This window comes from Lepus europaeus, chromosome 5 (genome assembly GCF_033115175.1).
Source record: "Lepus europaeus isolate LE1 chromosome 5, mLepTim1.pri, whole genome shotgun sequence".
Taxonomy (NCBI): Eukaryota; Metazoa; Chordata; class Mammalia; order Lagomorpha; family Leporidae; genus Lepus; species Lepus europaeus.
In genome coordinates, this window is record NC_084831.1 from 38,281,976 (window position 1) to 38,350,039 (window position 68,064).

The 68,064-nt window shown below is 45.3% G+C and overlaps 1 protein-coding gene across 2 annotated transcripts; it reads right to left on the reverse strand.

Annotated features, from left to right (window-relative positions):
- Positions 1–5,615: 5,615 nt before the first annotated feature.
- Positions 5,616–53,513, reverse strand: EFCAB14 (EF-hand calcium binding domain 14). Of its 2 annotated transcripts, XM_062191254.1 has the most exons (11): positions 52,419–53,513; positions 50,959–51,107; positions 44,046–44,191; positions 28,362–28,460; positions 23,105–23,215; positions 19,814–19,918; positions 18,578–18,766; positions 16,979–17,065; positions 14,461–14,572; positions 12,755–12,880; positions 5,616–7,661 (listed from the first exon to the last, which is right to left on the reverse strand). In XM_062191254.1, exons 1-11 carry the CDS (start codon positions 52,601–52,603, stop codon positions 7,486–7,488), a joined length of 1,485 nt encoding a protein of 494 aa, XP_062047238.1. In that variant the 5' UTR covers positions 52,604–53,513; the 3' UTR covers positions 5,616–7,485. The 2 variants fall into 2 exon arrangements, with proteins under 2 accessions (XP_062047238.1, XP_062047239.1); XM_062191255.1 differs by lacking the exon at positions 18,578–18,766 and having other exon boundaries at positions 52,419–53,508.
- Between the last annotated feature and the right edge of the window lie 14,551 nt (positions 53,514–68,064).

The following is a 68,064-nucleotide window of genomic DNA, read 5'->3' on the forward strand; positions in this document are numbered from 1 at the left end:
GCCTAGTACATGGCCTACAAATGTGGCGAAACAAACCTTGCAAGGACTTGGTTTTGCTCATTTCCCAAAAATCAGTACAGCCTTGTTGTCATGGCAGGATAGCGAGGGTCATAGAGGACAGTTTTCTCCATTCATTTTACCTCTACCCATTTCCCTTTGGGGGAGAGACGTCCTGGCCGAAATGGATGTTACTTTGGTCACCACTTCCCCTGCAGTACGATCTATGCTACAAAATATGGGTTACGTCCCAGGCAAGGGACTCGGTGTCCAGCTCCAGGGCCACCCTTCCCCCATTGAGCCAAAACAAAGACCAAGTAAAGTTGGCCTGGGTTTTTCCTAGGGGTCACTGTTTCGCCTCCTAAACCAGTGGAGCCTTTACCCATCTCGTGGCTAACGGACGTACCCGTCTGGGTTCCACAGTGGCCCCTATCTCAGGAGAAACTGGAGGCAGTCAACACTCTGGTCTTGGAGCAGGTCAACGCTGGTCATTTAATCCCATCCACCTCTCCATGAAATACGCCTATTTTTGCCATCCGCAAAAAATTAGGTCAATGGAGACTCTTACATGATCTTAGGGCAGTCAACGCACAGATGCAGCCTATGGGCCCTGTGCAACGTGGTCTTCCTCTGCTTTCGGCACTTCCCAACCAATGGCCTGTTATTGTAATAGATCTTAAGGATTGTTTCTTTTCCATTCCATTGGACAAAAAGGATACCCCACGTTTTGCTTTTACTGTCCCCACCCAGAACCAGGAACAACCGGACAAGCGTTGGGAGTGGACAGTCTTGCCTCAGGGTATGACTAATAGCCCCACCATGTGTCAAGTCTATGTAGCCCAAGTACTAAAACCTCTTAGAGACCGATATTCCGACTACAGGTGCCTACATTATATGGACGACCTACTGTGTGCAGCCCCCACAACAGAGAGGCTCCTGGCCTTATACAGTACACTCCAACAAGTGCTGGAAGGGGCAGGGCTGCATATTGCACCTAATAAGGTGCAATTGTCGTCTGTAGTTTCTTATCTTGGGGCTATAGTCGCCCCTACTCAAATTAGACCTCAAAAAATTCAAATAAAAATCAATGCTATCTCCACTCTAAATGACTTACAAAAACTTTTAGGGAATATCAATTGGATTAGGCACTACCTTAACATTCCTAATGCTGCATTACAGCCCCTCTTTAATATACTTAAAGGAGACCCGGATCTTGCTTCCCCCCGAACCTTCACCTCTGAGGCCAAACAAGCACTGTCAATTGTCAACAATGCCCTTAGTAAAGCTGCCCTAAAACGTTGGGACCCTGCGGGAGACCTTACTCTTTGGGTCCTCGACACCCTTAAACAGCCCACCGCGGTCCTATGGCAGGATGGGCCTCTCCTCTGGATCCATCCCTCAATGTCATCTACTAGATCTATTAGTTACTATCCCGTGGCAGTGGCGAAGATAACTCTCCTAGCCATTCAGAGGGCTATCCAACATTTTGGACGCGAACCATCCACCATTGTTGTCCCCTATTCCATGAAACAGGTACGTGTGCTAATCGCTTGTACTGATGCTTGGGCGGTTTTAGTCTACTCCACTTCCGCAACTATTACAAACAGAACACCCTCTGATCCTTTGCTAACCTTTGTTCAGTCTCACCCAGTTATTTTTCCAAAGTCCACATCCCAAAAGCCCTTACAGGGAGCCCCAGTAGTGTATACCGACGGTTCTAAAACAGGAGTCGATACATATGTTGTTTCAGGATCTGTGCCAAAAACATTCCAATTCGCTACTAACTCCCCCCAGGTAACTGAACTTCTTATAGTTAACCAAGTCTTCTCTGATTTCCCCGGACCTGTCAATATTGTGTCTAATTCACGCTATGTGGTTAATTCTGTGTCTATCCTTGAGGCCGCAGGACTAGTCAATTCTTCATCCTCCGTAGCGACAGTTTTCCTCACCCTACAAAAATCTATTTAAAATCGGTCTGCTCCTTTCTTTATTACTCATATTAGAGCTCATTCTTCCTTACCTGGACCCATGACCACAGGCAATGCTATAGCTGATCAAGCCACACGCCCCATTTGGATACTCCAATTTTCTTCCCCAGAAGAGCAGGCTATCCAGTTTCATTCAGAGTTCCATGTAAACGCAAAAACCCTTGCCGCCAAATTCGGTCTTTCTCGTGCTGCCGCTCGCGATATTGTTCGCCATTGTGCCGCATGCCCTACTTTAACCCCTGTGCCTTCGGTGGGGGTTAATCCCCGAGGATTACTACCAGGACATATCTGGCAAATGGATGTCACCCACATATCCGAGTTTGGGACCTTAAAGTATGTTCATGTGTCAGTTAACACCTGTTCCCAAGTAATTTTTGCTTCTCTGGAGACGGGTGAGCGTACCACCCATGTCATTAATCACTGCCTTGCTGCATGGGCAGCCTGGGGCAAACCAAAAACTTTAAAAACAGATAATGGTCCTGCATACACAAGTAAATCATTCCAAGATTTCTGCACCCGTATGCAGGTACAACATAAAACTGAAATCCCTTATAACCCTCAGGGACAGGCCATAATTGAAAGGGCTCATCAAACCCTCAAGGCTTTTCTCTTAAAACAAAAGGAGGGAATTGCCACGGGCAAAACCCCTCGAATGCGCCTCTCCCTTGCACTGTTTACTATAAACTTTTTGAATTTGACAGATCATTCTATGTCCCCCGCTGAGAGACACATGTTAAAGGAGCCATCTTCACGAGGCTATGTCCGTTGGAAAGATGTCCTCACGGGAAAGTGGTACGGCCCGGATCCGGTATTATGCTGGAACCGAGGCGCGGTCTGTGTCTTCCCACAGGAATCTGGAAGAGAACCTCTCTGGATACCGGAAAGATTGGTCAGAAAAACAGCCCCGCCGCCACAAGATACACCTCTATCACCTACGGACGACATCTCCCCCGAGATAACCGAGATTACCACGCTCTCACAGGACGACAAATTGCAACAAAACAACGAGACGTGAGATGCACCCCTTCCGCTTCTTCATACTGGCAGCGGCTTTGCTCCCTGGCTCTTATGCGGGCTTTAACTCCAACCCCACTGCTTTACTGCAGAACGTAGACAACCCTTGCGACTGCAAGGGGGGGACCAGCAACACCGTACTGCAGCGTACTCACATCGCCACAGCTGATTGTGGGGACAAAACTGCATATCTGCCCCTCCAGGGGATCCCCGGCCTACCACGCGGCTACATATGTGTGCCCAAACCCCGCGTTTCTGATCCCCATAGCAAAAACCACTCCTGTCCTTGCTCGACCTTTCAAGAATCCATGCACAGCTCTTGCGATTCCTCATACTTCCAATGCACTTCTGGCGGTCAGTCGTACTATGCCACCCAGTTACAAAGTACTCGCAGGTCCTCTAGTCCTGACCATTTGCCACAGGTAGTCCATTCATCCCCCTACCTCTCAGCCCCCTGTGTTGGTACGCCTGGACAGTGGGCGTGCTGGCGCACTACGGCACCCGTGCATATCTCTGATGGCGGAGGCCCACAGGACCAGCTCCGCCACCAACAGCTAACAAAGCGATTAAAACCCTCGTCCCCCCATCCCTACTCACGCCTCACATATGGACAATGCCTCCATCAGGCACACACCTTCCTCGAGTTGTCTTGTTCCCCCTCTCATTCATTGGGCTGTATCACCCATCCCTGACGGGGAGCGAAAACTGGGTATGCGAGACCAAAGGTACTGCAGCAGGAGTCCACCCGGGGGTTCCGGGGGTCCTGGGAGAGCATATGCATATGCATACAGGTTCAATTCCCAGCCTGCCCCAGCAAAAGGGAATAAAAACTGATCCCTAACGGAGACATCAGGGGTTGTGGCCAGGCCCTTAAAGTTCCGTAACTAACGGATCACAAGCACGCTGGGTATGCACCTCTACTCTCTGCCTAGTAAATATTCTCCCGGCCCTCATGAGCCAGGGCCGTCGGGGATGTGATTTGTGCAAAAACAAAAGGAGGGAGATGTAGGGAACCAGACCGGAGGAACCGTGCCCCTAAGATGGCGCCGACTCCCTGCTTCCGGGTTCTTCCTCATCTCAGGGAGTTCCCGCTCTTGCTCGCTCCTTCCCGCCTTAGATTTCCCGCTCTAGCTCGCTCCTTCCCGCCTTGCCACGAGATTGTCCTATCCCCGCGCTTCTAGCCTATCACCTGATTTGTGACGTGTATTGTGCATATAAACCCTTGCTACGCGGGTGTAAGGGAAGTTCCTGCCCAGAAGAGATCGAAGCTGGATCTCCTGCTTGCCGAGCAATAAAGGAACCCCGTGCAAAGTGTTCGGTCTCTGTCTCTTGCTGGACGAGGACGGCGCCGAGCATAAATTAAAACGGGTGAATTATTGATATGCAATAAGCAAAGCTCAAATCAAGTCACAGAAACCTTGAATTCACTTCCCAAACAACCAAAATTACATATAATTACCAAAATAGCTCCAGTAAGACAAAGCAGATTTATATTTCTTAATATGAGAAAACAGCAAGGTAGGTTCAGTTCGTATAACAAACAATCCTCGCTCTACAAGTCTCAGGAATACCCAAATGTGTTCCAGTTTGTATACGAAAGAGACCGCTTCTAGATGGTGCTGGTAAGCGAGCCAATGAGGTGTGCAGCAAACAAAACCTGTCACTGAGAACAACAGGCCATTATGTGTGTGAGCCCATCGAAGTCAGAATCCTCCACTGTGACCAGAGGGACCGGGCAAGGGGGGCCAAACAGCCAGCAGCAGGTGAAGGGTGCGCCCGCAGAGCCCGCAGAGGCCACGCAGTCATCTCAAAACCAGGCTCTCGATTCTTTTGGTGCTTCTCTCTATGTGACCTTTTCCTCTGGGATTTACGGGGAGGCTCTCTGCACACACAGTATACCAGACAGTACAAGGCACGAAGAAAATAGGACCAAGAAGCAGGGCTATGGGGAACGTAGCAAAGCAGCAAGAGGAACCGCCAGTTGGCAAAAGTAAAAAGATTTAAAAGCAAAATCAAAACTGCAACCAAACTTGCCATTACCCAACCTTCCAGTCACAGCTGATGTGGCGCAGGTGAGGTCTGACTATCGGTCAAAGCAAATCACAGGCTGGGTAAGTGAAGACAACAAAGAGAACCCCCAAATCAACAGGAAGAAGGCTTAAAGGCTTATGGGGCTCTTTTTTTTTGAACAAGAGTTCGAAACCTGCCACCTCTGCCTGGAGCTGAGGCAGTGTCTCAGGCAGGACGCAGGTCTTGACAGGTCCGAGTGCAGTGAGAACGCCTCTCCAGGCTTGGGAGGGGTGAGCATGGCACTGCACACTGGCTCAGGGATGAGGCTGGCCACACAAGCTTGAGGTGGGAAGGAAGAAGAGAAGCTAAAAAAACAAAATGGACTTCTCCACTTACACAACTCTGTGATGCAAAAGAAATGCACAGACAACAAAGAGTTAAGGTGTCCAGAAAGTATCTGCCAGTGAATAAGAATTTGAAACTAAAAATGACAAGCTACATTACCCTCAAGTATATTTCATATAAATCAGTTCTCAAAAAAAAAAAAAAAAAAACTTTCCAGGTACAGACATACTATTTATGGTACAGTATATACAAATACAGCAGTATAATTCAATTTATTGCTAGAACTTTATTTGGTTGTTACAAAATCAGTAAGGGTGTATATATTAAAAAATGGGAGGGGGGATGAAAGGCAGCCAGAAGAGTAAGAATTATCTTCACGTTTCCTAAAGTGCCAGGTTAATTTTATATTATATTTGAACTTTTATGAGAGAGTGAAATAGCACAGGTGGGCAAGGGCAATGTTAAGGAAAAAAGAAATAAAAAAAGGAGATGCCTAAGCCATAATGAGACAAGACACATCCACGGGAAAAGACTTCCCCTTGCTGAAGCTAAACTTTAATACTTCTAGAAAAAAATGTAAGGTTGGCCAACACCAAGCTGAACATTGTGTAAAGAAACAAAACAAAGCAAAAACCAAAACCAGCCCTGAAAGGCTGACGGGGACTACACAGCCCGACAGCTGATCCGGCAACGTGGACAAAGTTAGAACGGAATCGATCGCCACTCAAGAATCTGGTGCCATGAGAGCTTCCTTGCTCCCCTCACTTGGCCTACAGCAACGTTGAGTTTCGTGGTTTCTTCCTTACTGTTGCCCCAGAACTGCTTCTAGGACCACACAGCAAGTCCAGACTCGACACGCAGGGGACGTGGAAGTCTTCCTCCCTCCAGCCCAGGGACCTCTGAGGCAGGTCCGCGGAAGTGTTTAAAGGGTGAAGGATCACACTCGCTGGAATTCGCTTTGAAAACAACTTGCTGTCATCACGTGAACGCCCCTGCTGTGGGCATCCTCTGAGCTGGCAGGTGTAAGGAAACGGAATACGACTTCCCGTGTTTCACTTCACCACTGTTTTGGCCTTACTCATCCTATAGAGAAATGCGTCAGGTTCCCGTTAGCCCCCAGGAGAGATCTCGAGGGGTGTGGTTTCTGGGTCAAAACGAAAGGCATGGCTGTCTCTAAGGCTCCGGTGGCCAGGCGGTCAGTGGCCGGGAGACTTCAGCGCTGCCGTTTAGAACAGAGCTGGTCCCAGAGCAGGGAGCTTTCAACAGCTTTAAACAGACTGGAGTGGGCAGTGGGGGAGCACAATCCAGTCCACCCGGCCGGGGAGACCCGGCAGGGGAGTCGCTCCCACTGGTTCATAAACCTAAAACAGGATTAAAAATAAGAACCCCACCACCACCCCAAAAGTTCTCTGGTTTCCGGGGCGGGATTAGCAGAGGGAACAGAGAATCAGAATCCTCCTTTCCTGAGCCTGGAGCCAGCGCGCCCCCCACAGTGTTTACTCCCTGATTCTACTCCCCAGCTCCCAGGCCACACCCGGGCAGCACCTGGGGGACGCTTTCAGGAGACATGGACATAGTTTCAGCTGCGACCCAGAGCAGATAAGCAATTCTTACAACAAATCATTTGTTCAAAACCACTCTTCCTATTTTCCACACAATACGCACAGTCCTTCCTTTTGTTGTAAATATTTACAAACAGAAAAGGCCTGTCTTTGAAAGGAGACATTTTCTGAGTCTCTTATAAAGTGCAGCTAATTTAAGGCAAATTTATGTGAAATATAAAAGGTGGCTTAGTCTCTCTATATACACATTTCCCAGTTTTAAAAGGTAAAGTTTCTTCTTCTCAAAAAAAAAGAGAAAAAATGATGGTTTTATTTCTTTTTTCTTGGAAATTTAAAAATGTAAGATCTGGCTTTAGGAAATCATAGATTTCTGAACATCATTATATAAGTAAAATGGTCTTTTTTTTAAAAAAATAACTTTTCTATAGCTTCTTCAAACAAGTTACAAGGAGGCAATGTGTCTGCTGCAGTGGTCGGGAGGACTGATGGGTAGGTGGGGGTTACTTTGTGAGGTGAGTAGACTTTAGGTAGTCAGGTGCATCTCCATTTCTGAAACAAGCCTGATGACGCTAGACACCTACAGCGACTCTCAGCTCCGGGAGCGAGTATCTCCCATCTCCATCAGAATCAAATGTTCTCAAGCGCTCTGGTTCTGGCAGGGCAGAACCTAGGGCCTGTGAGATTTCCTGGTAGGTCAGCTTCCCATCCACATCCTGGCCAGTCTTGTGGAATAAATCCTGAAGATCTGTCAAAAAGGAATTATAAAAATACAGGTAACTTTAGTTAAAAGTAGCCTCCATTGAATTTAAAGCACTCAAAGAAAAGGTAAACAGAAAGGCTAATTTCTGATCCTTTAGGAACAGGAGGATCATAGGGCCCTCCTCACCCTCCCCCTGCCCAAACAAAAGCCGTGTTGGGGAACTACAGGAGAAAGGGTGGAGAGCTGGCTCTCCAGCTGGGCCTTCTCTCCAGGTTTTCCAGAGTTTAGTCTTAAGTTGGAGGAGTAAAAGGGAATGCAGAGACCTAAGGAACTGCCTGATAGGAGCTAGCTGAGCCTTTTGTGAGATTTCTTCCTGGATGGTTGAGTGGGGACTGGAAGAACACTTCGAAGTCTTTAGGAAGTAGAAATCCCAAATACTCAACGTCTTCTCAGTTTTGATGGGAAAACCAAAGCTCAAAAAGGAAAGTAACTTGCTTAAGGCCACTTAACTCTTTTTTTTTTTTTTTTTTTGCTGGTGGTAGGACTTTTTTTTTTTTTTTTTTTTTTTTAAAGATTTATTTATTTGGGCCGGCGCCCTGGCTCAACAAGCTTATCCTCCGCCTAGTGGCGCCGGCACACCGGGTTCTAGTCCCGATCGGGGCACCGGATTCTGTCCCGGTTGCCCCCTCTTCCAGGCCAGCTCTCTGCTATGGCCCGGGAGTGCAGTGGAGGATGGCCCAAGTGCTTGGGCCCTGCACCCCATGGTAGACCAGGAGAAGCACCTGGCTCCTGCCTTCGGATCAGCGCGGTGCGCCGGTAGCAGCGCACCAGCTGTGGCGGCCATTGGAGGGTGAACCAACGGCAAAGACCTTTCTCTCTCTCTCTCACTGTCCACTGTGCCTGTCCAAAAAAAAAAAAAAAAAAAGATTTATTTATTTGAAAGAGTTACAGAGAGAGGTAGAGACAGAGAGAGAGGTCTTCTATCCGTTGGTTCACTCCCTAGATGGCCGCAACGGCCAGAGTTTTGCCGAACCGAAGCCAGGAGCCAAGAGCTTCTTCTGGGTCTCCCACATGGGTACAGGGGCCCAAGCACCACGGCCATCTTCTACTGCTTTCCCTGGCCACAGTAGAGAGCTGAATTGGAAGAGGAGCAGCCGGGACTAGAACTAGTGCCCATATGGGATGTCGGCACTGCAGGCAGTGGCTTTACCCGCTAGGCCACAGCTTCAGCCCCAAGGCCACTTAACTCTTAAATGGCTACATAAGGACCAAATTATCTTATTATCTAACTTGTTGCTCTTTCCACTACATGACATTGTCTCTCTGGATCCAGAAATTAGCAAGCTTGACAATCAGGGACTCAAAACCACAAGGAGATGCCACTTCATAGTCACTGGACTCCAAAAGGGTCAGTGAGGATGTGCAGACAGTGGATTGAGTCCACATACATTGCTGATGGGAAAGTAAAGTTGGTGCAGTCACTTTGGAAAACAAATTGGCAGTTCCTCAAAAACAGTTAAGGGGGCCGGAGCCATGGCACAGTGGGTTGATCCTCCGCCTGCAGCGCCGGCATCCCATATGGGCGCCAGTTCTGGTCCCGACTGCTCCCCTTCCCATCCAGCTCTCTGCTGTGGTCTGGGAAAACATTGGAAGATGGCCCAAATCCTTGGGCCCCTGCACCGACATGGGAGACCCGGAAGAGGCTCCTGGCTCCTGGCTTCGGATTGGCGCAGCTCCAGCCGTTGCGGCCATTTGGTGAGTAAACCAATGGATGGAAGACCTCTCTGTCTGTCTCTCCCTCTCACTGTAACTCTACCTCTCAAAGAAATAAATAAAATCTTAAAAAAAAAAAAAGACAACCTTAAAAAAAAAAAACAAACCAGTTATCATGAAACAGCAATTCTGTTCCTAGGTATACACAGAAGAGAAATGAAAATGTATGTCTACATAAAAATCTGCATACAAACATTCATAGCAGCACTATTCCCAATAGCCCAAACTGGAAACATCCCACGTTTCCATCAACTGATAATCAGTCAATAAAACGTGTTATGTTCATATAGTGGAATATTATTTAGTCATAAAAAGGAATGAAGGATTGATAAATGTTACAACACGAATAGACCATGAAAACACTATGCTAAATGGAAGACACACATTGAAAGAAGGCAGCATAAACAAGGCCACGTGCTGTTATGATCCCACTTACATAAAAGACCCCCAGTAGGCAAGCTCTCAGACAGTGGATGGAGAGCAGTGGCTGCAAGAGGCTGGGCAGTGTTTAAACATTATATATATCATGTTTTCTCTTGGGGTGAGGAATATTTCCTGGAATTAGTGGTGATGGCTGCATAACATTGCAAATATACTAAAAACCAGTGAATTATAGATTTTAAAAGGGTCCAATGTTATGATATGTGAATTACATCTCATTAAAATAAAACCAACCAAACAAAAAGGACTAGATATCTCTTCAAAGCACTTTTTGTATTCAGGCCGGCATTGTAGCATAGTGGGTAAAGCTGTTGCCTGCAGTACAGGCATCCCATAAGGGTGCTGATTCAAGTCCTGGCTGCTCAACTTCCAATTCATTTCCCTACTAATGTGCCTGAGGAAGCAGTGGAAGACGGCCCAAGTGCCGTCCAAGACGGCCATGTGGAAAACACAGAAGAAGCTCCTGGCTCCTGGCTTTGGACTGGTGCAACTCAGGATGTTGTGGCCATTTGGGGAGTGAACCAGTAGATGGAAGCTCTCTCTCTCGCTCTCCCTCTCATTCTCCCTCTGTAACATTGCCTTTCAAATAAATAAATAGATCTTTAAAAAAAAAAAGCCTTTGTCTCTTTCTCTGTTTGTATGTTTAAACACATATACATATTTATATTTTTGTGGATAAGAAAGAAATACCACCAGTTGATTTGTATTTTTTTTTTTTTTTTAATTTCAAAGGCACTATTACAGCCAATAGGATTAGAGGATTTCTATCAGGAGTCTCTTGTATTTTCTCAAAGGTCCTATAACAAACACTTAGGAGAGCTGATTATTGTATAATATTTTAAAAAGACTTGGTTGTTTCCCCATAACCAAATAGAAGATAGATGATTTAATTTCTAATATCAAAGAGGGTCAATGAGTCTGATGTTTCTTTAAAAATATTCCTGAAATTTTTTTAAAGATTTTTTTTTTTTTTTTAGTGAATATAAATTTCCTAAGTACAGCTTATGGATTACAAAGGCTTCCCCCATCTAAATTCCCCCCCACCCGCAACCCTCCCCTTTCCCGTAAAGATTATTTTTTTATTATTTATTTGAAAGGCAGAGCTACAGAGAGGTAGAGAAAGAGAGAGAGAGACAGACAGACAGACAGAGAGGTCTTCCATCCACTGGTTCACTCCCCAAATGACTACAATGGCTAGAGCTGTGCCGATCCAAAGCCAGGAGCCAGGAACTTCTTCCGAGTCTCTCATGTGGGTACAGGGGCCCAAGGACTTGGGCCATCTTCTACTGCTCTCCTAGGCCATAGCAGAGAGCTGGATTGGAAGTGGAGCAGCTGGGACTTGAACTGGCGCCCACACAGGGTGCCAGCACTGCAGGCGGTGGCCCTACCCACTCTGCCACCTGAATTCCTTTCTGATTTTCCTTTTTTCAATACCACACCTGAATTCACTATGCCTCTTGTTTGGTACTTAGGAAAAATGAAAATGTCTGAAAGCAGGGACAATAGTTGTGGTACCAAGTCTGGTGTACACGTTGTTTTTGTGGACAAGCTTCAAACAGGGCCCACTCTCACTCCTATGACAGGCCTAGCAATGTCCTAACAAACCTCAAGAAATCTCTGAAAGCCAGAAAGGTCGGTGGGCTCTTCCTCCTAATGTCTGCCACCAAGTGGCTAGCTGGAAAAATGTTTTGTTGTTTTTCTCTTTGTGCATGAGTTTATACAGCATCCTATGCAGCTGGCAGCTGCATTAAAAAAAAAAAAAAAAAAAATTGCTGCTTCAGGTCATTCAAAAGTATGAGCATTTGAAAGTGACCAAAGAATCTCTACCCATTCATCCCCAGCAATTCTTGATGTAATAATGGAGAGGGGGCAACCTGCATTGTCACTAAATACAACTGAACGCTCTCCCTCCTCCAAAGAAAACAGAAAGAAAATAAATCAGGATGACACAAAAAAGTGACCACATTTCAATGGTGTTATAAATGTTTGAGTCTTCTGTGCTTTAAGCAATGATTGCAGCATGCAGAACACTTAATCATTCATTTAACAGATACTCACATGTACAAGGGTACTGTGCTAGGGGAGGAGTTAAATTTTGTATAGTCCCAGTCAATTATAATAGACTGACGTACTAAATAGGGAAAACCACAAAATGTTAAGGAGCACACAGGAGTAGTCCAATCCAGTCCTGGGAGGGAAGGAAACTCTTCCTAGTGGAACAGCATTTAAGCTGAAATGAACGGCCACGGCGGGAGGACCGGAACAGATGCTCCAGGCAGTTGGCAAGGCAAACACGGTTCTCTATGAATCATAACCTTCCTATTAATGTTTACTTTGTTGATTTTCAGCAAAAGGGTCCCTCACTTCTAGAAGCACCTGACAAATAGGGTCAACTTTTACTCTGCTATCTCCTGTGTCTTTATGCCTTCTCCACTAGACTGTAATGTCCTTGAGAAAAGAGAGACCACATCTTACACTGTATTCTTACTGCTTAACACTGGATTTAATGAGGCACTCATTGACTGAATGAAGACCTAAGACAATTAGTAGAGAAGACAACACAGTACACAGGTTCTCAGAGTACAAACTCTGGTGTCAGATAGCATTGATTTGAATTCTGCCTCAATCAGTTATTTGCTGTGTGAACTCAGGCAGGTTCCCTAGCAGTACAATGGGTCTAATACACAAACCTTTGTGTTTGCAGGATGGTTACCAGGATGAAACGACACGATGTGTATCAAGTATCTGGCCTATATGAAGTGTTCAATAAATGTTAGTTTTTTAAAAAGTGGGGGTGGGGGAAGTGTTACTATGTTCCTAAATCAGTATATATGAAATACATGAAGCTTGTATAACTTAAATAAAATTAAAAGTTATTACTTTGAACTTTTCTGACATTACATTCCGACAACATAAAAATTTACCTTCAATGCTAGAAATTCCTGGCAGGGAGATAGGTCTTGGTTGGGTAGCTTTCTTAAGTTGGTCACCAAAAGACTGTGAAAATTTTGGCAATGCTGATGGCTTTGATGTAGAACTCTGAACTTGCTCTGTAATGAACACATAAGGTTTTAGAACGACCTGATGCCAAACCAAACTTTTAAGGCATTTGCCTATATTTAAGAGAAATAGTTGAGAATTAAGTAGCATAGTGACTGAATTTAAAAGCATTAAAAATACTGGCCAGTGAAGATAGCCAGTGTTGCATTCAATTATAGTCAGTTCCATCAGAAGATTTTATAGTAGAAGTTAGCATTACACATATTTAATATTAAAATTTTTTAAAAATTTGAGATATACACACACATATACAAGCACACACACAGACTTCTCATTCGCTGGTTCTCTCCCAAATGCCTGTAACAGGCTGCACTGAACCCAATCCAGTTATCCCATAAAGGTAGCAGGAACCCAACTACTCGAGTCATCATCTTCTGCCTCCCAGGTGCACGTTAGCAGGATCAGGAGAATGGGTACTCAAACTCAGGCACTCCAACATGGGACACAGGTGTCCCAAGCACAGTCGTTTAATCGCTAGGCCAAATGCCTGCCCCACATAATACATGTTTAGATGGTAAGCATTTAAGCTGCCAAGAGACAAAAACATAGTGGCTACATATTAAAGCTTTTCTGACATCCTGGAGACATGCTATAAAGCCTGCTCTAGGGGTACATGTCAATATCCAGGCTGGTGCTAAGAGTATACTGTAAGATTATGTAAGACAATGCTGAGACAAGGTCTCTCAAGTTCTATCTCCCAAGCAAAAGAAAATTCAAGATGGTAGGCGTTTACCCTGGTGATAAAGGCACCTGTGTCCCTCTTGGAGTACCTGGGTTTGCTTCTTGCTCCAGCTCCTGACTCCAGCTTCCTGGGAGGCAGCAGTAAAGGCCCAGGTAATTGGGTTCCTGCCACCCAAATGAGAGATCTGATTTAGTTCCAGGCTCCTAGCTTTGGCTTGCCCAGTCCAAGCCATTGCAGGCATTTGGAGAGTGAACCGGTAGAAAGGAGCTCTGTTTATAACTCTCTCTCAAAAAAGTAAATAAAAAATAAAACAAATTCAAGAAAAGTTTCAGTGTTTTTCCAAACCGAAAACTTCTTGTTGTGGGGAGGAATCAAAGCCCACACAGCCCAGGGTCTTGGGTTCACCCTTTGTAGAGCTGATATCAGTGGCGACTGATGCATCTGCTAATATTGATTAGGTATGTCCCTACCTACCAAGGGCCCTCTTAACTAATAATCCCATCAGTATTAATGATTTTCAGAAGGACTAATATTTATTTTTAAGTAAATTTTATGCACTTACAGAAATGAAGGCTCCCCTAAACAACATTTAGGGCTGGTTTAATATATGTTACGGCAGTAACGTTTTTGCCTATAATTGGATGCAGACAGCATGGAGAAGTCTATTTCCAGCTAAACATTACCCATTCTTCCCTTAATAGACTAGAGTACAAATCATGTACAAAATGGGCTTTTTCCAAATGAAAGCAAAGTGCAGCAGCTCCATCTCGGTGCACTCAGGCATCACTCACGCGGTTCGATCAGCACTGCTGCAGCACCTTCCACTCCCTGTGTGGGAGGCGCTGCCCAGGCCTGCGTGAAATATTCACGAGTCAGGCCTGCTCTCACCTTCATCAGCGTTCTCTGGAGGCCTGTGGCTCTCAGGTTTGTTTGTGAGGGCACTGATCAGCTGCAGTTTCTCTTTTAGCTTGGATACCTGAGAATATGAACTATCTTCTTTCTGCCCAAAACAAAGATCACAGAAGGTTTAAGACGGAGGCAAGCCCTCACTTGAGTCTTCACAGACGATACCCGAGCCAGTTTAGCAGGTGGTGTTTGACCTCAGTGGGTTCCCTACACAGGCAGTGGAGGAATGAACCAACAAATACGGGGTCTCCATCTTTGGTGTTCAGCATTGATGAGTGTCTAGCTGGATTTGAGGCCAGGCCATTAAAGGAACATTACGCTACAGATGATCTGATTCACTGCGAACCTTTGGCTGATGGGGCAAGGCATGCGCACGTCAGCAGTAAAGGAAATATCCTCCTGCTCAGGTGCCTATGCAACACCCATTTCCTAAAATGAGCAGGGGATCGTTTTCTAGGAGCTGTTTCACACTAACTAAATAACTTTCCTGAATATTGTTATCACCTTGTGACTAGAGCACTTTAGGCTGCTTTATGTTCTTATAACCTCAAAATAAAACAATAAGCTGCACACACACACTCACAACAGCTGAATAAAAACAAACCACAACTCTCTCAGAAGTTCCCTCTGGACTCCATGGTAGCAGGAATTGTTAGGAACATGAAGAGGGAGCTGTAGTATTTCTAACTGTAAGTCTTACTTGCTTATGTCTTTTAAAGTTTTTCTCCATACCCCGCTTTGTTTTCTAGAAGATTAGAGTGGCATATAAAATATATTTCATTATAAGAGGAGAGACATTTGGTTTCTGTGAGGCTGGTTTCTCAATGCTTAGGTTAATGTGAAAGGTTCTGATCTTCTGTTTATTAAAACATCAACTCATCACACATTTCTTTTATTCTGTATGTTTATTCATTTCTCTGCCACTTTTTAAAAGATTTATTTATTTATTTTGAAAGTCAGATTTACAGAGAGAGGGAGCAATAGATAGATAGAAAAATAGATAGAGAGAGATGTCTTCCATTGTTAGTTCACTCCCTAGATGGCTGCAATGGCCAGCACTTGGCCAGGCTTCAGCCAGGAGCTTCATCTGGGTCTCCCACATGGGTGTCAGGAGCCCAAACGCTTGAACCATATTCTGCTGCTTTTCCCAGGCCATTAGCAGGCAGCTTGATCAGAAGTAGAGCAGCCAGGACAAGAACCAGTGCCCATACAGGATGCTGGTATCACAGGCAGTGGCTTTATCCACTCCGCCACAACACATCTTTATTTCTACCCTAACAGTTGTTGTACAACAGGTCACCCTGGATTCATTTAGAAAGCTAAGATATGGACATACCTAACAAATCTAGATGCTAAACAGTTGTAGAATGAATAGTCAAGAGAAATTGGATCTTATATGAGGTAGGATAAAGGGACTGACACACTGAGACGACAGTTAAAAGCAAAGTAAAGCCAAAACATCCAGGCAAAAGTGAGCAAGAGTACTGTCTTCTGATATTTACTGTTAAAATGTGAACTGTTGCTGAGGTCACTACCAGTTACTTTTCTGCACTTAACATTCATATCTGGTTGTATATTTCTCTTATCCTTGGTTAAGGTTCAAGAGAAATTGCAGGAGCAGTTGGAAAACCAAACCAAAGCCTTGCTTATGAAACATAAAAACCCTAATATATGTTAATTTATCTAGACAACACAAAACTGTTTAGGATGACAAAATAAAGATGGAAAGCACTACATCAAAAACTGCCTAAACTATGGTTCCAATCTAAGTTCACTTCCTCTGGAGCTCAGATCCTTTGAATTTCTCAAATGAAACGTGCATCTCAGATATTTTAATTTCTCAGTCAGAATCTTCCTGACCTTTCCTTTATCTTAGCCCAGGACTTAAACTATAACACTCTATGCTGCTATCAAACTTTCTTTCCTGGGACATGATAACACATCACAGCTTTCCTGTCTTATCCTGCTTGACAATATATCTGAGAAGAACAAAAAACGGGAAAGGCACAAGGTGAAAGGAATCTATTAACTGAGGCTTAAAAAGATTGTGAATGTGTTGAGATTGCAATAAAAATCAGGAAATAATTTTTAGGCTAGAAACTTTTTTTAGATGATCTGTGCCTCTTTCCTCTATTATTAACACAGGCAAGTCACTGTCTTAGCTTAGAAGTTGTTTCCTTCAGGAAGCCCTTCTGATCCCTGTTAATGTTCCCAGTACACCCTATATTGTTTCTTTGTATCATTTCTATTTGCTATTACTTATCTGTTCAAGTATGCGTTAATGATTTTCTTACTGACAGACTGAGTTCCACCAGAGTAAGGGTACCATGTCTGTCCTGCTCACTCTAGATCTCACCAAAATGCTGGGCACAGGGCAGGTGCCTCCTAAAGCAGCCCCTGTGCACTGACATACTACACGCCTTGTCTTGAAGCTCCTGTTGAGAGCACAGAGATGCTGATGCCTTTATTTTTATTTCAGGGTATGTCTCCTATTATTTACCTTTATGCTTTGGGTTTTTAATGGTTCTGTTCTGTTGGTTACTTGATCCGAAGATTCTCTTTTCAGAGTGGCAGCTCCATCATCCATCTTAAAGGGAAAAAAGAGAAGATTAGAGGCAAACACTAAAACGTGAATATCTAGCAACTGTGAAACCAAGAGGTCAAACTTACTTAAATGGCCTCAGAATACTTTCAACAGAAATGGCAGAGGAATGGAAGAAAAGAGAGAGGAGGAGGGAGAGGGGGAGGGAGAGGGGAGGGAGGGAGAGGCAGAGGGAGAGGGAGAGCAAGGGTGGGGGGGACCTGATGCTTCCAGTTGTTTCCATCACAAACTTTACAATTTTGATGGATAAACGGCAACAGAACATTTACCAAGCCTGTGCTGGGTCTGAAGCTGCTGGAAGGAATGGCAGCACAGATGGACACTATTACCAATTTTCTCTGCTGGAGAAAAGTCAAATGGGGAGGGCAAGGACAGTAAAAGAAATTTGGGGGTAGTAACTTTTCACAATAAGCCTCAAAAACCTTCAAGGCATAATATTCATGAAATCATCCAACATTTCTAGCTCCTACTCAGCTTAGCTAAGTTCAAAAGAGATTTTAAAAATAAAGCCCCTTTAATCTTCACAGCTTTGTACTAAATTACATACCCCTGTAAAGCACAAGGGGGGACAGCAGAGGGAACAGGTCTTCCTGCTCCACCCTTCAAAGCCATGTCCAGGCAACCTGCCAAGGCCCCACCGTGGCAGAGCCAGTTCAAACGCTGCTTACCATGTTCCAGAGTTCAATTTTATTTGTGGGCTTGCTTCCAGCTTTGGCAGTTACTTGCATTTATAGTATAATTTCCTGTATTTGGTTTCCATTTTTTTACACATGCCTATGTCTTTGCTGAACGAAAGTTTTAAAGGTTGGGCCAGTAGTTATTAAAACAGCCCACATGGACTCTAGCACAATGTAAATGTGCAAGGTGATAAAAGACCACATTTTATTTATGAGAACATGAGGATGTGTAAAGTGCCTGGTCTGCCAGCATCAGTGACTCCATAGGTCACTCAGTTTCTTAACAGGTAAAATGAAGGGCTGAACGAAAGGGCCTCTTAAGGTGAGGAGCTCGTCTGACCTAATCTGGTTTAAACAGCCTTCCTGACATTATTCACAAAAAATCCCCCTAATGTGCAGAGAGAAGCAGGATAAATGTGAAAGTCAAGTTCAGGCTTAAAATAATGGGAAACAATTTTTGTTTCAGTCATTGCTCCTGTCCCAAAAAGCTAGAAAAGATCGGGAGGCCCTCCTTCGGCAATATACACCAGAGCCCCTAGTCCAGATGGGTCACTGGTAACCTAAGAGGAGGCTTTGTCATCTTTGCCAAGAACTTGTGGCGAGGCCTTGGCAAGCGATTTGGCTTCTCCACTTCCAAACCAGTACTAGCACTGCCTGTACCATTCGTGTCACAGAGCTAGTGTGAGGGTTGAGGGAGGCACCCGTTGAGCAAAACAGAAAGACACAGCTTCTCAAGCCAGAAGACTGCTGTGGAATGCCACCTGTGCGCAAGGTGGCACGCTGCGGCACGGAACGTCACGGGAGATCTGAAGAGGCTTACCGTGGTGAAGGACAGGTTTGCTCTCTTTTCTACCTTGCTCACAGCCACACCGCTTTCTATCAGGTTGACTCTCTGGGTAAGATTACTGACTGTCTCTTTCATCCCCTCGAGTTTAAGATCATTCTGTCTCTGGTACCCCACCAGGGCACTGTTTACCTCCTCTAAAGAGTTGTGAAGGTACAGGATATCCTAGAGTGGAAATAAATCAAGTTGTAGAGTACAGCTAAAGACATACATACATCAGACAAACCGGAGGGCAGCACTGAACAAACAGCATTATGTCAAGTGAATGAAGTAAACTCCTTTTCCTGGTTTTAACCATCAATTGCCTGTCTCTGCTTTGTCCCTCCCACTCTAAATTGCTCCTACTTTATTCCCTCTGGAACTGTCTGACTTCCGCTAGAGACAGAGAGGGAAAGAGGAAAGACTACCTACATGATTCACTCTCTGGTCTCAGCAAGCTGAGCGCTTGAAAATTGATTTCCCAATGCTTACCCCACCTGCTGGCGGGAAAAACTGCTGGGTTATTAACTGAAAAGCCCATTAACCTAATTTGTCAGAACAAAACTACCTTAGGAACAATACCAATTATTGAATTGGCTCATGTAACAAAACCATAACAAGTAGTGCATTATTTAGTACAAGATTCAATTATTTTTATTGACATCCTCTACTACTGATTGCTACTTAAAGAGGAATGATGACTATGGGTTTTAAAGGGCATAAAACTCAGGACAGAAATTCTTCTTTGTGAAGATTTCCTTTATTTTCTTTAATGGGATTCAGAACTCAATATCCCATTCTCCCTTCTTGCTTTTTGTCTTTATACCTAAGAAAATCCCCATTTCCAAGAATATGCCTTCCAACATTCTTAGAATTTACCATGGCTCGAAACAGCTATCACTCTTGATTAACTTGCTATCCATCTATCTTTAACTTGGTCTGACTGCTATTTTTCACAGTTTCAGGACAATCTGGTCATTTCCCATCCCTCTAGATGTGAAAAGGAATTTACTCCACTGATTGACATACAGGGGAAAAAAGGTGGGTGACAAGGAGGCATACAGTACTTAGGCTCCCCAAGATGTCAACATGCATCCCTCTCTACTCAGCCCTTAGGCAGGCAAACAGGTGCAAAGATCCCTGCTGAGGCATCACAACACTGCGTCCAAGCTCCCCACGCTGCCTTCATGGCTCACTGTGGTCACAGGGAGTGAAGCCAGAGACAGGAAGTACCTGTTTCAGATTCTCACTGTGGGTCTTATTGTCCAGTTCTGATGTAACCGAAGGTGATGGAATGATCTGGTTGCTTCCACTGGTCTCCGCTGAGAAGTGTTGGTTCTGTTAAGAATAATGGAATTAAGTATTGGCAACAAGTAATTTCTAGATGTATGTAACCATCTGGGATGGCCCTAGAATATTTTAGCCTCCCTTACCACATCTATAGATTAATAAGTATTCCCTAAAAACCTACAGTGTGACCAGTCCTGTGCTAGGCCCTGAGGGTACCATATACTTTTAAAAGTGCCCAGCCTCAGGCACAAGCTGCACCCAGATCACCTCAGGAACTAGGACCCTCCTGGTCTGTTTTCCTGGTCTTGAAATAAAATGAGCTCTCCAGTAACCATTTCTCCTCTCTCTCATTACCTGAACACCCAGAGGAACTACACAATCACTATAACTTCCCAGGGACCAACTCACTCTGAAGCTGGGCTGGTGTCATCATTTCCACCAGACTAAGGGGTTTGGATATTACAAGAGCAGTCGGTCATGCAACTACTGGCTTCAGGCCTAGCGCACAGCCACCAATCATGTACATTATTAGTGTTCCCCTCACAGCACATGCCAAGATTTATGTCTGAGGTTTACCTTCTTCTCCCACTCCCTCTACTGCTCAGGGCTGTGCAGAATCTGAAGTATAACATGTTTGTGCACTTTTCCTGTTAGTGGGTAAAACTTTGCATAGCTCAATCCTTTGGATCTCACAACTACGATTTAGGATAAAGGACTAGTGGCCATGGAAATGTAAAAGGGTCATATTTTTCAATTAGGTTTTTTTTTTTTTTTTTGACAGGCAGAGTGGACAGTGAGAGAGAGAGACAGAGAGAAAGGTCTTCCTTTGCCGTTGGTTCACCCTCCAATGGCCACCGCGGCCAGCGTGCTGCGGCCGGCGCACTGCGCTGATCCGAAGCCAGCAGCCAGGTGCTTATCTTGGTCTCCCATGGGGTGCAGGGCCCAAGGAGTTGGGTCATCCTCCACTGCACTCCCTGGCCATAGCAGAGAGCTGGCCTGGAAGAGGGGCAACTGGGACAGAATCCGGCACCCCGACCGGGACTAGAACCTGCTGTGCTGGCGCCGCAAGGCGGAGGATTAGCCTGTTGAGCCGTGGCGCCAGCCTCAATTAGTTTTTTTAAAAACAGATTCAGTGTAATTTGTAGATACAATTTTTTTTTTTTAAGATTTATTTTATTTATTTGAAAGGCAGAGTTACACAGAGAGAAGAAGAGACAGAGAGAGATCTTCCATCCATTGGTTCACTCCCCAAATGGCCACAACAGCTGGGACTGGGCCAAGCTAAAGCCAGGAGCCAGAAGCTAGGAGCTTCTTCCAGGTCTCCCATGTGGGCGCAGGGGTCCAAGCACTTGGGCCATCCTCTAATTTCCCAGACACATTAGCAGGGAATTGGATCAGAAGTGGAGCAGCTGGGACACAAAGCAGTATCATATTGGATACTAGCACTGCAGGCAGCAGCTTAACCCACTATGCCACAAAGCCAGCCCCAAAGGGGAAGATTTAATTGCAATACAATATAATTGGTTTAAATACTTTTCCTTGAAATCTTAAATCCTAGACATTTATCAACCCTGCATTCCTAAGAAACAAAAGGCAGCATTAAAGAGAAAAGGGGGAAACATGGGTTTAGAAAGCAGGAAGTTTTCTCTTAGGAAAAAGTATTTCAGAAAAATAATTACTTGAGAACATACGCAGGGTGTTAAAATAATAATAAAAGTGTTGCTGAATTGTAGGACTCTTTATTACCATGGTCACTCAGCTACTCAGCAGCACGTGCAACCAGAATCTAGACGTCTGGACACTCAGCAGTGTGTTCCTTCTGCGTTAGCTCCATTAGCAGCAGTGAGGAGTACTGTCCTAAAGATGTGGAAAATCCCCCTTTCTCGAGCTGTCTAATACAGCTCAGATCTCTCTGGCACCAACTTCCTACTTTAAACTTGGAACTCTGAAGCTTGCAGAGTTTGTGGGGCAGATGGAGAAACTAACAGAAACGTTGGAAACTTGTGTGCTTTGAACAGTCTTGAAAGCTTGAACACTCTTTCATATAGAGGTAAGTCATCTCCCCAGCAAGACAGCCAGGGTTGTGCTATCCCTTTCTACCCTTCATAAATGCTTCATGGAACTGCTAAAAACAGTTAGTTTTAGTGACTAATTAAGGTCTCAGAGTGACTGTGAACAGCTTAATCTGCAGCAGCATTAGGAGACCCAGAGGCTTCTGAAAACAACTCCTGGGCACTGCAGGGCTTTGCTTCTGTTCTGCCTATTTGTTGCTGCGTAACAAATCATCTCTACACTCCGTGGCTAAAACAACAGTTTACTGCTTCTCCTGATTCTGTGGGGTGATGGAGCTCAGCTGGGGGGTGGGGATGAGGAGGTTCTTCTGTCCACGGGTTCTAGGCTGAAGGCACACACATGGTTGCATTCAATGGAAAGCCTGGCTGGAGCTGGAACATTCTGAGAGAGACTTTCACTCTCTAGAGTGCCTCTTCCCTTGACCTCTCTGCCATGCCCAAACTCCTGATGCACTGAACAGTCAGAAATAGTAACTTGTTTTAAGCCACAAATTTTGGGGATGGTTGTTACATAGCAATAACTGAGATACTTCTCCATTTCTTTTTATTCTATTTTCTCTCCTATCCATTTCATCCTCAGAAACCGTGTCATCCTTGTATCTCCTCCAGCACCACATTTGATAAAAGACTCAGCTTTCAATTCTATCTTTCTTAGCTGCTTAATTTATAGACTGTAAAACAATGTCTACTGCTTATTAGATCTTCTTTTATTTTATTTATTTATTTTTAAATAATTCTTTTTTTTTTTTTTTTTTGACAGAGTTAGACAGTGAGGGAGAAAGACAGAGAGAAAGGTCTTCCTTCTGTTGGTTCACCGCCCAAATGGCCGCTACAGCTAGAGCCAGCTATTTCTTCCTGGTCTTCCATGTGGGTGCAGGCGCCCAAGCACCTGGGCCATCCTCCACCTCCTTCCCAGGCCACAGCAGAGCTGCACTGGAAGAGGAGCAACTGGGACTAGAACCCGGTGCCCATATGGGATACTGGCGCCACAGGCGGAGGACCAACCAAGTGAGCCATGACGTCGGCCCTGCTTATTAGATCTTATAAACAGGTGCATGCGCAGGCCTGTTCAGATCAGTGCCAAGTTAGTGTCATGATCCTTACACTGGAATGGGTGAGCAGGAACACGCTGCCTTTCTGGAGCTGCGGCAGGCTTCCTTACCATATCATTCTGCAGTAGCTCCATGGTTTTCTTTTGCTCATCCACAGTCTTCTGTATTGCCTCCACAGCAAGATGAACGCTGTTTAAAGTATTGCCAATGGACGCTACACTCTGAACAGAAGCAGGTAGAAGATTAGTGTAACTGACATGCAATAAACTGTACAAATTCAAATGTGTACTTAAGTATTTTGACAAATACATACCTGTAAAACCATTACTACAACCAAGACAGTAAACATTACCCACCCAAAGGTTTTTTCATGCCTCCCCATAATTCCTCCCTTCTTGTCTGCAGGCAACCAATGATCCCTTTTCTGTCACTATTTTCATGTTCTAGAATTTTATGTAAATAGAATCACTGAGTGAATAAGCAGGCTTTAATACGGCTTTTTTCACTCAGCATAACTGAGATTCACTGACATTGTAGCCACTTCATTGCTGAACACAGTGTTTCATTTATAGCTGCATCATAGCTTGTACAAACTATCCACCTACTGATGTATATTTAGGTGTTTTTCAGTATTTGACTACTAAAAATAAAGTTGCTATAAACATTCATAGTCAAGTCTTTATGTGGCCTTATGCTTCATTTCCCTACATCATATGCTTTCCCATCATCACAATACCTAGGAGATGAAGGGTTGACCAAATGGCAGATTTACATTTAACTTAAAAAACAAAGCAAAACAAAACTGCCAACCAGGTGGGCATTATGGACCAGTGGGTTACACTTCTGTGTGAGAGATGCCCATATCCCATTATCAGAGTGCCAGTTTGAGTCCCAGCTACTTCACTTCTGATCCAGCTTCCTGCTAACGTATCTTGGGAGGCATCAGATAATGGCTCACATGCTTGGGTCCCTGCAACTCACGTGGGAGACCTGGATGGATTTCTGGGTTCCTGGCTTTGGCCTGGATGAGCCCTGGCTGTTGCATGTATTTGGGAAGTAAACCAGTAAGTGGAAGATTTCTTACTGCCTTTCAAGTAGATGAACAGACATTAAAAAAACAAACAAACAAACAAACAAAAAAACCCACCCTGCCAAACAGTGTTCTAAAATGATTATAGGCCGGCACCGCTGCTCAATAGGCTAATCCTCTGCCTGCGGCGCTGGCACACCGGGTTCTAGTCCCGGTCGGGTTGCCGGATTCTGTCCTGGTTGCCGCTCTTCCAGGCCAGCTCTCTGCTGTGGCCAGGGAGTGCAGTGGAGGATGGCCCAAGTGCTTGGGTCCTGCACCCGCATGGGAGACCACCTGGCTCCGGCCTTTGGATCAGCGCAGTGTGCCAGCTGCAGCGTGCCAACCCTGGCGGCCACTGGAGGGTGAACCAACGGCAAAAGGAAGACCTTTCTCTCTGTCTCTCTGTCCACTCTGCCTGTACAAAATAAATAAATAAAAAATAATAAAATGATTATATCATTTCACACTCCCACCAGCCATGCAAGAGTTCCTGTTACTCCATATTTTTTTTTTTTTTTTTTTAAATTTTTTGACAGGCAGAGTGGATAGTGAGAGAGAGAGAGACAGAGAGAAAGGTCTTCTTTTGCCGTTGGTTCACCCTCCAATGGCCGCCGCGGCAGGCGCGCTGCGGCCGGCGCACCGCACTGATCCGATGGCAGGAGCCAGGTGCTTCTCCTGGTCTCCCATGGGGTGCAGGGCCCAAGCATTTGGGCCATCCTCCACTGCACTCCCTGGCCACAGCAGAGAGCTGGCCTGGAAGAGGGCAACCGGGACAGAATCCGGTGCCCCGACCAGGACTAGAACCCAGTGTGCCGGCGCCGCAAGGCGGAGGATTAGCCTAGTGAGCAGCGGCGCCGGCCCGTTACTCCATATTTTCACCAATACTGGCACTATTAGTCTTATCAACTTTGGTCATTCTAATGGAAGTGTAGTAGTATATCCTGATTTATATTATATTAAACACCAGAGATCCGTATTTTTACTTATTTCAAATTATCTTCAAACTATGAATTCCATGTAGCTTATACTGAGACAATGAACAACAAACACACTCTATTTAGTTTTCTATAAATAACTATGGAATATATAGGAAAAGCAAGCAATTTTCTTGATTTAGAGGACTTTTCCTAGAGGATAAACAAATATTTCCTAAAGAAAATATAATATTTATAAATTTGGGACCCAGAGATCAAGTTTTCCCACAGATGGCCTCTGTCAAGCCCTGTTGTGGGCAGGCAGACTGCCAGAGCCAGCACTGTAAACTGTCACTGTGTCCAGAGCACATGAGGTCGGTCCTTGGAGCAAAAATGCGTGAAACCATTTTTGGCTTTGGGAAACCCAGCATTGCAGAGCTGAAGGAATGACTACATTTGGTAGGTTCTTCTTTTACTGTAGAATCCTATCAGTGACCAGTGAGTAGAAATAGATATGGGCAGAAGCTTCCTTTGCTTTCATTAGGTCTCAGGAGACTAAGTAGACTGGTGACATGGCTCAGTAGTCAGCTATCCTAAGGAAACATATTTGGTGCGTTTTGGCCTTTTTTTGGGGTTTTGTTTTGAAGATGTATTTATTTATTTGAAAGTCAGAGTTAGAGAGGGAGAGGAGGACACACACACAGAGAGAGAGAGAGAGAGAGAGAGAGAGAGAGATCTTCTTTCTGCTGGTTCACTCCCCCGATGACGGCAATGGCCAGGACTGGGCCAGGCTGAAGCCAGGATCTTTACCTGTGTCTCCTATGCGGGTGCAGGGGCCCATGCACCTGGGCCATCCTCTGCTGCTTTTCCCAAGCCATTAGCAGAGAGCTGGATTGAAAGTAGAGCAGCCAGGACTTGAACAGCTGCCCATATGGCATGCCAAAGTTGCAGGTGGAGGCTTTATCTGCTACACCACCATGCCAGTTCCTTGAGTTTTGGTGTTTTTATTAAGACGTGCTGATAATGTCATAGTATTATGTGATTTATTTTAAGATTTCTTAATTTATTTGAAAGGTAGAGTTACAAAGAGAGACTGTTACAGAGAGACACAGAGAAAGAGAGATCTTCCATCTGCTGGTTCACTGCCCAAATGGCTGCAATGGCCAGAACAGGGCCAGACTGAAGCCAGCAGCCTCTTTTGGGTTTCTCACATGGGTTTAGGGGCCTAGGCACTTGGGTCACCTTCTACAGCTTTCCCAGTCACATCAGCAGGGAGACCGATCAGAAGTGGAGTAGCTGGGAATTGAATCAGCACCCATATGGAATGCCAGTGTAGCAGGCAGAAGTTTTACTTGCTACACCACAATGCCTGCCCCAGGGTCATTTTTTTTTTTTTTTAAACCGAGATCAAGAATCTGAGCGCACAAGACATGAAATTTTCAACAATAAGTAAAAAAATTACATGAGATACACTGAAGATAGGTATTTGAGATAACCTACCACTTCAGAACAGAGCCACTTGTAATAAATACAGTGCCTAGCATTTTAAACGCACAGATCTGCAGAGGTAACACACTGGGTAGTCTCTAAGCTAGATGCTGTCTATGAAAGCTCTGTTACAAAAGCTACAGGCATTCAAAGACACCTACTGTTAGAGAATCCTCACTGGCTGGATGTAAAAGCCCATTAGGATGCAAGAAGATAGTAAGCTCTTGTTTAGGCATTTTTTTTTTTTTTTAAAGGAAGCAGCTGACAGAGTCATATAAATTCTGGAGCAAAACTCTGAAACCAGTATTCCTACCAGCTGCAAAGTGCCTGGTACATATTGGAGGAAGCTCCACAAATGTTTACTGAATGAATGAATCAAGACACAACCAATTTCCTTGTCTAATGTGAGACTGCCAGAGCCGCTTCTGCACTGAAGGCTACAGAAGCTCATCTCTCCCCCAGTGGGTCCTGGGGAACAATGTCAAGAATCCCGTCTCATCAAAGTTGTTTCCATCTTTTTTTTTTTAAAAAAAGCTACAAGAACATGACCATATTAGACAAGCTGCAAACTGTGAAAACTGAGCATATACAGATATTGTGGCTATAAAACAGCAAGTTCATTTTTGCTTGTGGTTTAGGAATTTCTCACACCTTTGTGGAAATAACTTGTATGTTTATAGAGCCTGGCATATAATGAAATCAAACGTATAACACACTAACTATTTTTTAGTTTATTTGAAAGGCAGAACGAGCAAGAACAAGAGGGAGAACGATCTCCCATCCGTTGGTTCACTCCCCAAATGCCCACGATAGCCAGGGCTGGGCCATGCAGAAGACAGGAGACAGGAACTCCATCTGGGTCTCCCACATGGGTAGAGCCATCACTTTTCAGAGCCTTCACCATCAGCAGGAAGCTAGATGGGAAGCAGAGGCAGGACTGGCTCCCAGGCACTCTGATATGGGACGTGGGCCTCCTGAGTGACAGTTTGACCTGCTGCACCAGAATGCCTGTCCCCACCAAGGTCCTAGATTTGATGCCTACTGTGTAGGGTTCTCTTATTCCTGAATCCCCTTGTTTCCATTTCCTGATGCAGGGGATGCTGTTCCTTTTGTTCTGGTCAGATGACTCTCTCTTCCTTCCCCTATCTACTTTCCCCACTAAGCTCTGAGGAACCGTGAGTCCCACTCAGCTGGCTGTCCCAGCCTACGGCTTTAGGACTGAATTCTAGGACCAAGTAAACAGAAATTCTGAGCTACTGTTGCCTAGGCCCTGTAGTCTAGTGTAGATTTCTAGGAATGAAGTACTCAGAAGATATGCATGTTCACCTTTACAAAATACTATCAAGTTGTTTTCCACAGTGACCTTTACCAATATACTCCCAGCAGCTGTTTCAAAATTTCTTGTTTCACATCCTTGTCAACACTGAATTTAAAATTTTTCCATTTCCCCAGGCTATTCATTAAAAAACAAACAAACAAACAAACTCTTTCTCAACCATGGAAAACAACAGAGATTTAGAAGTCTCAAGTACAACTGGTCTGCTTTCACAAAGAAATTATGAATGATGTATTGAAATAGATTATCCTTGAAACAAACCCATACATGCTAACCTAAGAGTTCAGCAGAATAATTTTGGGACTGAGAGAACCCAGTGAAAAGGTGTGAATCCATATAAACTACAGGTAAAACAACCTGTTGGATATTAAAGGGCCAACTAATCAGATCAAAATAAAGTTTTTCTGAATTCTTTAAGATACAGTTATATACTCTATCACTGACCTCTTGGAGCAACTAATTACAAATGCCAGGCTTTCAAATTGTAGCTGGTAAGAAGCTTGAATTATCACTTTGTACCACACGTAGGTCAATCACTTAGTACCATACATAGCACTTACCTTCTGAAGTCCCTCCACAGTGGCAGGCAGGCTAATCAAGTCTGCAGCTGACTTAACATTGGCTTTGAGGTGGTTTACTGCAGAAGTCAAGAGAGAAATCTAAAAGGGAAAGAATGCAAGAAAACAATTTGTAGAATACATGCTTTTTTCATAAACTGTATGATGATGTCAAGGTACCCTTGGATTTCATATGGTTCTTTGACCTTGTCTGCTCCCAGGAGCAGAGGCACAATAGTACTCTGGATGAACTTGACATCTGGGGGAAAGCAATAATACTCCTTCTTTCTCTGCCCAATTTTTATGCTAGTGCCAAAGAGGGAAAGGTAAGTATTATTCTTAACTCTAGTCCTGGTAGCTGTAAGGTTCAAAAATCTTAAATTACCCCAAAGATACAGTGATTACTACACAATCCTTCAACAATTGGACAGGAAGAAATCTAATGATCAAGGACCACTTCAAGATTTCATTTGGTAAAATACAACACCTCAGTTATTTAACTGAACTTTTGTTCCTGCCCAAGTGGGAACACACACTATAAAGTAAAAGCCCATCATCACAAAATACAGTCTACAGGAACTGTACCTGGACAACTCGAACAGCATTTTCAACTACTTGGAGATTTGGTTTTGGTTTAATAATGTGATTAATATTTCAAACTCAATAGCTCAACCAAAGCACTACTTTGTACCCTGAAGGGGCTCAATAAATACCCACTGACTCACCGACTGATGCAATGAATGTATTAAAATAGGAATTGAAGCAAAATAAAATGTGGCTTCCCTTCTGCTATTTAGGAGCAGAATTCTAAATAGCTGGACTTCTTCCTTGAATGGGAATGGGGGGAACCTGCATAATGCTCAACTTCAAGCTGCAGAGAGCTTATTCTAATAGGCCCTGTAATGTGGCTCAAACCACTTTTCCAAGATTCTGAGTTCCAAACTGCTTTGCTATCCCAAATTCAAGGATGAGAACATAGATTTACCCCTAGAAATTGTATTCAGGGTGGCTTTGTAGAGAAACCATCAAAGTTTTTGGGCACTTGCTAGAGGCCAAGCACAGCGGGAGGCGCTAGGAGACAGAAGACAACGCACAACTTGGTTCCGTATTTCTTCCTTCAACAAATGTTTGCTGCCTTCCCCGTGTGTGCACTGCTGCAGGCCCTGAGGAGAGAGTGGGAGTCAAGGGCATGAGGTTCTGCTCTCGTGAGCTGACATCCTGGTAGAAGGGACAGTGTAACAAAGAAGAGCGGAATCAGAGAGTGCTAAGTGCTAGCAAAGCATTTGAGTGAGTAGCAGTTTGGTCTGAGGAAGGGGGTCCAGTGAGGAGGTGGGAACTCAGGTTCTCTTCTTCCTCGTCCCTCTTCGGAAGGTAAGTTCAGAGGCTTAAAATCATTTTTCATTCATTCATTAATGTCACATATATTCAGTGAACCCTATTACACCAGGGGTGAACACCAGATATCAGAGGTTACAGGGTTTACATTTTAGCGCAAGGACTGCTATCATCTGACCACAGTGTAGCTCCCAAACTCATGCAGGACTTTAACTGCAGGGTGATGGGTTAGCGGTGGTGGAGGGGGTGGGGGAAGACCTGATCCAATTTCCGTTTTAGGAGGGGGGCTCAGTGGGATGTCCTTAGGTCACTGGGGGCATGACCATGAAGGTAGTTCTCACGAGAAGGTTGGTGACCAAAGCCTAAGTCTGGCCTCGCTGCTCTGTTTCCTGCCTTGCCATGGGATCCTCCTCTGTACACACTCTGCTCTTGCTATCTACCATGCTCTCACCAGACACAGAATAAATGGACTGCAGTCATAAACCATGCACCAAATAAACCTCCTGTCTAAGTAGCCTGCTTTAGGTACTTATTTAGTCATAGTGATAAAAAGTTGACTAATACAATCTTATGTAAGGTAGTAGGAAGTAACAGAAGAAAATCAGATAAGGTGACGTGATAAGATTGACTGGGTAGCTAGTTTAGATCAGATGGCCAGCAAAGGCCTATATAAGGAGATGAACTTTAAACTGAGGTCTAAATGGGAAGGGATTCACCACCAAAGACTGGATGAAATATACTTCAGGGCAGAGGAACCATTAGGGCAAAGGCTCCATTACAGAAAACAGCTTGGCATGTTTAAAAAATACAAATTTATACAGCAGGACTGTGTGTGTGTGTGTGTGTGTGTGTGAGAGAGAGAGAGAGAGAGAGAGAGAGAAATAGAAATTAGTTAGCATTTCTGTTAGTATAACAAAATGCTGTGGACGGCGCCGGCACACCGGGTTCTAGTCCTGGTTGGGGCACCGGATTCTGTCCCAGTTGCCCCTCTTCCAGGCCAGCTCTCTGCTATGGCCCGGGAGTGCTGTGGAGGATGGCCCAAGTGCTTGGGCCCTACACCCGCATGGGAGACCAGGAGAAGCACCTGGCTTCTGGCTTCGGATCTGTGCAATGCGCCGGCCGCGGCGGTCATTGGAGGGTGAACCAATGGCAAAAGGAAGACCTTTCTCTCTGTCTGTCTATTCTGCCTGTCAAAAAAAAAAAAAAAAATGCCTGAGACAGTTAACTTACAAAGAGAAAAGGCTTATGTAGTATTTAGCTCAGTTTTGGAGGATTGAAGTCCAATCGAAATGTTTGGTGAAGTTCCCTCAATGGATGGTGGAGTACAAGTGGAAGAAGTGTCACACGGGATAGAGAGGATGGGCTCAAACTGAGGCCTTTTTTTTTTTTTTTTTTACAGGCAGAGTGGATAGTGAGAGAGACAGAGAGAAAGGTCTTCCCTTTTGCCGTTGGTTCACCCTCCAATGGCAGCTGCGGCCGGCGCATCTCGCTGATCAGGAGCCAGGTGCTTCTCCTGGTCTCCCATGCGGGTGCAGGGCCCAAGCACTTGGGTCATCCTTCACTGCCTTCCCGGGCCATAGCAGACAGCTGGCCTGGAAGAGGGGCAACCGGGATAGAATCCGGCACCCCAACCGGGATTAGAACCCGGTGTGCTGGTGCCGCAAGGTGGAGGATTAGCCTGTTAAGCCACGGCGCCGGCCAAACTGAGGCATTTTTAACAACTGTCTTATAAAACCCACCTTCCTGGGGCATGATTCTAATAACAAAGGATCTCCTATTAGGCACCACTTCTTAAATAATATAATTTAATTAAGTTTCTATACTCTTAGTATCATTAGCTATGACTTTGGGGTTTAAACATCTGCATGAGGGGCTTGACACTGTAGCACAGTGGGTTAAACCACTGCTTGTGACAGTGGCAGCCCATATTGGAGTGCTGGTTTGAATCCCAGCTCCTCTGCTTCCAATCCAGTTTCCTGCTAATGCTCCTAGAAAAGGAACAGATGATGGCCCAAGTACATGTGTGTACTTGGGAGACCTGTAGATGTGGGAGACTGAATGGAGCTCCTGGCTTTGGCTTGCCTCAGCTCTCGTTGTTGTGCCCATTTGAGGAGTGAACCAGTGGATGAAAGATCTCTCTCTCCCCGTCACTCTGCCCTTCAAATACATAAACAAATCTTTAAACATATGCATGAATCTGGGGGGCCAAATCATTCAAATTAGAGAAGAGAAAGAAGTAGGAGGTAAGGCCAAAGATGCAGGAAAGGGTCACGACAAGCAGGCTGAGCCAACTTCAAGGACATGGATTACGTCTGAGGTGCGATGGGAAGAGGTGTGAGCAGGATAATCTGATGAATGGTGATCAACCCACTAGGAAGATTAGTATGGCTGCTCCATGGAAAAGGGGAGAGCAGTAAAAAAGCTGTGTAGGTAGTCTAGACAAAAGATCACAGTGGTTTAGACTTTAGTGGTAGCAGAAGTAGAGATGACACAGGATGTGAAAGGTGAGGAATAGAGAGGAATTAAAGAAAACTCCTAGATCTCTCACCTCAATGATCTTTCAGTATAGCTGAGTGAGAAGTGAGCGCACATTAAAGAAACAATCATTCAATATGATCCTGAGAAAGGGATACTAATAGGCTGAAAGGACAGCTTTACTGAAGAAGGACTCAAATTTTGATGGGCAAGTTTGCAGTTTTTATGTAAAAATAAAGCAAGCAGTCTTTCTAGATTGGAAGGGTGAGGGTGGCACCGGGGAACAGGTGGAGAATAGCAGTATGAATAGGCTCAGGGGTATGTATTCTTCATAGCATTTCTCAAAGTGACAATGATTTATTATTTATGTGAGTCTGATTAAGATTTCTCTCCTCCACCAAGGTCCATGCAGTCAAGGCCAGTATCTGTTTTACTTTCCACAATAACGTTGTCTAGTACAAAGATAGGCACTGAATAAGCAGTTACTGAATGAATAAATGAGAATAAACACCAGGTCTGGGATGGGCATTGAGAAGCAGAGGGAGGCCAGAGGGAGGAAATAAGGCTACATAAGTAGTGAACTTATTTTTCTCATCAGTAAAATGGGTATAATAACTGTTTGACAACCATCTCAAGGGGTGTGTAAAGTTTAAAAATATGTCTATAAATTCTTTCATAGTACTCCCTTGAAGAGTTGAAAACAAATTCCTTTCCTCTTGAATTGGGTTTGGGCCTGGACTAAAATGACTTGTTTCTAAAGAGCAGAATAAAGTGGAAGCTGACAACTGGCAACTTAGGAAAGAGGTCACAAAAGGCACCTGGCTGCCTCTCTGCTCTCTCTCTTGGATCACACACTCTGGGAAAGCTGGCTGCCATGTGGTAAGAACACTCAAGTAGACCCGTGTTGAAGCCTAGGCTGGGAGACACTAAGACCTCCTGCTCACCAGTGAGGCCTCTCCAGCTACAGTTAAGCCTTCAGCTGATGAGGCCTCTGGCTGGCAGCTATAAGCTTGGAGATCCTCCCCAGAACCACTCTGCTCAGCTGCTCCCAAATTCTTGGTGCGCAGCCAACTGTTGAATAATAAATGTTTGTAGTTTTAAGCCACTACAGTTTGGGACAATATGTAACCCAGCAACAGATAACCACAGTAGGTTATGAAAATTAAATGACGTAAGTAACTAAGGTTCGAAGCATGGTACATGGTATAAACAAAATATCAAATCAGTGATAGCTCTTTACTAGTGAAATTCAGTAAGGCTTAAACAGTAACAAATTCAGTAAGACATAATTCTAAGAGCTTCAAAATCTTCAAACTAATCAACAGCATTCTAACTCTACTCACTTAAAAACAAAATCTGTGAGAAACCTCAGCCTACAGGGGGATTCAGCAAAATGTAAATCTGCAAAGCAGGGCTGGGACTGGGGAACGTCCAGCCCACGGGCCACATTCATAGTCTGGTCTTGCCCAAGCAACCACAGGCAAAACTTGAAATTCGAAAGATCGAGAACAGGCTAATTTCTAAGCTGCTAATTTTGTATGGCCTGAGAATGATATTATAAATGTCCAAATGGCCCTTTGCAGAAACAATGTTCTCCACTCCTGCTGAACGGCAGAGATTAAATGGAAGTTTTTCACTCGTGCCTTTAGAAACAACAAAAACTAAACAAAACAAACAAGTAAAAATGAGGTTTGAAAAGAACATAAGGAAACAGGTATTCTCATGCTTTAATTACAGAAGCCTTGTTAGAAGGTTATCTAGGACTATTTGTCAAAATCTGAAAGGTTTGTATCCTTTAATTAAGCATTTCCAGAAATCTATCCTAAAGATTACTTGCTCAGGTGCACAAAGATGTATGCATAAGGATATTCACTTCTTCCTTATTTGCAATGGCAAAACATTGGGAACAATTTAAATGCTCAAGACTAAGGATATAGATATATGCAACGAACAAAGCAAGTTGTAAAACAATACACGTTGAATAACTCCATTTATTTACACACACACATAGCCATAAGCTAATAAAAGCGATTATGGTTTTGTAAACATAAAGGAAGCAGACTGGAAGGACGTGGGTCATATTATTGACAGTGGACACCGAAGGTGACAGGGAGTACTAGGCATACGTGTGTGATGGGGCCACAAACAGATGACTGAAGGGGAATTTTCATAGGCGTTCTATATGTATTTTATTGTTTAATAAGCCTTTTATAAGAATACATTCATGAGGCCAGTGCAGCAGTTAAAGCCGCAGCCTGCAGCGCCAGCATCCCATATGGGTGCCAGTTCGAGCCCTGGCTGCTCCTCTTCCTATCCAGCTCTCTGCTATGGCCTGGGAAAGCAGTAGAAGATGGCCCAAGTCCTTGGGCCCCTGTGTCCACGTGGGAGACCCAAAAGAAGCTCCTGGCTTTGGATCAGCTCAGCTCTGGCCACTGCGGTCATTTGGGGAGTTAACCAGCGGATGGAAGACCTTTCTCTCTCTCTGGATCTACCTCTCTCTGTAACTCTGTCTTTCAAATAAATAAATCTTAAAAAAAAAAAAATACATTCAACAAGATAATTAGCAAATTTAAAAAGAAGACAAAAGTTGAAAGAGAAATATACACAAAGGAAAAAGCCATCACTAACTCTGGAAGGGTCTGAATGGTTTCTTCGGCTGGCCAAGAATTACTCCCATGCCCTTCTCTGGACCTTCCAGTGTCATCTTAATGTGCTCTACCATAAGGTGCTTAGAAGAGTCCCTCCTCCAGGTATATTTACTCAGTACCCCAAAGCATGTACACAGCTGGCTCAAAACAAGTTTGATGGGCAAGAATAGTTATTCCAGATGCCCTATCAATTATGTGGTTACCTTTCAACCATGTGAAGGAACAAACTCCTACTGACAACTGGCCAGATTTTAAAGGGACAATAAATTGTGCCCTGTGTAAGCTGATCTGGGTAGAAACTGTTTCTCCACGTTCTGCAATGTTCTGTGTCTACAGCAGAGCTCACTGCTACTAATGAGAAGCATCTCAGGAATGGTAATGGCCTCAGCAAAGTCTAGTGTGGCTGGGTGGCAGCTCCCAAACCAGAGAAGCAGCTGAAAGTTGATGCAAGCAGAGTGAGGCGAGGAACTGTTCCAGTCTCCCCAGGACGCAAAGGCCACAAGTCTAGGGCAGGGGTGGAGAACGTCCAGCCTGAGGGCCGCGGAAGGCCTGCAAAACCATTTGGTCTGGCTTTGCCAAGGCAACCAGGCAGGACCTGAAATGCAATAAATCTACAGCAGGCTACTTTTGAAGTTGATAATTTCATACGGCCTGCAAATGATGTTAAAAATACCCAAATGGCCCTGGGCAGAAAAGGTTCCAGATCCCTAGCCTAGAGTATCGGCTGCCTCACTGGAAGAATACACTCCAAAGAGCGGGCTATTAACTCTCCATTATGTAACCCAACTTCTCACTCACATATCACACGTATCACTAGGACTCAGCCATATTCCCATAACTACAAAGCCGGATTCCACCTTTCAGCATTCCTCTCTTTACAGGAGTAAGGCTTGAATCTGTGGAAAATTACAGCAAAGCTACGTGCGTAACCAGAATGAAGAGCTGTCTTTGGAAATGCTCTGGCCTTTCAGAGGTACATTCCAGAATGTCAGATTGGATTCAGGCACTATGGCACTGATTGTTAAGTCACGTTTGGCAGATGGGCATTGTGGTACAGGGGTTAAGCCACTGCCTGGAACACCCACATCCCCTATCAGCATGCTTGCCACACCGGAGTACCTGTTTTGATTACTGGCCACTCCTTATTGCTGCTCTAGCTTCTGCTTCCTGCTAATGAACCTGGGAGGCACTGGAAGATGGCCTTCACACCTAGGTTCCTGCCACCCATGTGGGAGACCTAGATGGAGTTCCTGGCTCCTGGCTTTGGCCTGGCCTAACCCTTGTTGTTGTGGGCCTCTGGGAGTAAACCAGCAGTTGGAAGATCTCTGTCTTACAAATAAATAAATAAATAAATAAATAAATTTTTAAAAAGTTACACTTTGAATTCAGAGTCTACAGAGTTGAATAGCAACCATTAAGAAAAAAAAAAAAATCCAAATTCTAGCCAAAGGATGAGTCATGACTTTTATGCATATTATATGACTTTTCATTAGCAAAATTTAAAATAGCTACTGTAGGCCACTTGTTTAATAGCTCATTTTATAGTACAATGCTGGAATGCTGCTTTTTTTTTTTTTTGCTTTGGGGTTAAAATTCAAATGTTCCTTAAATAGTAAAGAAGAAAGTTACTAAAACAGACAATAAATGATAAATGACGATGCTCCTTTTTTTGCTCTTTTTTTTTTCTGACAGGCAGTTAGACAGTGAGAGAGAGAGAGAAAGGTCTTCCTTTTCCATTGGTTCACCCCCCCCCCCCCCAAATGGCCACTGTGGCCGGCGCGCTGTGACCGGCGCACCGTGCTGATCCGAAGCCAGGAGCCAGGTACTTCTGGTCTCCCATGCGGGTACAGGGCCCAAGGACTTGGGCCATCCTCCACTGCACTCCCAGGCCACAGCAGAGAGCTGGACTGGAAGAGGAGCAACTGGCACAGAATCTGGCGCCCCGACATAGACTAGAACCCGGTGTGCTGGCGCCACAGGCAGAGGATTAGCCTATTGAGCCACGGCATTGGCCATGATGATGCTCCTTAGTAGAGACTTGACAACCTATAATTCCAGCTTTACCTACTGAATCTTGCAGGGGATGTATTAAGCCAGGAGGTAGAATGGGAAACTAGAAAGAAAACAGGCTCCCAGGTCTTGAATATTTCCATGCTAGCATTGCTACAAAACTCTGTGACCTTGGGCAAACTACTTAACCTCCTTGAGCCTCAGTTTATTTATCTGTGAAAAGGAGTTAGCACTTCCTACCTTCTAGGTCTACAGAAACAAAAAAGAAAATCACCTTTGTAGCGTATCTAAGAGTGGCCTGCACAAAGGCAGCACTCATGAATGGCAGTTATTATCTTTTTTTTTTTTTTTTAATTTTTGACAGGCAGAGTGGACAGTGAGAGAGAGAGACAGAGAGAAAGGTCTTCCTTTTTTGCCGTTGGTTCACCCTCCAATGGCCGCCGCGGTAGCGCGCTGCGGCCGGCGCACCGCGCTGTTCCGATGGCAGGAGCCAGGTGCTTCTCCTGGTCTCCCATGGGGTGCAGAGCCCAAACACTTGGGCCATCCTCCACTGCACTCCCTGGCCACAGCAGAGAGCTGGCCTGGAAGAGGGGCAACCGGGACAGGATCGGTGCCCCGACCGGGACTAGAACCCGGTGTGCCGGCACCGCAAGGCGGAGGATTAGCCTGTTGAGCCACGGCGCCGGCGGCAGTTATTATCTTCATCACCATCATCACCAAGGTCATCCTCATCATCGCACTTAAGGCTCACAGTAAAAAGCAAGCAACTGTGTGACAAGGTCTCTGGACTGGTGCTTCAGGAGCCATGGAGAGGGTCCCAGAAGGGCACTCACCGACATTCTTTTGACCTGGCTCTTGCTGACTCACCTTCACCTCTGGCCTCTTTCCAGCAAACCTGAGCTATTGTGAACAGCTAAAGTTCCCTTCAGAACATCACACACTGTATTTTCACTCATTTAGCACATGCAGTAGATTCTTGTTATTAGTGGTACTTATGTTTCCAAAAAGTTGCAGAAAACACTGAAATTAGTGAATACTGACCCACTGCTCCTAGGGGAAATACAGGGTTGGGTTCCTCTAAGCCCTTCAGTCACAACATCGTTGCCAACAGATCAATATAATACACAATCTTGTTTTATGTGTGTTTCTGTTTAGATGTCTTAATGCATATCACTGACTAACACCGAGCTCACAGCCAGCAGCACTGTCACTCAATGATAAAGGTAGCCTATCTAACACGTATATTTTCTCCACAAGGCACAACATGGTCTCCTTGCACTTGGGAACAGTAGGTAGCATGTTAGCACTGTGCCTAGGGGACATTTTAAATGGTGAAACAAACAAAAAAAGCACAAAAATGTGAAAAATGTGGCACTAAACCTACTGGAAAAAAGACGCTTATTTACAGTCTGAGAGCTGAAATAAAACTATAACGCGCTGCCTTGTCCGGCCTCAGCTGCAAAAATGTGTGTTGGGTGACTGAAGAATTTCAACACTGCACATGTTGGGGAATGGTTACAAAAGCACAAGTACAGACTTTGGGGTCACAAATACATTTTAGTAAGTTGGCAAGTTCACAAGTTATGAGAATCAACTGCACTGTGTTTTACCTAGAATACCCTTCTCTCTTTCTTCAGAATCTACCTGGCTAATTCCCATTTGCCCTTCAGACTCAGCTCAAGATCTCTGGGAAACCTCATGTGATCACAGTCTGAGTTAGATGGGTATTTTAAAATTTTCTAATGGTATTCATTTGGACCTGTTTCTCATTGTTTATCAGGGTGTTCTACAACTATTTTTTTTCCACCTCTCCCATGTGACTGTAATATCCCTAAGCGAAGGAATCTACTATGGTCTGAATGTGTCCCCCTAAATTTGAGAGGTGAGGAGGGGGAGAGGGAGGGAGACAGACACACACACAACACTCCCAGCTACTGACTCAATTCCCAAATGCCCACAGCAGCCGGGGCAGGGCTGGGCTCCTAAGCAGGCGGTAGGAACTCAGTCACCTGAGCCATCACTGCTGTCTCCCAGGGTTTGCATTAGTGGAAGCTGGAGTCAGAAGCCAGAGCTGGGAAGCAAACTGAAGTTCGCTGATGTGGGACATGGGTTCTTAACTACTAGGACACATGCCTGTTCCCCGCTGAATTCCTATGTTGAAACCTAATCCCCAAAGTGGTGGTAGTAAGAGGTGTAGCCAGTGGAAGGTGACTTAGGAGAGCTCCACCCTCAGGGATGGGAGTGGCCTTATAAAAGAGGTCCAAGGAGCTTGTTGTTATTGCCACGTGAGGATGCAGCAAGAAGTCACCATGTATGAAGCAGAGGACCAGGCTGGCACTCTGATCCTGGACTTCTCAACAGCCAGAACTATGAGCAATTTCTGTTGTTTCTAAGTTATCCAGTCTAAGGCGTTTTGTTTTAGCACTCTGAGTATAGTAAGACGGAATCCAACACCTAGCTCCACAAAAACAGCTCAATAAACAGTTGAACGAAAGGTCTTCAAACAGGGAGGAGACTTCCTATAAGGGTCAGGAGGCAGTGAGTATAAAATCAAATTTTCATGAATAAAGCAAAAAAAAAAAGATTTAAACTACTAAAGATTTTTTATTTATATGTATATTTTAAAAATATTTATTTGAAAGGGAGATGGGAGAAAGAAAGAGACAGAAACAAAGACAGTATGGGAGGAGGGGGAGAAGGGGAGGAAAGAAGGAGAGAGAAACAGAGGGAGAGACTGATCGATTGATCTTCCATTTGCTGGTTCACTCCCCAAATGGTCACAACGGCTAGGGCTGGTTTAGGACAAAGCAAGGAGCCCAGAGCACCATCCAGGTCTCCCATGTGGTAGCAGGGATCCAAGAACTTGAGTCATCCTCTGCTGCTTTCCCAGATACACCAGCAGGAAGCTGGGTCAGAAGCAAAGCAGCAGAGACTAGCACTCCCAGATGGGATGCTGGCGTTGTAGGTGGCAGCTTAGCCCACTGCGCCACAATGCTAGCCCCTAAACTACTAAAGATTTTTGAAGGCAAAATTTGACTTTAACTTTTTCAAACTGATAGATTTTTATTTTTCAATCTACATTAACTTTTATTCACATTATAATAAGCATAGTTACTATTAAGAGATATAACGCATTTTCTTACTGTTTAAGCTGCTTTGAATTGCTTTAAAAATTGCCACTAAAGGCCGGTGCCATGGCTTGACAGGCTAATCCTCCGCCTTGCAGCGCAGGCACTCCGGGTTCTAGTCCCAGTTGGGGCACCGGATTCTATCCCGGTTGCCCCTCTTCCAGGCCAGCTCTCTGCTATGGCCTGGGAAGGCAGTGGAGGATGGCTCAAGTGCTTGGCCCCTGCACCCGCATGGGAGACCAGGAGAAGCACCTGGCTCCTGGCTTCGGATCAGCGAGATGCGCCGGCCGCAGCGGCCATTGGAGGGTGAACCAACGGCAAAAAGGAAGACCTTTCTCTCTGTCTCTCTCTCTCTCACTATCCACTCTGTCAAAAAATAAAAAAAATTAAAAAAAAAAAAATTGCCACTAAAAGCACCTTAATTGACAGTTACATTTAGATACAGAAACGTGGTTAAATATTAATCTTATTATCATATTTATTTTGCTTTAGGACCAATGCCTCTTATATGAACAGAACATCAGAGATGTCGAATAGTTTGGGAAAGCTGCTAAGACAGAAAGCGCTCTGTCTCCTCTGGGAACAACCCAAGGCTCCGCTTCACTACCAGCTGCCTTCCAGGGCTCATGCTGCAGAGAATTCCTCTGTGTCAGGCTGGCTTTGTCAGTGAGCCCCAGGGCCCCTGAAGATATAATGGAAGCTAATGTGGAAAGTTTCAGTCTTCCCCCGTTTCATATAGAAAGCTCTAGGACTGGAGTAAACTCTATATACCTGTCACCTTCCTAGGTACCTCTTTTTTTTTTTTTTTTTTAATAATGGTCATACCAAAATAAAATGATTCTTTCATGAGAATTCAGAGATCATGATATGTGCCAAAGATTTGAAAATCTGTGTCTTCTAGACCAAGTACCAATTTCCGTTTTGACTCTTTCCATAACTTCAGTTTCTAAGATGGAGATGGGAAATGAATAGCTGACATTGCTTCTTCATGCTAATCATCTCATCCTTATCTCAGGACGGTAACTCCATGACTGGCTATCTACACACAGCCCTAGAAAGATGTTAATTATCCCTTAGTGCTTTTTTTTTTTGAAAGGCAGAGTGGATAGAGAGAGAGAGAGAGAGAGAAAGGTCTTCCTTTTGTCGTTGGTTCACCCTGCAATGGCCGCTGCGGCCAGTGCACTGCGCTGATCCGAAGCCAGGAGCCAGGTGCTTCTCCTGGTCTCCCATGGGGTGAAGGGCCCAAGCACTTGGGCCATCCTCTACTGCACTCCCGGGCCACAGCAGAGAGCTGGCCTGGAAGAGGGGCAACCGGGGCAGAATCTGGCGCCCTGACCGGGACTAGAACCTGGTGTGCCGGCGCCGCAGGAGGAGGATTAGCCTATGAACCATGGCACCAGCCGTCCCTTAGTGCTTTAATGTGGTCCACTTTCAACTGATGTAATCTCTGGCCAAACTGCTCATTTGCTGTATGAATGTAACCAAGGCCAGCTTATTCTATTTCTTTCAGCAAAAATGGAGTGATTGTCTGTTTTTCCCTCATTACTGAGGGTCCAAGGATAAATGATAACTAGTAAATACTATCAATTATTTCATGAAAAATTTTAAAAAGATTTGTTCATTTATTTTATTTGAAAGATAGAGTATCAGAGAGAGTGAGAGGTAAGGGGAAACCAGCCAAGGAAGGGTAAGCCCTAAGCTGGAAGCCAGGAACTCCATCCTGGTCTCTCTCATGGGTGGCTGGGAACTGAGCACTTGGGCCATCCTCCGCTGCCTTCCCAAGCACATTAGAAGGGATCTGGATCAGAAGTGGAGCAGCTGGGACTCAATTGGCACTCACATATGGGATGCTGGCTTCACAAGCAGCAGCTTCACCTACTGTGCCATAACACTGTACCCTATTTCATGACTAATTAAGAAAAATGAGATATAACTGAGTAGAAAAAATATAATGAGGCATCATATATATTAAGGGTGAGCTACTGTTTACAGAAACTTTTATTTCAGTTACATATAGTGCCTTAGTTTGTTTTCTTAGTGCTGTTTAATTGAACACCACAGCCTGAATAAAAAATAGAAACTTATTTAGCTCACAGTTTTGGAGGCTGGGAAGTCCAAGAGCATGGTGCCAGCATCTGGCAAGGGCCTCCTTGCTGCATGATACCACAGCAGAAGGCATCACGTGATGACAGTTATGTGCCAGCTCAGGTCTCTTAGCCCCTTCTTATCAAGCTGCCAGTGGCATCATGGGGCCCTGCTCTCATGACTTCACATCTAATCCTATTACCCCCCAAAGACCCCCAACTCCAAATACCACTAACACATGAATTTGGGGATTAAATTTCTAACACATGGTGGCTGGCAGTGTGGCACAGAAGGTTAAGCTGCTACCTATGATGCCAGCTTCCCTTGTAAGCATCAGTTTCAGTCCCAGCTGCTCTGCTTTCAATCCAGCTCCCGGCTAAAGTGCTTGGGAAAGCAGCAGAAGACGGCCAAGTGCTTGGGCCCCTATCATGCCTGAGGGAAATCCAGATGGAGTTCTAGATTCCTGCCTTCGATCTGGCCCAGCCTTGGCCACTGCAGCCATTTGAGGAATGAATCAGCAGATGAAGACGGATCTCTCTCTCTCTTTCTCTCTGTAACTCTGCCTTTCAAATAAATAAAATAAATCTTAAAAAAAAATTCCAACACATGCCATTTTGGGGACACACTGAAATCACAGCATACAGGTATGTATGTGTTTGCTGAGTAACGGTATTCACTGCCCCATGCCACTGATCTTTGGTGTTAGAGGCTAACCTGCTCCACTCCCAGACCCCTGCTAAAAGGCACAGCTTCAGAAATGCTCTCCAGTACTTTCTCCTAGCACAGTGCTCCCTGCCTTCGCTCCTCCTGAACTCCGTGGCTCCACTCTGAAAAAGAGAATAGCCTCTTACTCCCAACAAAGAGGAGGTATATATTTTGAAGCACTTCACATGTGCACTACTCATTTGGCAATTAAGTCTCCTTTTCAATGCACATCCTTTCCTAACCTAAGTGGAAAACCTGAAGACAAGGGCTACAGTTGTCCAGTGATAACTATAGCACCATTATATGTGTAAGATGCTTAGAAAACATCCTTAGAGTAAGCCCTTTTGCTCTGGCAGAGTCCCTGTTTTATCAATGCCTACTAAGTTCTGGGTAGTGTAGGCACTGGAAATGTTTATCCTCTAGGCTTGCTTGCCTGGTAACATATTTAACCAACTCCATCACCCACTCTTAAGCTAGAACAATTATCATTAGCTGTTAACGGTTCAGATCCGTTTTAAGTGCATGGTACTACAATTCAAGCTGCATCTGTAAAAAAAAAGTTTTTTTTTTGACAGGCAGAGTGAGACAGTGAGAGAGAGAGAGAGAGAGAGAGAGAGAGAGAGAGAGAGAAAGGTCTTCCTTTTTCCGTTGGTTCACCCCCCAAGTGGCCACTACAGTTGGCGTTTTGCAGCCAGCACGCTGCGCTGATCCAAAGCCAGGAGCCAGGTGCTTCTCCTGGTCTCCCATGCGAGTGCAGGGCCCAAGCACTTGGGCCATCCTCCACTGCACTCCCAGGCCACAGCAGAGAGCTGGACTGGAAGAAGAGCAACCAGGACAGAATCTGACACCCCGAACGGGACTAGAACCCGGTGTGCCGGCGCCACAGGCAGAGGATTAGCCTATTGAGCCGCGGCACCGGCACGCTGCATCTGTAAATTTGTAAACTCTATTAAACAAAGTAAGCTCTCATTATCTAACAAAAAAGAGGCTGTCCATGTTTCTTGGGGGTTATGTAACACTCCTTTCTGCTCCACAGAAAAAGCTATCTCAAGAATTTCCAACTTCCTCTAAACTAGTCTACTTGGTGGAACTCTGTTCCTTTGAAAAAAATGTTAACATTTTAAGTATTTGGTAAATGCACGACCATTACCTATTTTAACATGTTGAGATCACAATATGAAAAATTCCAGCTTAAAAAGCAAAACCTGAAGTAAATCCCCTGTATTTAGAAATGTATGCAAAACAAATAACCAACATAAATATTGAAAGCTTACACAGAAATAAAATCACACTTTTGCTACCTGCTTATTCATTTCTGTGATGTTCATCCAGACTTTGTTTAAGCCCAGCTCTCCAGATTCAATCTTTTCAAGTTGTTTTTGCTTGCTGAGTAGGTCTTCGTTAAGTTTGGGGATTTCTTGAAATGAACTTTTCTGATTAGATTCCACTAAAGGTAAAAACAAGAACAATTACAAATAGTCACAAAGTTTCTCCTGGCCTCAAGATGAAAAGCTGATCAAATGTAGGAAAGAAGATGGCTTAATAAATCTAATTCTGGGAAGATAATGATTGAATTCACATCTCTCAACTACACTGTCCTTTTATTATGTAACATGTACTTTTTAACCCTAAAGCTCCATTCTAACTGGGGCTAGTTTATCCCTGGCAAGGCAAGGCGACTTTTAAAGGTGAGGTGAGGGGCAGGCACTGGGCAAAGCAGTTAAGACCCTGCTTGGGATGCCTGCATCCCGTATCACAGTGCCTGAGTGTGACTCCAGCAGTTGAGTCCCTAATACCCACATGGGATACCTGGACTGAAGTTCCAGCTCCTAGCTTTGGCTTGGCCCAGCCCTGGTTACTGCACTTATTTGGGGAGTGAACCATTGGATGGAAGATTGCTCCTTCTCCCTTCCAAAAAAATAAAATAAATCTTTTTTTTAAAATTTTTTTATTTTTTGACAGGCAGAGTGGACAGTGAGAGAGAGACAGAGGGAAAGGTCTTCCTTTTTTGCCGTTGGTTCACCCTCCAATGGCTGCCGCGGTAGGCGCGCTGCGGCCGGCGCACCGCGTTGATCCAATGGCAGGAGCCAGGTGCTTCTCCTGGTCTCCCATGGGGTGCAGGGCCCAAGCACTTGGGCCATCCTCTACTGCACTCCCTGGCCACAGCAGAGAGCTGGCCTGGAAGAGGGGCAACCGGGACAGGATCGGTTCCCCGACCGGGACTAGAACCTGGTGTGCCGGCGCCGCAAGGCGGAGGACTAGCCTAGTGAGCCGCGGCGCCGGCAATAAAATAAATCTTAAAAAAAAATCTTATGGTTGCCCCTCTTCCAGGCCAGCTCTCTGCTGTGGCCAGGGAGTGCAGTGGAGGATGGCCCAAGTCCTTGGGCCCTGCACCCCATGGGAGACCAGGAGAAGCACCTGGCTCCTGCCATCGGATCAGCGCGGTGCGCCGGCCGCAGTGCGCTACCGCGGCGGCCATTGGAGGGTGAACCAACGGCAAAAAGGAAGACCTTTCTCTCTGTCTCTCTCTCTCACTATCCACTCTGCCTGTCCAAAAAAAAAAAAAAAAAATCTTAAATCACCCAAGAGGTCAAGATGAAACAGAACATAAAGCAGTATGCCGGGGGAAGTACAGCATGGTATCTGGCTTTTCTTTAGGAAACAGCATCTTAGAGATTTGTCAGCCTGAAGAAAGAGGTCTGAAAGAATGCTTTCTCTTAAGACAGAAATATAGTATTGATAAGGTCTGGCTCTCCAGAATAAAAATTTAACTTTCTTCTTTTTTTAAAGCTATAGACTGTCTGATTATCTGTTATGCTTTCTTTTAAAGCAAATACTGGCAACAGTAATGATATAAAACAATTAATTAAAATGTAAGCTCCAAGACCTTGTTTTACTTATTTCTGTATGGTCAGCACTTAGCGTACCTGGTACATTTTAGGCATTCAATAAATATTTATTACTGGAATAAATTTGGTCTTTGTTTACCTCCCAACCATATTCTCATTACCTTATCTATCTCTTCAACCTAACAAGGAAAATTCAACAAATAAAAAAACCAAAACAAATACACTGAACAACAACAGGCCCCTCACAGAATTAGGGATGGTAGTGGTAACCTTAATTCAAGCAGGCCCACTATATGGAAATTCAGAATAATTCAAAGAAGTTAGATATTTGTATTCATTTTTCAAACATACATGCCAAAGGATTTCATTTTAAGCAAGAGACTTCCCAAAGTACTCTTAATGCAGCATTTGATTTATATATGGTTTGCAGGAATATATCCATTTCACCATGTAAGAACATTTTAATACTCTAAACTAATGGAGGTTCTAGTATTTCACTGAATTTCTTAACATTTTCAGCTAAGTTGTAAAGAAAAATCCATCCCATGAATGCCTGCCATACTTAGGTGGTCAAACATTCCACAAGGGGAACAGTCTCTTTCTCTCTGTTGTCTACATGCATTAAGTAGGAGGCAAAAGTGGTGGAGGAAATAAGACAAACACATAAATAACGTGTTACAACTAACATATAAAGTTGATAAGCTCTGCAAACACTTCAGGTCCTGAGGACTGTATGAGCCAGTGGGGATCACAGTCATGATCTGATTTGGGACTTTTTAGAAGAGACAAGCCACGCAGGCACTCTGATTACATGAATGGGAGGAAGTGTAGTGAACAATGTATGATTACTAATTCATGTTTTTCCAACAAAGAAAGCGGCTCATTTAAAATTTAGCATGCAGGGGCCGACACTGCGGCACACTAGGTTAATCCTCTGCCTGTGGCACCAGCATTCCATACGGGCGCCGGTTCTAGTGTCAGTTGCTCCTCTTCTGATCCAGCTCTCTACTACGGCCTGGGAAAGTAGTAGAAGATGGCCCAAGCGCTTGGGTCCTGGCACCTACGTGAGATACCTGGAAGAAGCCCTTGGCTCCTGGCTTTGGATTTGCTCAGCTCCTGCCGTTGTGGCCATTTGAGGAGTGAACCAGTGGATGGAAGACCTTTCTCTCTGCCTCTCAGATAAATAAATCTTGAAAAAAATTTAGCATGTTAATACTCAAAAGAATTTACCTGGTTCTTTTGATTTCCTATCTTTAAGATCATAAAATGGGATTTTCGGCATATACCCTTCAAACAGGATGTATACAGTGCCATTGGTAATATTTTGTATTTACATAGTATCTTTATAGTTTGCAAGAAACTTCTGTGTAATTATTCATCAGCTTGTTATAGAGACCCTACCGTGTGCTCAGACTTGGGTATACTGCCTTTGGCACCAGTGTATACAAAAGACTGAAGCTTTCGGTCTGGTGGGGAGCGAGGAGTGGTCACAGAATTACTACACAGTGTGACAGATGTTTGTAATACAGAAATGCTCAAAGCACTTCGGTAGTACAAATATGTTTTATGTTTTATAGATGGAAAAATGAAGACTCAGAAAGAATAAGTGACTTGTTCAAATTTTACAGCTAGTAATAAGAAGCCAGGATTCAAACAGTCAAACCTATTCCTAGGACCAGTACTCTCTCTACTCGACTCTGGATGCCACAGACATTCATTCACACCCTAGTGCTGCATTAGCACAGGACCATTTGTAAGTTTTGTACTAAGTGACAAAACCATTACATGGCCTGGATGGTCATAAAAAGAGCTGCTTGGTTTAATACTTTCCTTCTCTTGCAAATTCTTTTTCTTGACTCTAGCATTTCTTAGTTGAATGACAACAGAGGGATGACTGGGACTAGAATCTTCCTTGGAATAACTGTGGAGGTCTTCTGAAGTCCCTGTTCTGGAAAGAGAATACTGAGCCAAGAGTTTCAAGGCCTGCCAGGACTTTTAGCTTAAGGATCAAGTTACCCATTGACCATAAAGAAAAATGCCAAAGCTAACTGCTTTGTTTTCTGTTTCAGACATTTTAGGAATTCCTCTTTCTTTCCTCCTGAGTGTCTTGGAAAATGTACTGAAATAAAGAAGCGGCAGCTCTGAATTTCTCAAAAGGTATTAAAGATAGACAAGTAGGTGGTCTTAGATTTTGAGTCAGTGAATCCCTCTGTCTTCTTGAAAAACAAGAAATAAAAATTAACCCATTGAAATGTATTTAAAGTAGAAGCATATTTCAAAGAAAGATTACTTAAGCTTACCAAGACTGACCTCATTTAGTCAAGAAAATTGATTTTTACAAAAATCTTGGGCAAAGAGGCAACAGCGGTTCAGCCTGACTGACTGCTTTAGGCCCCATCCCCTGCTCTCCCTCAGGAAGCTCTGTTCTGACATTCCAGATGCTGGCGTTTCTATTGTAGCAAATCAAAGCCAACAAAAAACTGGACTGACAATGCCAGATCTGCTTCATTCAGACAAAAGCAGCCAGGATCTCAGGAGAAACTGCTCAGTGGCAGAAAGCAGGCTCCACGGCCCATGGTCTAATTCTTGAAATCTCCTTAGTATTACCAGTAATTGGTATTAACAAGTGTTCAGTAAATATCTGTTGACTGATTGTCGGACTATTAAATGTACATTTTAAATATGCATTTTCAAACAAAGAAATTCCCTGAAAAGCTCAGCTAAGGTATAGATTACATAGGTATCCTATAACCACAGGAACAGAGCACTGAGAAAGGAATCCCTGGAGGGCAGAACTAAAGCAATCTTTGAAACTCATAACCATATAATAGTTACATCTGATTAAGACAAGCTACAGTCCAAGCCTAGGAAGCACAATTATGGAGAGTTGATGGCACATATATGTGTCTTCAGTGGTTATTTATGGCTACATATTATTTCTGAGAACCTCATTTCCAAGTTATGATTACTACCTAAACACAAAGAAAACACTGGTTTTAAAAACACTTTACAAAGGTCAGTGCTGTGGTGTAGCAGGTTAAAGCCTCAGCCTGCAGTGCTGGATCCCCATATGGGTGCCGATTGGAGTCCCAGGTGCTCCACTTCTGTTCCAGCTCTCTGCTATGGCCTGGGAAAGCAGCAGAAGATGGCCTAAGTCCTTGGGCCCCTGCACAGTGTGGGAGACCCGGAAGAGACTCCTGGCTCCTGGCTTTGGATCAGTTCAGCTCTGGCCATTGTGGTCATTTGGGGAGTGAACCAGTGGATGGAAGACTTCCTTCTCTCTCTCTCTCTCTCTGACTCTACCTCTCTCTGTAACTCTTTAAATAAATAAAATAAATCTTTAAAAAAAAAAAACCAACACCTTACAATACTATAAGGGCAACCATTATGGAGGAACACTAACTATGGAACACATACCTCAATCTTTCTTATGCTGTACTCTGATTCAACAGGTTCATACACCATACAAGTCAGAATGATTTTGGTAAAGGGTTAACACCTAGGCCATCTGATTCCCTGAATCAGAAACTCTTAAGAAAACCGAAGTGAGTTTTTCAAGCAACATCAGTAGGAATGCCATTAATGCACTAAGGATTAGCTGTCCCTATGTCAGGTTCAGAACCTGAGTAACTACAGGTAACAAAAGGGTGGAGAAAAGCTAGGAAACTTATCTCTTAGGCTTAAAATAGGAAGAAGTACCAATCCCAGATCTAGTGCCAGATTTCTTCATGACCTTGAGGAAAACCTTGTGGTCAATTTCCTGGTGTGCTAATGCTGTCAAGATTAGGATATCTGTGATTAAGTCAAACTGGCTCTTTAGCTTAGAAAATAACCTTTGAGGAGGCACAGGAGGTTAAACAACAGCTTCCAATATTGGAATCCCATACTGAAGTGCTGGTTCAAGTCCCAGCTGCTCTGCTTCCAATCCGGCTTCCTGCTAATTCATCTGGGAGGCTGGAGAAGATGGCCCAGGTACTTAGGCCCTTGCCACCATGTGGGAGACCAGGATGGAGCTCCTGGCTTCTGGCTTCAAGTTGGCCCAGACCTGGCTGTTGTGGCCACTTGGGGAGTGAACCAGCAGTGGAAGATCTCCTTCTCTTTCTCTCTTTCTGTTGTTCTTTCAAATCAATGAATGAATGTTGGGGGAGGGGAGGAAAGAAACAAAGAAAAGAACCCTCAAAATCTACAAAGAAACATTTCATTTTTGCTAAAAAAAGGTCTTATAGAAACTATTATGCAAACACATTTCAGAAAAAAGTAGTTTGGATTTATAAAATACAAATTCACAATTATACAAAATTTTTTTAACTTGGAAAGTCCTTTAAAGTTTAAAAGTCTTTCATGAGACAAATGTTTCTGCCAGTTGTACAGTGTTTGAGGTAGGCAATTATGGCTTTATAGAGCTATCATGATATGTAAGAATTCAAAGAACCACAAAAGTTTCTTAAAACTTTAAAATAACACAAGTGACACTCATGAATGGTATTTAAAGGGCACCTCCTCCTGCCCCAAACAGACAATATCACAGATACAAGAATAGCTAAGGACAGAAGAGAAATCTATTAGTTTCTTGCCTTAAGCTTGAAAACTGATAAGTATGTAGAAAACCAGCTCTTCTAGTACTTCTACTAACTTCTTTTAGATGACGGACCCAGGCTGATATCAAAGACATCTGTGGGCACTTGGAGAGATGTGTGTTGGCTGTCACTGCTCTTGGAAGTAAGTGATGCAATATAACAGGGGTTATAAACATGGACTTGGGCAGCAAGGGTGCAAGAGGACCAGGTACAAATCTCAACTCTGTCACACGTAATCAGTGAATAAGTCACTTAATCCTTCTAAGCTTGTTTTATTAGGAGTACAAAATTAATAAAAATAATACCTATCTTACAGGACTGTTTTGGGAATAAAACAAGTTGTGACTTGGCACAGCACAGCACTCCATAAATGTTATCATTTGTACCCTTCCTCTGTTCCTACATGGACTTCTTAAGGGGAAATCATTTGACAGACACTCTCACGTTCCTTTCAGCTGCCCCTGTGAGGTTGAAGGAAACAGCCCAGTGTCGTCACTGCCACTTTAGACTTGGGGAAGTTCAGGCTCCTCCCTTTTGCAGTCTAAGCATCGATTGCAGTGCTACTGTTTCAGATGCTATTTGTCCTGAGGGTTCATAAGCAGTGAGTATAAAACAAGTGTTTCAACAATTTGCAAGTGGACAGCTAAGAGAGCAGCATAAAAATGCTGAAAGGGAATGTATGATCACTTCACCAGAGTGGGGCAAAATCTGTAACTTAGCATAGACTACTTTATCCTTGGACCTGGCAAAGAGTCTGAGTTTATGCTCCGGAATGGGGGACCACTTACGTGTTCTAAACTTTTCCTTGAGGGCATCCAGATCCTCCTTGAGAGCAACCTGCATCCACACCAAGCCGACACAGGCCACGACACAGGCAGCGAGGATGACAAAAGCACAGAGTGGGTAACAGATCTTGCAGCATCGTAAGTAGTCTCCCCTGATCGTAAGAACAAATCCAACCATGAGGACACAGGTGGTAATGAGGGCTGGGAGGCTTTATTAGAAATGGTAAACAAGTGTTGCCATGCAATTATCTTCTCGAATGAATAACTAGTGGGTTTTCCGGGGAGATAGGGCAGTGCACTTAAATCTGAAGAGCAGACTGAAAATGACTATGTAACACGGCCTACGTAGAGTTCCTCTACTGGGTACAAGGGTTTCAGATCTCACATGAAGCAGAGGGAGTTTCTATGGGTCATGGGAAGGACCTGCATCATCAGTTCAGGACCAAAGTCTCTGGAGACAAGCGCAGGTTAGAAAAGTATAAAGGCCAGCGTTTCTCTGTATTCCATTACTACACTGTAATTTGCCTATCCATTTCTTTCTCTAACTCACACATGCTTCCCTAGCGGACCTGTTTTAGGTTACTGGAACTTCACAAACTTCTGAGCAAGTTTTAGTGTAAGCAGAATGGGAGAAACAGGATCTCTAGCTTATTGGCTCAGAAGGAAGGAAACAGAAAGCAGCTAGACTTCACACCAAACTTCAACTAGCCCTCAACATCTAGACCCAGCTGCCAGGGCAGCTGTCCTGGGGTTAATACATCCCTGCGCCTTCATAGCTCCAACTTTGGATAGCCCTCAACTATCTGATCTGACACTTACTTAGAAGAAACCAAAACCTAACAACATAAAAGCACACAGACATTCCTACCAAAGGGTTCAAGTCTTTCAGCACCAACCTTCCGCCTAGCTCTTACTTCCACAGCCTCGGCTGAATCCTCTCTCCTTCCGTGTTCCTCCTGAGAGGCTCCACCTTCAAGGCTCCCTCAGATCTCTCCCACTGTGAGCCCCAATACCCAATGTCCACAAAGCTCACAACTGCTCCACCTAGAAATGGTCTGGGTCTGGGTCTCCCCCCAGCTCATGCTTTCCAGACTACATGCTCCCCATCTTCTCAGGACTGAGCTTCATCAAGGGCACAGGAACAAACGACTTGCAGTCTGGAGTCCCTGTGTTGACATTTTTGAAAGCGTGCTGCCTCGCCACCTCTACTCTTACCTTTATGATTCCCTGGGCTCTTGGCATACCCCCCCCCCCCCCAGGTCTGCACATGCGCCCTAGGCTCAGAGCTCTTTTCCCTACACCTAAGGACTGGAGCTCGTCTCCTGCCTAGCGCCTTTCACCTTGGCCTTCCAAGGTCTAGCTACACTCTTCTTCCCTTCCCACCAATTCACCCTCCTGAGAGTGAAGGGGCTGCCCATTGCCTGCCTATTGCCCAGCCCATCCCTCACCACGGCCTCACTCACTTGACAAAGCGGGAGCGATTTCCAGCCGCACCGAAGTCCTCTTCCTCCTCAGAGCTGGACTCCGTGTCCGAGTCCGGAGGCTCCGTGCGAAGTAGGCGGTGGCTGCTGGCGCCCTTCTTGGGCTTCTTTCTCCGGCTGTCCGCAGCCAAGCCGATCAACGCATTGAGCTCTCTGCGTTTTTTCATCTTCTTGTGTGGGGTGAGTGGAGCGGCCACTCCTGAGCTGCCAGGTTCGTACCCGACGCCCAACTCCCTTGCTGCCTTAGAGCTGCCTTCCAGGGTGGGGTATCCTGGGCCAGAGCCCCCTGGTCACTCCCACCCTGGGGTGGGACTGACCAGAACCGCTGGGGGCTGGAGACTGGAGCCCAGAGGAAACTGGAACTCAGATTGGGGGTGGGGTGGGGGTGGGATGGGAGAGATCACATAGAGATGGCCGGGGAGCTTGTGATCCGAACGGGCATGGAGTGTCACTGAGTGGAAAGGGGCGCGGGGAGGGGGGGCAACCTATCTCCCACAGCGGATACAAAGCCAAGTCAAGAACGTGAGCGTCTCAGCCCTGACAATACTTGTAAGTGTCCTCAGAAAGCCGGGGGAGAGCACACAGGCTAGTTATTTTGGAGATCCGGGGAAAGAAACTTGGTCTTGAATTGCAGAGGTGCACAGCAAGCCAGTGGCAACTCGCCAGTCCCTCCCAGTCTGGAGAGGTGGGAGCAGGAGGGGGCTCCCGGCCGCCCAGAGAATGCCGGGGCCGGGAAGCCGGCTAGGGTCTGGGATGATCCCGGTCCTCCCGTCTCCGACCTGAGTCTGAAGGGAGCCCGAGACCGAGGGCGACCCACAGCCCGACTCTGAGGGCCCGGCCTGAAAGGAGCCAGTCCCACGACAGGGGAGACCCCCAGCCCTGCTGTCTGGGCCTGGGGGGCGCGGTGCTGAGGGGCGAAGGCGGCTCAGCTCACCTGAAGCCCTCCCGCCCAGAGTTTGAGGTGTTCCGGCACCGGCGACTCTCGGCAACTCACACGCGCCGCTCCCACGCCAGCCGCGACTCCCGGCCCCACTCCGGTTCCGGCCGCGGCTGCTCTCGACGGGCTGGCGGCGGCGGCGGCGGCGGCGGCCGCGGGGTCCAGACCCGGGCCATCGCTCCAGCCCCAGCTCACTTCCCCCTTGGCAGCGGCCGCCGGCACCGCCTGCCAGTAAGCCGTGCCCCCATTGGGTGCCCGCCGAGTGACGTCACGCCGGAGGGCGTGAGCGGAGGTGGGAGGCGGGGCGTTAAAGGGGCCCTGACTCCGGCCAGGGCTGCGTCCCGCTCGCCGGTTAGGGAGGCCCCGCCCCCCGGGGCGCCGCCCGGGACCTGAGCTCACCTGGGCCGCGCCCGAATTTGGTTTCCGGAGGCGCGGGGGCGGGGTAGACAAAACAAAATAGCTGGGCCACTTGCTTGGAGAGTTCCTCTGCCGCCCTGGTCCCCGGTGGTGAATTGGACTAACCCAGCCCAGAGGCGCCGCCCCACTGACTCGCAGGCTGTTTACTAAAAGTTTAGGCGTCTTTCGGATTAATGACCCAGTTGAGCCTACGCATTCATCCAACAAATATTTAATGAGTGCTACGTGTCAGAAGCTGTTCTAGAGCCGGGGATACACCGGTGAACAAAATACTCACTCGCATTGCCTGCCTGTATAGGGTTGCAAGTGTAGCAAATAAAAATACAAGGACGCCAGTAGAGTTAAGAGTTTTGGATAAACAACGAGTAACTTTTTAGTGTAACTAGATCCCATGCAACATCTGGGAGATGCTCATGCTGAAAGATTGTCCGTGGTTTGTCTGAAACTCAAGTTTAATTGGGCATCCCGTATTTTATCTTTCTACTTCTGCAGCTGGAGATGGAGGCCATAGGCGAGACTGGCAGTGGTGGAGAGAGCATCCTGGATGCTTCTTGAGGACAGAGCAGACAATGTCTGCTGACGCCTTGGATGAAAGGCATCAAAAACAAATAATCAAAAAGGTCATGGATGACTTCAGGGGTTTGAGGTGGGATAAGAGGGAGACGGTGGAACTGAGATGGAGTCGGCTTGGGAAGCCAAGCTTCAGATGGAGATGTCAGGTAGATGGTATATCCTCTGGGGGTTCTGGGTAGAGACTGGGACCTGCAGTAGAAATTGAGGTGTCATCAGATATGAATGATATTTAAAGCAACGTGCTTTGAACCATAGAAGAGTCACTTGAAGTAATCTCTTGTGACACTTACACAGCTTTTGTCTGAGAATTCCCAACCAAAGCCTGGGTCTGGATCTGACTTGACTTGAAGTGGTTAAGGTGTTAGTGACAAAGACCTTACAAATATGTGGTGACTGCATAAGTGGGTGGTGCGGCATAGAGCATGGAGCAGAGTGTGGGAGTTAAGAGGCCCGGGATTAAATCATGAACCTAACACTAGTTCTGCCACATGAATGCATTTTTTTTTCCTGCTGCAAAATGGAGATGACCATTGATTTCACAGGACAGACGATGAGAAGATGATAGTGGCAGCACCTTGGAAGCCCCCGGTCATGGTGTAGTTCCATCTGCATTGTCCCTTTTTGCTTCTGGAGTTGCACTGCCCAAAACAGTAGTCATTACCCATACATGGCCACTTTTCTCTTTTTTTAAGATCTTATTTATTTATTTGAGAGGTAGAGTTACAAACAGGGAGAGGGAGAGACAGAGAGAGAGGTCTTCCATCTGCTGGTTCATTCCCCAGATGGCCACAACGATCCAAAGCCAGGAGCCAGGAGCTTCTTCTGGGTCTCCATGTGGGTGCGGGGGCCCAAGGACTTGGGTCATCTTCCACTGCTTTCCCAGGCCATTGGCAGAGAGCTGGATCAGAAGTGGAGCAGCCGGGACTTAAGCCGGCACCCATATGGGATGCTGGTGCACCAGTGGAGACTTAGCCTGCTATACCACAGCTCTGGCCCCAGCCGCTTATATTTAACTTAATTAAAATGATGTAGAAATTTGGCAATGGTTCCTCAGCTTCACTAGCCACTGTGTCCAGTAGCCACATGTGGCTGGTGGCTATCAGGCAGCACAGAATGAACAATTCCAACATCCCAGAATGTGGGACTGGACAGTTGTGCACGAATACTTCCCTGCAGGACTGGGGATGGACAGGTCAAGGTTCTGACTTCAGCAACCGTTTCACCAGGAGCCCCAGGCAAGAGAGGAGCTGGCTCAGGGTGAGTGGGCCCTCCTGTGATGGAGAAGCACAGCCTGACCATGGGAACCAGGGGCTGAGGAACCCAGGAGAGAGAGGCAGGGCCAAGGATGTACCACTCCAGCACATGACTTCCGGTCAGTCACATGCAGTCCTCTCTGCAGGGGTAAGGGGGCTCCCCCAGGGATGCATGGGGGGAGCTGGTGGTGGGTGGGGAGGCTGCTGTCTCAGCCCTTTGTCCGCCTGTTTGCCCCTGATCTGTGGACAACACTCCGCCTGTGTTGGGTAAACATCCCACAGGATGCTGAGTCACCCTTTGAAAGCTGCTGGCCAGGTGTTTCTCGGCTCTCAGGAGCTCTTGGACACCTCTCTGGCCTCCTCCCTCAAATGTGGGACCCTCGAGGTCAGGGATTGGGCAAACCCTCTCTGACCCGGGACTCCTGTGTGGAGGGCCCCGTGCTGCCCTCCCCAGGTCAGGACCTCCCTCCTCTTGTGTGCACATTCATATGGTGGCTCTCTGCCTGGGGCTCCCTCTTAACCTATGCAAACCTTGCCTGAGATGCACGGTGAGTTGGGGAAGTCACTTTGCAGTTCTGGTGCTTGAACATTCCTGTCTGTAGAATGTTCATAAGGTTCCTTGCCCAGCCTTCTGCTTGGTGACACCTGGGGGAGGGAGTGACATGAGAGTGCTTGATGTGCTGTAAACTGTCATGCAGAGCCAGTAGCTGTCACCTGTGAAATACTCCCAGCAGCTCTGTGGGGGTGGGTGGGCAAACATGATTTCACCACTTTCAGAACCTCAGCCTGTTAATGGCAAAGCCAGATCTTCAGAGCCCTTGTCACGTTGCAGGGTTCCACAGAGCGCTTTCACTTGGGGAAACTGAGGCACAGAGTAGGGTACAGACTCACCCAGGGACACCCAGGCCCGCCAGTTCCTCTAAGAGCTGAAGTTCTTAATGACCTTGGAGTTCTCTCGCACTTGGGGTCCAGTCTGTGTCTGAATTGCTGCCACTTGGCCGCTGTGTCATCTTGGGCAGATTCTGGAGCCCTGAGCCCCAGTGTGCCTTTTGTGGAATGGTGGTGATAATCCTACCCAGCAGTGGCTACGAAGTGCATATGAAAACGCAATGCATGGCCCCTTGTTCAGAACCCAGAAAGTAGCCCTTTTCTCTTTCTTCTGCCATTGCTCTTTCAACCTGTTATGCTGTTTACTACTCACATATTCGTTTAATGTTGCGCTCTCATGGGCCTGGCGATGTGAACCAAGTGCAAATCATCATGGGGGTGTGGGACGCTGCCCACATGTACCTCCCCTTCCTCTCCCTGTGCCTGCATCTAAGCCCTTGTCTGGCACCAGGTTGTGGCAGATGTGGGTAGTTGGCAGGGGTGGGCGGAAGAGGCAGCTGAGAACCCAGCTCAGAGAGAGGAAGGCCATGTGTGAACCAAGGCTCCAAATTCCAGTGTACGCTTTATTAGACTTCACTTAAAAAGCACAAGGTCAAAGATAAAATTATTGAGAATTTCCAGATAGTAACCACAGAGCATTAAGCCTCAAGTGTGGGGCACCCCCCCCCCCTTTAAAAGATTTATTTGAAAGTCGGACTTACAGAGAGAGAGGGAGAGACAGAGGTCTTCCTCTGCTGGTTTGCTTCCCAGATGACTGCAATAGCCAGGGCTGAGCCAGGCCGAAGCCTGGAGCCAGGAGCTTCATGCAGGTCTCCTACATGGGTAACAGGGGCCCAAATACTTGGAGCTTCCTCTGCTGTCTTCCCCAGGCCATTAGTAGGGAGTTGGACTGGAAGTGGGGCAGCCGGGACACAAATTGCACCCATAAGGGATGCCTGTGCTGCAGATGGTGGGCTTCTCCTGCAAGGCCACAACACTGGCCCCTGGGGCACCCTTCTTAGTAGGGGGGTTCTGTGTAGCTGCACTGGTCAGCAGCCATGCAGCTGGTCCCGATGGTACCCAGCTCCCAAAGTAGCTGCACAGAAGTCGTGTGCGTGATACATAGGAGGTGCTTAGCAAACACCAGCTGTTCCATTATGTGATTATAAATTATTAACGGATTTATCATCGATTTATTAAATATAATCTTGATGATGACTCAGTTGTAGGAATATATCTTCATTTACCTAATGGGAAACCCAGCTTCCGTTTGCCACATGAACCTTCTTTGTCATCATCTCTCTGGATGCTTTGCTGTGGTTAAAGCTGGTGAGGAGGAACAGAAATGAGTGTGTGAGCGCTTAGGTATTGGGTCTTCTTGTGCAGCAGTGAATTCCCCTAGGCCAGTGTCTTATCCTTGCTCTAACCAAGAAGGAAACCGGTGCTCAGGAATTGCAAGAGGCTGCGCAGGCACGCAGCCCAGCAGCGGCAGATGCTGGGAGTCCGGTCTCCAGCCGCCCACCTCTGAAGCCTGAGTTCTGCAGCTGTTGCTCAGCACTGGGAGAGCTCCCTCCCTGGGGCCATTGTCTACAGCGCCTAAGGAAAGGGACGGCCGCCAGCTGAAGCCGCTCAGCTCTCCCGGGATGGCCTGCTTTGCTTCCCCCAGCCCCTTCCCATTCTTTCTGCGGCTGTGCCGGCAGCTGCATCCTCTACCCTGATGAGGGGCCTGAGGACAATGGGAAGGGGAAGGATTGGGTGGTAGGAAAGAGGCCAAGCATCGAGCTGAACAATGGCTTCTCTTCCGGCGGGTCCTGAGCAGGCGGAAGCAGCAAGCGGTTCCCAGCATTATTGTGGGCAGGGGTGAGGACAGCCCCCGCTGGGCTTCTCCTTCTGTTCCAGGCATAGCCACTGGTGGATTTCTGCAAGCTGTTGTGTCTCCGCTGAGCAGTGCCCTCAGTTTCCCCATGTACAAACTGTGTCTTTAGCATCCAGAACAGGGCCTAGTCCTGGGGGAGGGGAGCCTCGGTTGTTTGGGGCATAACTAATCGAAGTAGATGAGACTCTAAACAGTTTCCAGGCCTTGTCCTTCATCTTGGCAGTCCCAATCATCCATCCATCTATCTATATATCTACATATATTCTATCAGTGTATCTATCCACCCATCCGTCCATCCATCCATCATCCATCCACCCATCCACCCATCCACCAACCAATCTGCCCTGAAGGAGTCCCCACTGTTTTGGAGATCCCGTGTGAGGCCCCGGAATGCACCAATAACACTCAGGGAAGGCCTTGCAAAAAGCTCCCAGGAAGCTGATAAAGTGTGCTGCCTTCCCCACCCCCTTGTAAATACTGCAGAAAAGCTTAGAAAGCAAGCCTGGCATGACAGTGTGTACCTGAGGAGGAGACTAATAACCCTGAGAGGAAATAGCCTGTAGCATGGCCCCCAGCCCACCTGCCCCTGCCTCTACTCCTGCCCTCTCTCCCTGGGCAGGAGCTGGAGAGGCGGCTGAAACTGGCCGGGAAGGAGCCCCTGGCCGGTGCCGTTGGGCTGAATCCCAGCTGCTCTGCACAGTAGCTGGATGACTGTAAGCACCTTTCCCTCTCAGAGTCTGTCTCCCCATCTGTAAGTTACCGCTGACAGTGCTCGCCTCCTGACCATGCTAGAGGTAAGGGCTAAATGTAAACGGTGGGCATCCGGGGCTTCAAGGGAATTGCTCAGTGTACCGAGTGGCCAGGGTTGCCAGGAAGTGGGGCCCTGAGAAATCTCATTTGAACCAGGAACTTAAACAGCATAGGCTGGGAGAGAAGATGAGTAGTTGGATTGTAAAGAGGAAGGGCCTGCTGCACGTGCGGGGTGTGTGTGTGTGTGTGTTCCCCCATCAAGGTGTGTGTAGATGAGGGAGTGAATGGTGGGAGATGCTGAGTCAGCAAGGCCATGTGTGAGATCCCTAGGGAGGGCCTCCTGGGCCCTCCAGAGCTCTTTTCTGAGGGAGCAGCATTGGCTCTGTAGGTCCAAGTGCAAGACTGCAGTGCCGGCTCCACCTGGTTGATACCAGCCCCTCATTAAGCTGAGATCAGTGCTAGGGAGATGGGAAAGACAGGCACTGCCTTGTGCTGCCCTCTGCTGGTGTTCTGGACAATCATACTTCTAAGACGCAAAAAAAGAAAAATAGAAAAAAAAAAAAAAAAAAAAAAAAAAGAAAGAAAAAAACCCGGCAACTCCTCTATTTATACTCCTACATTGGCTCCACCAGACAAGATTATACTCCTGTTGTTTAAGAGCTCCTGGTGTGTGTGCCTGTGTGCCTGTGTGCATGTGTGTGTGTGTGGGTATGAGAGAGAGAGAAAATGAGAGAGAGAGAGAGAGAGAGAGAGAGACAGAGAGAGAACCATAAAGTCATGAGGGGTAGGTGTTTGGCACAGCAGTTAGGATACTACTTGGGATGCCAGTATTCCATGTTGGAGTGCCTAGTTCGAGTCGCAGCTTCTCTACTTCTGATCCAGTTTCCTGCTAATGCACACCCTGGGAGGCAGCAGAGAATGTCTCAAGTATTCGAGGCCCTGTCACCCACATGGGAGACTCAGATGGAGTCCTTGGCTCTTGACTTGGGCCTGGTTCAGCCCCTGTTGTTGCCGGCATTTGGAGAGTGAACCAATAGACTGAAGACCTCTCTCTTCCTCTCAAATAAGTAAACAAAATGTTAAAAAGTGCCATCAGCACCATAATATAAGATGCGGAAAATACAGGGATGGCATCAGGAACAGGCTTCAAGGGTAATTCTCATTCATTCATTCATTCATTCATCATCTATCATGTTTATTCAGGCATTAATGTTTTACAAGCTGTATGTTTGTGCTGGGGCAACAACAGGGAAAAATTAAAAACCCTTGCCAGCATGGAGCTCACATTCTAATGAAGTGGAATAGTGCATAACTGAAATAGGTAAATGCATACAGCATTGATGAGAGTATGGAGAAAAATGAGGCAGGAAGAGAGGACAGGGAGTAATTTTTGGGGTGACTGCACTTTTTAAAAAAGATTTACTTAGGCAGATGCTGCGGCTCACTGGGCTGATCCTCCACCTGCGGCGCTGGCACCCCAGGGTTCTAGTCCCAGTTGGGGCGCTGGATTCTGTCCTGGTTGCTCCTCTTCCAGTCCAGCTCTCTGATGTGGCCCGGGAAGGCAGTGGAGGATGGCCTAAGTGCTTGGGCCCTGCACCCGCATGGGAGACCAGGAGGAAGCACCTAGCTCCTGGCTTCGGATTGGCGCAGCGTGCTGGCCGTGGCGGCCACTTGGGGGGTGAACCAACGGAAGGAAGACCTTAAAAAAGGATTTATTTATTTGAAAGTGAGAGTTACAGAGAGAGAGGGAAAGACAGTAGACTGAAGCCGGGAGCCAAGAGCGTCTTCCAGGTCTCTCATGTGGATACCATGGGCCCAAGCACTTTGGCCTTCTTCTGCTGTTTTCCCCAGGTCATTAGCATGTAACTGGATCAGAAGTGGAGCAGCTGGTACAAGAACTGGTGCCCATATGGGATGCTGGTGTCTCAGACAGTGGCTTTACCCACCATGCCACAACGCCAGCCTGTAGTGATTGCAATTTTTGAAGTAACGTTTGACTTTAGCTTCTGAATGTGATTAAGTCATATACCAGACTTTCTGTCCTGCTCAAAAAACTTGAAAATTGGAAAAATAAATGAAACAACTCTTTAGGGATTGGATTACAGCATAGGACCATGGTCTCTGGAAGAAATAAACAAAACGAGTTTGATGAGCACCCTAGATTTCTACTTGAAGACTTTTTCTGGCAGATGAAGGTGGGGGGGAACTCAAGTAGAGAACAAAGGTGGTTTTGTCGAAGACAGAGTTGTTGGCACCCGGAGAGTCTGAGAGTAGAGATTTCAGGGAAGAGTACCAGAGAGGGCAGTGTTCTCCGGAAAAAGACCTCCAGACATCTGTACAGGGATCTCCCTCAAGTTCTTTTCTAAACTTTAAAATTTCCTGCATAGGGCGAAACTTTATAGAGTAGGCAAATAACGACTAGAAGGATACAAGACAAATACTTCCCACAATTCAGTCAGGGCTGGCAGACATTCAAATTCTCACTGGACAGAATAGAAAGAACTTGTCAAGTACCTGGAACATTTAATTGAGACCCCAAAAGGGTCTTGATAGTAAGACTAACCTAGTTTTGGTGTAAAGGCTACTCTAGAATCTCACCTAAAAAAGTTTAAAAACAAGCCTCAAAAGTCAAAAGCGGATTGACAAGTAACTTAACTGCCTATCAAAACAGAACAAACTCCAGCATACTTGACAGGAGGCTTACAAAGCTTCAGAGCCTTAGCCATTGAGCATTCATGATACCCAACATCCAACAATGATCAGAGAGGTAAAGAAGCAGGAAGGGATGACCCATGACTAGGAGAAAAACCACAATGTAGAAATGGATCCAGAGGTGACAGAAATGATGACATTAACAGACACGGATTTTGAATTAGTAAAAATACATGAGATATTTAAACAAAACAAAACAAAAAAACAAACGCAAGGAGAGATGTAGAAATTACCAAATGGAACTGCTAGAGTTTAAAAGTGTAATGTCTCAGGGTGGGCATTCGATGTGGCAGTTAAGTTGTTTCTGGGAATGCCCACATCCTCTTGTGGAGTCCTGGCTTGAATCCTGGCTACTGCACTCTGATACGGTTTCTTGCTGATGTGCATGCTGAGAGGCAGACGTACATTAGCAGATGGTGACCTCAGTACTCAGGTCTCTGCCACCCACATAGGAGGCCCAGATTAGGTTCTGGGCTGCTAGTGTTGGCCTGATCCAGCCCTGACTGTTGCAGGAATTTGGAGAGTGAACCAATGTATGGAAGATAGTTCTCTCTCCACCCTTTTGCCTTTCAAATAAAGTAAAAAAATGCAATACTTGAGCTACAAAGGGTATTATACAGTTTAATAGCAGATTAGATACCAAAGGATAAAAGATCAATGAAGTTGAAGACATAGCAATTGAAAATATCCAAATTATAGCACAGAAAGAAAAAAAGATTAAAAAATAGGATGGAGACTCAGTACCTGTAGGATAGTATCAAATGGTCTAAGGTGTGTATAATTGGTGTCTCAGAGAGGGTAGAGGCAGAAAAATATTTAAAGAAATAACATCAGGTATTTTCCCAGATTTGAAAACCATAAACAACTGATCCAAGAAGCTCAACAATCTTAAGCAGGAATAACACATAACAATTATCATTGCTTTCTCATTAGACCAAAAATGATGGAATTATGTTCTTAAAGAACAGAAATAAAAAAAGAAATCAAACTAGAGTACTCTTAAAAAATGAAGGCAAAATAAAGACTTTTTGAAAAAAAAAAACTGAAAGAAGTTATGTCAACAGTTCTTCTGTACTATAAAAAATGTTAAAGAATTTTCTTCAGTCCATAGTAAGATACTAGTGGAAAATTGGAATTCTACAAAGGAATGAAGACCACTGGAAATAGTTAAAATATTTAAGTTGGCTATTTAAAGCAACAATAACAATGTGTTATTATGTTTACAACTCATAGGATGGAGAATAGGGAAGTGTATTGTACTTCCTTCAATATGTGTAAAGTGGTATAATTTCGTTTGAAAGTAGATTGTAGGGGCTGGCGCTGTGGCTCATTTGGTTAATCCTCTGCCTGTGGTGCCGGCATCCCATATGGGCACCGGATTCTAGTCCCGGTTGCTCCTCTTCCAGTGCAGCTCTCTGCTGTGGCCTGGGAAGGCAGTGGAGGATGGCCTAAGTGCTTGGGCCCTGCACCTGCATGGGAGACCAGGAGAAAGCACCTGACTCCTGGCTTCAGACTGGCGTAGCTCTGGCCATAGCAGCCATTTGGGAGGTGAACCAATGGAAGGAAGACCTTTATCTCTGTCTCTCTCACTGTCTAACTCTATCTGTTAAATAAATTTTAAAAAAAGTAGATTGTGGTGAGTTACAGATGTATATTATAAACTGCAGAGAAACATCCATAACTAGTAAGCCAGTGGCAGAAATAAAATGAAATGATAAAAAAAAATTCTCCATCCAAAAGAAGACATGAAAAGAGGACAAAGCTCATACCAAAGCTTGAGGGTAGTGCCTGAACTTACTTAAGCATTTATGTTGGAAAAGAAGAAAGGTTGAAAACTAATTATTTTTATACTTTAACACTTTACAAAAAAAAGAGCAAAGTAAACGCAAGATAAGAAGGAAGAAGCGGCCAGCGCCGTGGCTTAACAGGCTAATCCTCCGCCTTGCGGCGCCAGCACACCAGGTTCTAGTCCCGGTTGGGGCGCCGGATTCTATCCCGGTTGCCCCTCTTCCAGGCCAGCTCTCTGCTATGGCCCGGGAAGGCAGTGGAGGATGGCCCAAGTGCTTGGGCCCTGCACCCGCATGGGAGACCAGGAGAAGCACCTGGCTCCTGGCTTCAGATCAGCGCGATGTGCTGGCCGCAGCGGCCATTGGAGGGTGAACCAACGGCAGAAAGGAAGACCTTTCTCTCTGTCTCTCTCTCTCACTGTCCACTCTGCCTGTCAAAAAAAAAAAAAAAACCCACAAAATGCCATTTACAATAACAAAATTTATTTATAGATAAGTTTCACAAATTATGTGTAAAATCTGTGCACTAAAGCTACAAAATATTGCTGAGAGACCAAATAAGACTTAAATAAATGAAGATATTTATCATGTTCATAGATTGAAAGACAAGGTTGTTAAGATAATCATTATTCATGCTTACAAGTGCTTTTTCCTTTTTTTCCTTTGGTAGAAATTGACAATCAAGCCTGAAATACATACAGGAATGCAAAGAATTTAAAATAGTCAAGAAGGTTTTGAAAAATAAGGGTGAAGCTGGAAGTTCCTCACTATTTGAGTCCAATATTTAATAGAATGTGACAGTAACCAAGATGTGAACAAAGTGTAGGAAAAGACCATGTGGAAATCTCGTGAGAAAATAATTCAAGCAGGGAAAAGAGAAAGTGCAAACGACCTGAGGTGGGAGAAAGTTTGTCAGTGAGATCCCAGTGAGGCTGTGGCCAAAGGCAGAGAGCAGCAGGAGATGATGTCTGGCAGATAATAGAGGCCAGATAACTGCTGCGGAGGCTGTCTTACTCCAAACAAGTCAGGAAACTGTATGTATTTATTTGTTTCACAGTGAGATAGAGATAAAGACATAGAGATGCAGATGATTCACTGCCCAAATGTCCTCAACAGCTGGGCTTGGGGAGGAGCTGGGAACTCAGTCCAGGTCTTCCAAGTGGTGGCAGGGACCCAACTACTTGAGCCACTATCTGCTGCCTCCCAGGGTCTGCACTGGCAGGAAGCTGGAATCAGGAGCGAGAACCTGGAATCAAATCCAAACATTCTGATATGGGATGTGGACACCTTAACTGCTAGGCTAAATGCCAGCCCCACTATTACAGCTTTGTTAAGAGGAATCTATTCTCTCTTTTGATGTTTTAACAGGATCACTCTGGTTGCCATGTTTCCGTAGAGTGAAGGTGAGCAAGGGCAGAAGCAGGGAAATCAATTTAGAGGCCACTGTAATAATCACAGGTGACAGTGATTTGGTTCAAGGTGCAGGAGGTGCAAATTGGTTGTTTATGAGAGTAGAGCTGACTGAATTTCCTGATGAAATGGTTATGGGGTATGAAAGAGGGAAAGAAATAAATGAAGGAAGGAAGGAGAAAATGATGAAAGAAATGGGTAAAGAAAGAAAGAAAAAGGAAAAATGGAGACATCAAGCTCTGGACAACTGGAACACAGAGTTGTGAATTATTAGATGAGGAAGGCAGCAGATGTCATTTTGTAAGGGGCATATCAAGTGTTTTGTTGTAGATTTGTTCAGTTTTAGATGTCTGTTGGACATCCACATGGATCTATAAAGTAGTGAGGGATATGAATCTAAAGTTCAGGGCAAGGTCTAGATTTAAAGCCATGAGACTTGATTAGATTAGTGATGGGGCGAGTAGAAGGGCAAGAGTCATAAGAACTGAACTCTGAGGACCTTCAACCCCCAGCTGGGTGGGGATGGGAGAAATTATCAGACAAGTAGGAGAGAAAGCATTGCTATGAACAAAGGTGTATAGGAACAGAGTCTACTGAAGGTGTTAACAATAAGGGCTTGGGGAGTCATGAGTGAATGTCATACTAAGAGCATCACTGAAGTCTTTCTAAAAAGACAATGTCATGGTCAGCTTCACAGCTTGGAAGGATTGCTTTGTTAGCTTTGAGGGGATGAAATGGAGGTGAACCTATGGGCAAGAAGACCAGCAAAGAGGCAAGAGGAAGCAGATTGGAACAGGACCAATGGTCTCCTGATATGGAATGTCCTTTTTCCAGCCTGGAGTGTCAAGGTTGCTGGAGATTTGTGGAGGATAACCCACCCCTTCCTGGGCCTTTTGTGGCCCAGTGGATAGTGAGAGAGAGAGACATAGAGAAAGGTCTTCCTTTGCCTTTGGTTCACCCTCCAATGGCCGCCACGGCCGGCGCACCGTGCTGATCGGCAGGAGCCAGGTGCTTCTCCTGGTCTCCCATAGGGTGCAGGACCCAAGCACTTGGGCCATCCTCCACTGCACTCCCGGGCCGTAGCAGAGAGCTGGCCTGGAAGAGGGGCAACCGGGACAGAATCTGGCGCCCGACCAGGACTAGAACCCGGTGTGCCGGCGCCGCAAGGCAGAGGATTAGCCTGTTGAGCCACGGCGCCGGCCCCCTGGGCCTTTTCAATGTGGCCTGAACCCTGTGAAGAGAATGACTTGGGCTTCTGTCCATGGTGCTGATGTGTAAGTCCCGGTGGCCACCTCTAGAAGGCACACCTGTGTTCCCATTTCAGATCCCAGGACTGGCACAAAACAAACAAGCCCAGCATTGGCAGGAAGCTGCCTGATGGAGTGGGACTCAAACCCAGGCACTCTGAAATGGGACGAGGGCATCCCAAGTGGCAGTTAACCAGTATCCTAAACACCTGCCCCAAATCTTTATTTCCCAAATCTTTATTTTTATTTCTCAAAATCTTCTTTATTCATAAGACTGATGAGGCTAAGCCAATGTTTACTGAAGATATGGTTTCATTTCCTGTGAAGTGTTTAACCATGATTTTTGTTTATTTTTCCTTCTTTGATTGATTTGAGACTTTTTTTTTTTTACAGATTTTAGATATAAACTACTTGTTGATTCTCTTTTGTATTTTCCCCCAGTTTGATTTTATCAACAAAAGTAGTTATTTTAAATATATATTAATTTGTTAATTGTTTATGATTAGCTCCTTTTCATGTAAATTGTTTAAGAAATTATTTACTCAGTCAATGTTACAAAGTTATTAGTATACTTTCTAAAATTTTTATTTTTTATTATAAAAGGAAACAATTTTCATGTATTTCATATGTGCAGCTTTAAAAGCATAATAATACTTCCCACTGTACCATCCATCCCTCACTCCCACTCTCTCTTATTATTTTTCTCTTAATTTTTACATGCTTTCAATTTTCTTTATAATAACAAGCTGAACCCTCCACTAAATAAAGAATTCAACAAGTAATAAATAGAAAAAACACTGTTCCCCAAGAGTATAGACAAAGATTGTAAACAATCAAATCTCAAAAAGTCAATTTTGCATACACATATATTTTTATATATTTTGTATATTATTTATATTAGTATATTAGTTATATATTGTATATATATTTTGTATATTTGTTACCACAAACCAGGGGAAAATATGGTATTTGCCTTTTTGGGACTAGCTTATTTCACTAAGATTATATCATTATAGGTCTCCATTTGCATCCATTTTGTTGCAAAAGACAGGATTTCATTCGGTTTTTATGGTTGAGTACTATTCCATCGTGTATATATATCATAATTTCTTTTCCTTTTTTCTTTTTAAAAATTTATTTATGTGAAAGATTTATAGACAGAGAGGAAAGGAGGGAGGGAGAGAGGAAGAGAGAGAGGGAAGAGACAGAGAGAGAGAGAGAGAGAGAGAGAGAGAGAGAGAGAGAGAGATCTTCTATCCACTGGCTCACTCCCCAAAAGGCCACAATGGTAGGGGATGGGCCAGGCCAAAGCCAGGAGCCCAGAGTGTCTTCTGAGTCTCCTGTGTTGTGCAGGAGCCCAAGCACTTGGGCCATTTTCTGCTGCTTTCCCAGGAGCATTAGCAGGGAGCTGTATTGGAAGTGGAGCAGCTGGACTAGAACCGGCTCCAACATGGGATGCCAGCATTGCAGGCCACAGCTTTACCCACTATGCCACAACACTGACCCCACTTCCTCTCTTTTCTTCTGTTATTTTTCCATGGTCAAAATCACTACATCTTTTCTCTATTCATCCATCTTGAGTACTCAAGGGCGTTCTCTTAATATTAACATATTTCTTAAACTAAAAGCTTCAAAGTTTTATTTTTAATTTTGGTCCTTATTCCATCTTGAGTGAGTTTTTTTTTGGTGAAAATATAGGGACCTAATTTCATTTCTTTTCTTTCTGTTGTATTCTGTAATAGATCTTCTGTTTTGAGGTTGTCTATTCTAAGCCACATTGGCCAGTTTATACCATTATA

Bases quoted from the DNA above. Each gene is read 5' to 3' on its own strand.
- EFCAB14 (XM_062191254.1), bottom strand. From the start codon at position 52,603: ATGAAAAAACGCAGAGAGCTCAATGCGTTGATCGGCTTGGCTGCGGAC. The intron at 23,216-28,361 runs GTAAGTGCTATG...GCTTCTGTTCAG, and splicing joins CTGTGGAGGGACTTCAGAAG to AGTGTAGCGTCCATTGGCAA. The intron at 18,767-19,813 runs GTACTTCCTGTC...TTTCCACTCTAG, and splicing joins ACAGTGAGAATCTGAAACAG to GATATCCTGTACCTTCACAA.